Source organism: Panthera uncia, unplaced genomic scaffold (genome assembly GCF_023721935.1).
Source record: "Panthera uncia isolate 11264 unplaced genomic scaffold, Puncia_PCG_1.0 HiC_scaffold_1308, whole genome shotgun sequence".
Taxonomy (NCBI): Eukaryota; Metazoa; Chordata; class Mammalia; order Carnivora; family Felidae; genus Panthera; species Panthera uncia.
The window spans coordinates 44319-116407 of record NW_026057929.1 but is presented as its reverse complement, the minus strand read 5'-3'; the positions used below and the strand labels follow the sequence as shown (position 1 = coordinate 116407).

Below are 72089 nucleotides of genomic sequence, written 5' to 3'. Positions count from 1 at the left end.
CAACAACCTCATTGACCTGGGCTGCAGCCACTTCTAACTTGACACATCTCCACGGACAAGGGAAATAAAAGTAAAAATGAACTATTGGGACTTCATCAAGATAAAAGCTTCTGCACAGCAAAGGAAACAACCAACAAAACTAAAAGGCAACCGATGGAATGGGAGAAGATACTTGCAAATCACATGTCAGATAGAGGGCTAGTATACAAAATCTATAAAGAACTTACCAAACTCAACACCTGAAAAACAAATAATCCAGTGAAGAAATGGGCAGAAGACATGAATAAACATTTTTTTCCAAAGAAGACATCCAAATGGCTAAAAGACACATGAAAAGATGCTCAAAATAATCATCTGAGGAGTCATCTTAAAGTGTAAACTGTGAACAAATGAAATCATTTGCAAAAATCTATACAGACAGCCCATCTGCCACTCAACTTTAGCATGGCTATCAATGAGATCTTCTTTGACAGTTACCTGACTCAATCTTAGAACATCAGATTTAATGTGTGGAAGACTAATTACATGAGAAACCTGAACTTGAAGGCATTAAGCAGTCTATCACCATGAGTGGCATGTTGATTAGGATGTCCCAGCTGCTTCCAGATGCAGAAGTCCTTCTTGCAATGCCAGGTGTGCACCACCCCCTCCACTGCCTTGGTGGAGATGGACCATGGCTTAATCACTGAGCCCCATGTGGGTGAGTGCTCACCCATAACCACTCTGTGTTCTCAGGAAAGCAGATGATCAAACTTCAAGAGTCTCCTGAAAATATGCCTGCAAGGCAAATGCCTCACACTGCCATCCTTTTTGCTCACAATGATCTTGTTGGCAAGGTTCAACCTGGGGACAAAATAAACATTACAGACGTCTATCTGTAATGTTACTTACTGAGTCCATTCAAGAGTGAGTAATGTGAAGTCTGTTCACAAAATCCACATTGATGACATTTATTATCAGAAAATTGATGCAGAACATTTGCATAAAGAAGTAGATGAAGATATAGAACAGAAACTTTTTCAGAGAAGCATGTGGAATTGCACAAAGAACTTTACAAAAAAAGAAGGCATTTATGAGATCCTTGATTCAGCCTCAGCTCCAAGCTTGTAAGAACATGATGATTTAAAAAGGGGGGAATCTTGCTTCAGCTTTTCCTTGGAAAAAGGAAAGATTTTAGTCACATGGGAAGGGTCAGACTTTGTGCTGAGAACAACATCCTGATGTGTGGTGACCCAAAGACCAGTAAGTTCCAGCTTCTGCATGTGTGTGTATATATATATATATACTGGAATGACCTTGAGATAAGGCAAGTGGGCCTGAAGACTGGTACCTTTGTCCTGAGTGACAGTAGCATCTGCTGTATTGATGTTTGTGAAGATAAATGAAAATACAAGATCAGCATCGCACAAAGTCATGGGATGACTGACTCTATTGCAAAGGCTGGGATTATTGATCAGCTCGATGCATGCACCCTTATCCTGGCAGCAGCAAATTCTATGGAGTCTCAGTGGAATTCTAAAAAACACAACCATTGGTAATATACAGCTACCTCATGTATTATTATCAAGGTTTGATTTGATCTTCCTCATCCTGGACCCGCAGGATGAAGCCTATGACAAGGATCTGATTCACCACCGTGTGGCTCTGTACTACCAGAGCAAGGAGCAAGTGGAGAAGAGGTTCACAAACATGGCGGCACTGAAGAATTACATTGCTTATGCTCACAGAACCGTCGTGTCTTGGCTGAGCCAGGAATCCAGTCAGGCTCTCATCCAGGCTTATGTAGATTTGAGGAGAATGCAGAAGATTGGTAGTAGCTGAGGAATGGTTTCTGTATACTTTTGATAGCTGGACTCATGAGTTCACTTAGCAGAAACCCTGGGTTGGCACTGTGGACATCTCTTCTTACCACGGAAATGAGTGCCACCTCTCCGAAATGGAAAGAAGAGTTAGCTGAAGCACTGAAAAAACTTATTTTATGTAAGAACATCAGCTCTAAAATACTCACAACTTTTTGAAGATATTCAAGGACACTCTGACATAGCAATTACCAAAGATATGTTTGACGAAGCACTTCGTGCTTTGTCTGATGATGACGTCTTGACAGTGACTAGAAAAGCTGTTTGCTTGCCCTGAATCTTTTGTGAATAGTGCTGTGTGTTCTGCTTGTCTGCACTTGGGCATTGCATTTGCATCCATATATGTTTGGCATATAGGCCAATCAGCTGCCGCTGCAGCCATCAGCAGAAATAGATTAAGATCATTATCTGGCTCCATAAAAATGTTTTAACTTGGGTTCCGTTTTCTTAGTAAAGTGTGTTTTCATAAAGTGTATGTTTTCATTACCCCACACACACACATTTTGAGTAAAAACGTGGTGCCAACTTGCAACATACACAGTAGAAATTATTTTCTTGCCATGACATTTTTAGCACCAGGGCTTTTAATCTGTACATATATACAGATAGCAGGATGTCAGTGTTTTTGAAGATGGCAGTCTGGGTGTTTTTTGTTTGTTGGTCGGTTGGTTGGTTGGTTTGGTGTTTTTGGTTTTGGTTTCGGTTTTCTGCTAAACTCTCTAATAGCAAGCATCCATATGCTAGGGATTATTGTAATATGAGATAAGAGTTTAAACCAGAGCCTTTTTCCCTGTTATAGCAGTCAAACATAATTCCTTCTAGAAGCTAGTTCTTATGGAATTAATGATTGGAAATGATCGAGTTCTAGGTTAATGTCTGCCACTTTATTGTAATATGAAAAACTTTTTTTTCTAAGTAAGTTATAGAGATAATTTAAAAAATAATAAAATAAAACTTTTCTTGGCTAACTGCTTTAGCTTCCACTTCTAAACTTCCATAATTTTGATAGTAAATAGAATCTTAGTTTTATAAATATGCCACAAGTATTTTGCTATTAAATATATCAAAGGTAGTATTTGAAAAGATATCTTTAATTCTTTTTTTAAGTTTTTTATTAATTTTGAGAGAGACAGAGACAGTGTTGAGTGGGGGAGGGTCAGAGAGAGAGAGAGAGAAAAATAGAAAGAAAGAGAGAGAGAGAGAATCCTAAGCAGGCTCTGTGCTGCCAACGCAGAGGTCAACACGGGGGGTCAAACTCAAAAAACATGAGATTATGACCTGATCCGAAACCAAGAGTCGGATGCTCTGAGCCACCCAGGAACCCCTGAAAGGATATTTTTTTAATTAGATAAAGAGTGTACCTTTCCAATACGTTTTGTTTTACTTTTTTTTTTTTCATTTTTAGAATTCATTAGTAACCCTTACAATTTTAGAGTAGCAAGGTCAAATAAAGTTAACCCTTCCCCAATTTTAAGATGGAGAAAACTGAACCTCAGAAAAATTAAATGACTTATTAAGGGTTGTTTACAAAGCTAATTAGTTTCAGTACCAAGTTGTTTGGCTTCCAGCCTTGTGTTCTGTATACCATACAATTGACCCTTTTTCTTGTTCATAATGGTAGCTTTTATTCACTACTGTCAGATTCATTTGGCTAAAGAAAACACACACCCCAAGAAATCAAAGGTGTAAGTACAATGTGCAAATATTATGTTAACAATATCTTAGTGTCTGTCAATGTGGCTCTTTCAAATGCCTTGAATTTGGAGCTGAATTGATGAGTGACTGCATTTTTAAAAGCTCTTGTGACAAAACGTTTGTTAGCACACATATGCATTCTTTATTATGAGAAGCTACATTTAATTGGAATATATATTTTGGTAAGGACTCTTCATGTTGTATAATTTAGACTTGTTGATGTTATATATCCTAGAGAAAACTTTCAAACATTTTAAACTAAATAATAAGTAAAACAAAAGCTGAGCAGCTCTGGAAGAGAGTGGGGAGGACCTCCCCAGGTGGACTCCCACCACAACTGGTTCTTAGAAACACAGTTTGAAAACCAGGGACATTTAGAAACCAGTTTAATCCATACAAATATACCACCTTCCTTAGACTCTGGAATAATATTACACCAGGCAATGTGGGCAGAGTATTTTTATTTACAGACTTGTTCTAAAATTAAACGGCGATGATTTTCTATTTTTTCTTATTTTTAATGTTGATTCAGCTTCCAAGAGTACAGTCTGTTCATTCATGTATTTATCACTCCTTTAACAGACATTTATCAAATGTCTGTAGTGTGGAATGTATTATTCAAACTCTTTCATGTGATTATCCAAAAAAGAATTTAGAGCCTAGTAGTGAATATTGGCATTATTATGAAAACAGCTGTACTCTAAGGTGAGAGACAACAAAAGGCCCCAAGCATGGCAAAAATAGGACACCGTGGAATCTTAGAGTGTACTGTGCAGACCCCCATTTCTCAGCTGAGGTGCTCCTTCCTGGGAAGGCTGACACCTAGCCTCTGTGCAGGAACTGCTCTGGGCAGCAGGGAGCTGTTCCACTCCCTTCCTGGAATTGCATGCATCCAGTGACTGGTCATTGCACAATGGTCTGAGTTCCATGCCTCCAAGTGGAATAACTCCGAAGAGTTATTTTACTACAGACTGGCCATGGCATCACCTCAGCTGTTGCTGTATTTCCATCACTGTGTCACCTCTCCCTTTGTGGCCCTTATTCTTGTACTCCTTTGCAAGTGCTTTTCCTAGGAGCACTTCTGATAACCTCCTGCAGACAAGCAAATCATTTCAGAGCTATTTCCCTGGGAACCTGACCCAAAACACAGAAAACAGATGAGAAAATTTTCATGAAACTGGTAGCATATTAACGGGAACTTGAAAATTAACAGGTGTAAGATACGTAAAGCTATGGAGAAGAGGACATGTCAGGTGGTAGGAGCACTCTAGCTGACATATCTATTTGAATAAATCATGTGGACAGTGACAACAATTGACTAACTTACCGGAGTGGATAAAATGCATAGAGAGACTAGTCTAGACTGAAAAGATATTGAGGAAAGGAATTTATTTTGTAGATGAGTAAAAGACCCTAAAGAATTTTTGAACATGGATATGACAAAGATGAGACCTGAGTTTTAGAAAGAAAAGGCTTATATATTAAAAAAATTTTTCAAAAATTCAAATTTCTTTAATTAAAAAAAACTAAGAAAAATATTACACTCAAAATATGTGATTACATATAAAAGCACTGACATTTTCTGTGTGTTCTACATGAGTAAGACAACCAAGATTTGATAGATCCTTAAATCAAATACTTCTGCATTGGCATAATTGATCAATTTCTGCTAAATCCTTTATGGTGATTTTTTAAAATTTTGTTTTTAACATTTACTCATTTTTGAGAGACACAGACAGAGCGCGAGTGGGGAAGGGGCAGAGAGAGAGGGAGACACAGAATCCAAAGCAGGTTCCAGGTTCTGAGCTGTCAGCACAGAGCCTGACGCAGGGCTCGAATCCATAAGCTGTGGGATCATGAGCTGGGCTGAAGTCGGATGCTTAACCAGCTAAGCCACCCAGGCGCCCTAATAGTGGTTTTTTTAAATACGAAGTGTGAGAAAATAGAACATATCAACCCTTGTGTCAGTATCTAAAATCATTTAGTACCAATATATTTTCTTGTATTGGTACCAAATCTATCTAAAAGAGATCTTTTTTTTTAAAGTTTATGTATTGATTTTGAGAAAGACAGTGCACATGTGTGAGCAAGGGAGGGGCAGCGTGAGAGGGAAGGAGAATCCCAAGCAGGCTCCACACTAAAAGTGTCCCTAAAAGAGATCTTGATGCATGTTGATATCTAAAGTATTCTTGAAGCACCTGAGTGACTCAGGCAGTAAAGTGGCCAACTCTTGATTTCGGCTTTGCTCACGACTCATTGTTGGTGAGATTGTGCCCTGCATCAGGTTCCACATTGACAGCATGGAGTCAACTTGGGATTCTCTCTCTCCTATCTCTCTGCCCCTCCTCTCTCTCTCTCTCTCTTCTCTCTCTCTCTGTCTGTCTCTCATTTGTCTTAAAATAAATAAACATTTTTAAAAAAGTATTCTTTGAAATGGAAAAAATATTCAATTTATTCTAATTCTTATATGGTAATGTATTCATTCAACAAATATTTACTGAGCACTACCATATGCTGTACCGTGAGATCACAAAATAAGGAAGGAAAATAGAAGTATTAAAAATAGTACGAGTGTGATCAATTCTACAAAAGCGGAAACACCAACTGTTCTGGAAATATGTGACTGGAGGACCTACTTAGGTATAAGAATGACAGATAAGTGGAAACATGTAACATGAGTAGTTATTAGCCAAGAAAAGAAAAGGAGAGTATTCCAGGAATGGGGAGGAAGAATGTTTCATGCAAGGGCAACAGAGTTGTCTCAGGATTGGAGGAAAGAGTGCTTTGCACATTTAAGCACCTGGAATAAGACTGGGGTAGCTAGAATAAATGTAGAGTAGGGACATGGTTCCTTATTAGCTAAAATAAGGTAGACAGGGAAAGATCATGAAGGGAAAACCACGTTAAATTTCCTAAACTTTATTCAAGGGGTAAGGTTAAGCTACTGAGGTATATTAAATGGGAGCAGGAGTGACAAAATCATATCACTCAGTGGCTGCCAAGTGGAGAATCCACGAGGCAGCTGCCACTGGACCAATACAGACTGGATGAGAAAACTCCAGTAAAGAGGCTGGTGCTCCAACTCGAAGGAAACTAAGGGCGATGGTCATGGGGATGGATAGAAATAGATGTCTTTGAGAGAGATTTAGGTGATTGAAATAAGATTTGGTGATTTAACATAAATGTGAGGGGACAAAAGAAGATTCTAGGCATCTGGCTTGGAGAAAAATAACTCTAATAAGTTGAAGATTTTGTTGTTATTGTTGTTATTTAATTTGTAAACTTAGAGGAATGGAAACATATTACTTTGTTTTTTGTGTGCCATATAGAATTTACGAACCTGGAGAAGAGAGAGATAATTTAGGAAATCATAATCTGACTTACCAGCAACAGTATTGACTTGGAATATAATATAGCCTTTTTATAAAACGTGTGCAAATAAACTTTTTTTTTGCTACCAGAACTTTTAAAATGCAGCGTGTGCCCTTAAAATAGGGCTTCTTGTGGACGTGTCAATATATTCTCTGGCTTTAGGGCATTTGAAGTGTATAAAATATAGTGGATTTTTTGAGCAGTCCGCTATGATATACGTATGTTATATTGGACACACAGTTTATATAAGTCCACTGGGATATACATACATTATATTGGACACACAGTTTATATAGTCTAGAGGAAAAGGTATGAAGCACAGGGTAGAGGATTCAGCTCAGGCTCCTCAAATAACTGGTCTGGACCTCAGTTTCTTTTCCTGTAAGATAAGATAGCATGATCAGATTACTAGTAATATCCTGTTTACTCTCAGTTTGCTCCAAGTATCTACTATGAATGAATATTTGAATGTATACATATGTAAATACACATATGTACACATATACGCACATATATACACGTAGAAATGTTATATGGCAACTTCAAATTTTCCTAAACATTTCACACCAGTGAAGTTTTTATTTTTCGTTTTAATTTTTTTGTGGTCTTCTTCATCTTATATTGTAGTATTTATCTACCATTATGTTTCTTTTCTGGGTAAAAAATGTAGTATTTTCCTTCTGTCAGGGATTTTTCTCTCTGAAATTAACTTATGAGACATGAGGGCACCAGGGCACAGCACTGTGTCTGGCATCTTTCAGTGTGTCCTCTGCCTTCTTGGACTCCTGTTTATTTACAGGGTGTTCTTGTTTACCAAACATGTCTGCACATTCTAAGGAATCTAGAAATATGTATCAGGAAATTAGATGAGTATCATAAATATTTGATGTTCCAGATGATCCTCCAAAAGTATCTCTAAGTTACCGTGCAGTTCAAGCATAGGGAAAAGTCTTTCAGCTTCGTAATAGAGACACATAAATTCTTAGCAAATATTTTTTTCTTCTTCTTTTTTTCCCCAGCATACCCTATCTATAGGAGAACAACAAACTATTGCCTTTTGAGCAACCGATGATCCAGTGGTAAATTATTCCCAACTTTTGATTCTCCTTATTTTATTTTTCTTCCTTTCTCCTTTCTATATTTGATACCCACTGGTATTTCTATAAAGATTGGGTAGGATGAAATCCAGACCAGTTTCACTTGATATTTTAAAAAAGGTTTACACTGGCAGCAATTTTTACTGTCCAGTTAAAGGACATGTAGAAATTACTTGTATGTGTTGTTCATACTATCAGTGTCCCATGAGTTTCTTCTGTTTAGAATCTGCTGTGTCACCAAAGAGATAAAAAATGCAACTGTGCATGTACAAAGATAATGACTGCTCATTACCACCTGGCCAGCACATATTTTTATCAAGGCTCAGTTTTCAAAGTTGATCTGAGGATAGATGAAAAAATAAAAATAAAAAACTCAAAAGCATGGGAATAGACTTAAGCAATAAAAAATCAGAGAGGTTAAGTTTGGGCCGGATAACAAGGGGATTCAATTAAAGGGTTTATTTTCTTGAAATACCAACCTCTCAAGCATCCCTTATGTCTTCATGAGGAAAGGTTTTACTGATTACACATGCTAACATCTCATTAAGAATGGAACATAAGGAAGATAAATTACAGAGTCAAAAGGTGAACAAGGTAAGTGGAGGTCACAGTTAACTAAATGCAGGGCCCTTGATTTGTGTGTTTGTGTGTGTGTGTGTGTGTGTGTGTGTGTGTGTGTGTTTTGTACCATGTATACAATGTAAGTAGACTAACTTGCTCAGGACCAGATACAAACTAGGGATAAAAACACTGGCCTAGAGTGACCACGTGAGTATTGATTGGGAGTAATAGTAATATAGTGCTAGACTGTTTAGTGCTCAAAAGTCTAAAAATGTCAGGAGTATAGCATTTTTGCAATGTAGCAATCATACTGAGTTATAATATTTTTGTTCTTTTCCCTAGAAATAAGTACTAAGACAGAAATTTAAACTCTTGTCTAATTAGGAGATATTATTGGGGTAGATGTGTGAAAGAAGACAAGAAAATCTCTAATAAGATTTTTGAAAACCAACAGTTTGAACTTATGTGTAAAAATATGTTATATTTGTCAAACTCCTACAGTATTTGCCATTTAGAGATATTACTGATAATAAGATCCACTGTACTTACCCCAGTCTTTAAATTCTTAAGTGGTAATTTGGTTAGTTGAGATGTTATTACTTAGTAAATAAAGTAAAAAGCATCAACCTGGCTTGCAATAATGGACTAATTTACCCATATCAAAGATACAGGCAGTCAAGAGACACAGAGGAGAGAGATTGTGGGGTGTTCTACATGGCTCTCCAAATCCTTTCTTCCCACATTGGACACGCACACTCTGTCTTTAAGGAAAGTTTTATTGGTTTACCCCACATAATTTACATTATGAAATATCTCCACTTTTACTCTAGAAAGTGTAAAGCTTTAGGACATTTTCCTGGCAGCCATAAGCAATTATTCTACAGATCCTGAGTTTATTTACTACACAGGACATCCTGCTAAGGACTTTTATAGATACAGACTCTTTTTCCTACTAAATATTACTAGTCTCTACCTGGAGGTCCAGTTGACAAAGGCAACCTCCTTTCTTTTTTTTTTTCTCCCCCTGGCCTGCACCACTCACCTCCTCAACACATGTAACAGTAGAAGAAGTGAATGGGATTTTAGACCAGTTACTTTAACACTTTTTTCCCCCAATCACTAATCAGTGAAATGTAATTGAGTCAAAATTTGCAAAAACCATTCCCAAAAACATGTTACGATTTAAGCATATAATGAAATTTTGAAACCTTAGGGTTGCAAACTAGCTGAAAAAGATCAGGAGTATGCCTACAATTTCTGGAAGAACTGGAAAGTCTTTAAAATTAAAGAATGAAATAATCATGTAGAAATCGTGATGGTGATGATGATGATGAGGATGATAGCAATTAAATTCTCACCACTTTTCAAGCACTTCTCTATATTCTTTATGGGTATGGTTTTATGAAACACATAATAATCTTCTAGGGTAGGCACTATTATTTTAACATTTAACAGATGTAGAAACTGGGGCATAGAGAAATTAAATGACTTAGTGAGGTTCACCAACAAGTAGATTCTGCCACCATTTATCAAATTTAGGAAGCCCGACTCCCAAATCCATGGTATTAACATAATCATATATGAGAAGAGCATAGACATATCAAATCCAACATATTTTTATTAATAAAACTAGATAATAAAAGAGAAGCTGGCTTATTAAAAAATACTAGTGGTGGGGTGCCTGGCTGGCTCCAACAGTTAAGCATCTGACTTCGGCTCACGTCATGATCTTGCAGTTCCTGGGTTCAAGCCTCATGTCGGGCTCTATCTATGCTGACAGCTCAGAGCCTGGAGCCTATTCGGATTCTGTGTCTTCTTTTCTCTCTGCCCCTCCCCTGCTTGCACCCTGTCTCTCTCCTTCTCTCAAAAATAAAATAAAAACATTTTTAAAAAATTAAAAACTAATAGTGGAGAATCAGTTTTGTTGATTATCGCTGTGGCAAAAATGAAGTAAATACTGAAATTAATGAGTAAACAAAGGTTTATTGAATATCTGTTTTGAATGTAGTGTCATATGAGGGCCTACAAGACACAGATGAAACAGAAGTTGTAGCAAATAGCATAAAACCTGCCAAAAAAGACTGGAAGTTGAGTTAGAAGATATGGCAAATGAGATATACTTAAGTATCAGCATCAGAGAGGTGATAATTGAAGCAATTTTCAAACAGATAATTTTTCCAAATAAATGTGATTATCAGGCTAAAATTCTAAGTTAAAATGCTTTAGTATAGGAGTGATTTGGAATATGATTTTCATTTGTAAAGTTCTAAATAATGTGAAGGCATATAAACTAAACTGAGAAGAGTGGTAAACAAGAATGAGAGAAGTATGACCTACATTGCCATCTGTTGGGGAAATGAACATCTGTCACGTGGAATGAAAGATGAAGTTTGGAAATTCCCAATGAATCTCAACAGCCAGCATTACTATTTAAGAGCAAAAACAGATTTCAAGCCTAATTTAGCTTTTTAATTTTTTTTTAATTTGGAAAAGATATTTAAAGAAGAAAAAAAAAATGTCTCCAATCAGTTAGAAACCATGGCTTTTAAGATTCCCAGATACAATTTTAGATCAAATTAGAATAGAATTGTGCTAGAGAAAGAATATTGTCAAAACTTATCTCCAGAGTAGATTTTATGCTCTCCAGAAGCATCTTGTTTTCTGACTAATGAATCTGTGCATTTCATAAGATATGGTGGCAAAAATCCAACCCCAGAATTTAGTCTCAGTTCTAACATGGTGTCATTTTGAGTAGTCATTTCACTCTTCAGATCTAAATTCCCTTGTTTATAATGTGGATGAGATTGGATTAAGTTATTCCTGAGGTTACCTTTCAGTTGCTCTCCTATTTATTATGTGCACCTATTTTTAAAAAGCCTGTTAATAATTGCGTGCTTGAGATATTGATTTTATAGATAGAAATAGTGTTCCTACAGCTACTTTTTCTCCTTCTTTTCCACCCCTCTTCCTCATTATTAGTATTGTTGTTGTTATTATTCTACTTCTTCTGAAATCTTACATCAGTATCTTTTCTCTCCTTTAGGGTGGAGTCAGTGGGTTGACTGGAGAGCTAGAATTTGGAGATAATGGAGGAAATCCCAATGTCCACTTTGAAATTCTTGGAACAAACTATGGAGAAGAGCTTGGCCGAGGTGTTCGCAAAGTAAGACTAGACACATTGATAAATGTTTTTTTTTTTTTTTCCTAAAGCAGCTATAATTTTGTTTGATTTTACTCCATGCAATATGGTTACAGGAGGTATTAAAGTTCATATTGTAGTTTGAAAGAGAAGGGGAAGGGGAGAATTACGCATTTAAATGACCTTAAATACTTATCAGAAGTATTAAGCAATACATTCCATTTATGGCCTAGAATGATTAAAGGAAAAAATGTAATCTAATGGTTTCCTAGGGAACTAGCATCATCTTCTATTCATTATAATAATTTTTATAAAATAGTGGATTTAATATTTATAGAATGCATATCTTCTTGGTTTTTAACTTGTTACATGCACAAAATCAGAATGAGAGCTTTGATAAATTTCACATAGTAAGAGGAGAGTCTACTCTAAAAAGTGACATTACAGGAATTCAAATTCTATCCTTGTCATGTAATAAGTAGAAAATGATTTGTAGGAAATTCGCTCTTGTTCTATACCACAGACCACATGTAAGAAGGTGAGTGATAATAAGGGATGTTTTATGAACTACTGGTACAATAGCTTTCTCAAGGACAAATATAAAAGGCCCTGTAGAAATTACTTGTCTATAGTTGGGATTTGCCATTTTTTATATATTTTTGGTAGGAAAAAATCTAAGATGATTGAATGCACTTCCAGAGCTCACAACTGTAAATTTCTAACTGTATAAAGGTGGCTGAATTGAGAATAAGAGGTTCTTCCGTAGGTGTTTCTCTCCAGTGCTGACATGCAGGCTGCACAGAAATATAGACAAAACAAAGTAAGGAGTTATATTCTAATCCGCAGTAAAAATTTTCCAGTAAACTTATGCTAGAGAGGAGTAGAAACTACGCTAATGTGTTTTTAATTATTGTTTCTTAGTGAAATGTAGGAGACATAAAAACTGCGTAAAACACAATGAGAGTTTATTGAATTATTTTAAAGGAAACACCACTACTATGGTCAAGAACTATAACATATCAAGCATCCTAAACACCCCCACAGACTTCTCCCTGATACATCCCTGACCCCTCTTCTCACTAGTATAACCATCAGTCTGAATTTTATGATACTCATTTCTTTACATTTTAAATATAGTTTTATCACTATGTGCATCCTTAAATAACATAATTGAATTTTGCCAATATTTCAGTTTTATCACTATGTGCATCCTTAAATAACATAATTGAATTTTGCCAATATTTCAGTTTATGAATGGACTCAATATTGCATATATTCTCTTTTCTTGCTTCTTATGTTCAACATTCTGTTTGTGTTATTCATTTTTGTCATTACATGTAGTTTATTTCTATATTGCTGTATTGTTTTCTACCACGTGAATGTGTCACAATCAACTGTGGGTGTCTATCCATTTTTAGATTATTACAAGCAAAGCTGTTATAAATATTCTTAGACATATATCTTGGATATATACTCTAGAACTTGTGCGTATATTTCTGTGGGTTTGGAGTAGAATTTCTTAATACAAGGAAGCATATTGGGGCACATGGGTGGCTCAGTCTGTTGAGCATCCAACTCTTGATCTTAGCTCAGGTCTTGATCTTAGGGTTGTGAGTTCAAGCTCTGTATTGGGCTCCGAGCTTGGCTTAGAGCCTACATAAATATGTATATATCTATATATCTATACACACATCTATATATCTATACACACATATATATACACATCTATCTATATATATATATATGTATACACATATATATGAAAGCATATCTTGAATTTTACTGTATAACCTCAAACCCATTTTCATAGAGATTTACTAATTTTCATAACATCAGCAATGCAATGATTTCTTGTGGCCCTGTCTTCTCACCAAATTTTGGTTTCATTAGACTTCAGTTTTTATTAAGTTGTTTGTTATATAATGATGTATCTTCATGGTTTCTATTTTTGTTTCAGTGATTATATAAAGGTTCTGTATATTTTCTTATACTTTTTGGCACTTCAGCTTTCTTTTGGAATTAATTGCCTGTTCAAGTCCTTTGTACCTGTTCTTTTGGGTTGTCTTTTGTTTTTATAATTGATTCTAGGAGCTATAAATATATATATTTAAGTGGTTACTTAAATTCCATTTACTTTCACAGTCTCTTAACTCTAGAGAACAAACTGAGGGTTCCTGGATTGGAGGTAGGTGGGGGAAGGGTTACATAAGTGATGGAAATTAAGGAGGGCATTTGTTGTGATGAACACTGGGTGTCCTATGTAAGTGGTGAATCACTAAATTCTCCACCTGAAACTAATATTGCCCTGTAAACTAACTGGAATTTAAATAAAAACTTGAAAAAAGAGTATTTCCCTGAAGACCCTGGGGCAAGTAGCCCCTGCGATGGTAAAGTTGACTCTTTTCCCAGCACCTAGCAAGAAAAGAAAAAGAAAATCCTCTTGCCCATCAACACCAGCGCCATTATTCTCTATCAATATCCACCCTCCCTACTAGGGACTTTTACTTTTGCACTGGCAGCTGGAAGTCAACTCTTAGTTGCCAAAGCCTTCTCTCCTAACTACCAACAGTTATAAAGGTACACGTTAAATAAATTTGGAATTCATTTCTTTCATGACCCCTTGCATTCAACAGTAGTGTGATTAATTTATCATTGATTTGGAGTATGTTAATTCTTTTTTTATCTGTTTGTTTCAAGTTTTTATTTAAATTCTAGTTAGTTAACGTATAGTGTAATTTTTGTTTCAGGAGAATTTAATGAGTCATCACTTACACATAACACCCAATGCTCATTAGAACAAGTTCCCTCCTTGGTACCCATCACCCATCTAGCCCATCCCCCCACCCACCTCCCCCCCCAACAACCATCAGTTTGTTCTCTGTATTTAAGAATCTCTTATAGTTTGCCTCCCTTTCTATTTTTTTTCCTTCCCATATGTTCATCTGTTTTGTTTCTTACGTTCCTCATATGAGGGAAATCATATGGTATTTGTCTTTCTCTGATTTATTTCACTTAGCATAATACACTCTAGCTCCATTCACGTCACTGCAAATGGCAGGATTTCATTCTTTCTGATGGCTGAGTAATATTCCAGTATGTATATATATCACCTCTTCTTTATCCATTCATCAGTCAGTGGACATTTGGGCTCTTTCAATAATTTGGCTACTGTAGATAATGCTGCTATAAACATTGAAGTGCATGTGCCCCTTTGAATTATTATTTTTGTATCCTTTGGGTAAATACTTATTAGTGTGATTGCTATATCATAGGGTAGTTCTATTTTTAACTTCTTGAGGAATTTCCATACTGTTTTCCAGAATCACTATACCAGTTTGCATTCCCACCAATAGTACAAGAGGGTTCCCTTTCTCCACATGCCCTCCATCACCTGTTGTTTCTTGTGTTGTTGATTTTAGCCATTCTGACAGGTGTGAGCTGATGTCTCATTGTAGTTTTGATTTGTATTTCTCTGATGATGAATGATGTTGAGCATCTTTTAATGTGTCTGTTAGCCATTTATATGTCTTCTTTGGAAAAAGGTCTACTCATGTCTTCTCCCCATGTTTTAATTGGATTATTTGTTTTTTGGGTGTTGAGTTTTTGAAGTCCTTTAAATATTTTGGATACTCTTTATCAGATAATATCATTTGCACATATCTTCCTCCATTCCATAGGTTGCCTTTTAGTGTTTTTGATTGTTTCCTTCATTGTGAAGATTTTTGTTTTGATGAGGTCCCAATAGTTTATTTTTGCTTTCATTTCCTTTACCTGAGAAGATATATCTAGAAAGAAGTTGCTCCAGTGAGTATCAAATCAGTTACTGCCTATTTTTTCCTCTAAGATTTTTATGGTTTCAAGTCTCACATTTAGGTCTTTAATCCATTTTGAATTTACTTTTGTGTATGGTGTAAGAAAGTGATCTAGTTTCATTCTTTTGTATATTGCTGTCCAGTTTTTGCAACACCATTTGTTGAAGAGACTGTCTTTTTCCCATTGGATATGATCATTCTTCCCCGCTTTGTCAAAGATTAATTGGCCATATAGTTGTGGGTTCGTTTCTAAGTGTTTCATTGATCTATGTGTCTATTTAGTGCTGATACTACACTGTTTTCACCACTACAACTTTATAATTTAATTCAGAGTCTGAAATTGTGATTCATCCAGCTTTGCTTTTCTTTTTCAAAGTTTCTTTGACTATTAGGGGTCTTTTGTGGTTCCATACAAATTTTAGGATTATCTGTTCCACGTCTGTGAAACATGCCATTGGTATCTTGATAGGGATTGAATTATATATGTAGATTGTTTTGGGGAGTAGAGACAATTTTTAAATGTTTATCTATTTATTTTTGAGGGGTGTGTGTGTAAACAGGGGGAGGGACAGAGAAAGAGGAAAGAGAGAATTGCAATGAAGGGTTTGATCTCGTGAACTTTGAAATCATGACTTTAGCCAAAATCAAGAGTCACACGTTTAACCCACTGAGCCACCCAGGTGCCCCTGGGAGGTATAAACATTTTTACATTATTTATTCTTCCAATCCATGAGCATGGAATGTTTTTCAATTTCTTTGTGTCATTTTTAATTTCTTTCATCAGTGTTTTATACTTTTCATATTACAGGTCTTTCACCTGGTTCGGTTTATTCCTAGGTATCTTATTGTTTTGGGTACAGTTGTTAATGGGAGTGATTCCTTAATTTCTCTTTCTGCTGCATTATATAGAAATGCATATTTCTATATTTAAGATTTCTGTACACTGACTTTTGTATACTGAGATTTACTGAATTCTTTTATCAGTTCTAGCAGTTTTTTTGGTACAATCTTTTGGGTTTTCTATACAGAGTATTAGCAAACAGTGAAACAGCAAACTGTTTTCTGCAAATAGTGAAAGTTAATTTCTTCCTCCGTGACTTGGATGCCTTTTATTTCTTTTTGTTGTCTTATTGCTGTGGCTAAGACTTCCAGTACTACTAAATAACAGTGGTGAGAGTGAACATCCCTGTCTTGTTCCTGACCATAGAGGAAAAGCTCTCAGTTTTTCCCTATTGAGGATGATATTAGCTGTGGGTTTTTCATTTATGTCCTTCATTATGTTGAGTTATGTTCCTTCTAAACCTACTTTATTGGGAGTTTTATCATAAATGGATGTTGTTCTTTGTCAAATGCCATTTCTGCATCTATTGAAATGATCATGTGTTTTATCCTTTCTTTTGTTGATGTCATATATCACATGAATTTTGATACTAAGGTTATATTGCCCTCATAAAATGTGGTGGAGAGGGTTTCCTCTTTTTCTATTCTCTATGAGTTATGTAGTATTGGAAGAATACTACATAGATGATAGGTCATCGTAATGAAGCCAACTGGGCCTAGAATTTTCTTTGTGGGATTTTTTTTTAATGACTGATTCTACTTTCCATGGTAAATAAAAAATAAAAGTCAAGTTTTCTAATTTTTGTCAACTCAAAAAGTTTTATTTTTATGATCTTTTATTTTTTCTATACATTAGCATAAAATTGCTAATATCTTTTTAAATATATGAAGCACTTCAGGATCTGAACTTATTTTCATTTTTGAAGTTTGTGTGGTAATTAGCATTTTAAAAATTATTATAGGGGCACCTGGGTGGATCAGTCATTTAAGCGTCCGACTTCAGCTCAGGTCACGATCACACAGTTTGTGAGTTCAAGCCTGAGTCAGGCTTTGTGCTGACAGCTCAGAGCCTAGAGCCTGCTTCAGATCTGTGTCTCCCTCTCTCTCTGCCCATTCCTGCTCAATTTCTCTCTCTCTGTCTTTCTCTCTCTCTCTCAAAAATAAACATTAATAAATACATAAATATATAAAAGTTTTTTTTAAATATTATGAAGACTTGCACTTGCATTAATGCTTTCTTCCCTAAAAAATATCTTGTCTACTATTAATAGAGCTAAACCAACTTTCTTTCCATTACTATTTGGATGGCATTTATTTTTACTATCCTTTTACTTTAAACTTTTCTGCATCCTTTTGTTCCATACATAATTCTTATTAGAAGTATATAATTAATTATTTGACACTAATTTGGCTTTCATTCCTAAAATTCAGAGCATTTCATGTATTTATATGAAAACTATTTACTAATACATTTACCTTTAAGTCTACTGTTTTGTACATTCTATTATTTTGTACATTTAGTGGCTCTTCATGCAAGTATTACTTAATTCCTTCCAAACCCTTAGGTGTTTTCCTTCCACTCTACTCCCAATAATTACCACCACGTTTAGGCGTAATCATTTTGCATCCGATTTCTTCTTTCTTCCAATATCTTTTGTGTAAACTATTTCATGTAGTGTTATGATTAACTTTCCTAAAGACTTATAACCCTAATACTTCCTGTTTTATATAAACACTTATCCCAATTTAATAATTAGATATGTATGCATTCACAAGGATGGTAAGTATAGTATTTGTATCATTATAGCAGCTAAGAAGAGTTTGTTTAAAGAAATAGGAGGGGCCAGCATTGTAGCAGAAAAGCAGTAGCATAAAGGCTGAAGAGAATCCATTGGATTTAGGAACTCAAGGTTCATTAGTAACTGAGGAGAGACAGTAAAGCAAATGGGCTAGAAATGAGGCTGCTAATGTCAGGCTATTCAAATTATTGTGCTACTTAAAACCCAGTGACCTCAGGTGTGTCACTAAACTCTTAAGTAGGGGCAACCTGTATGAGTTAGTGATGTGACACATCCAGAACTTGCCTTTTACCTCAAAAAAGATTGCAATTTATTGTCACTTTTAAAGGAAATGTCAGCGGAGTTGTAATGCCATATGTTGAAAAAACAGGTCTGAAAGTAAAAAGGAAGGTGATGAGCAAAGGAAGTAAATGTAAGTATCGTATTAGCCCACCCATTTGGCTATGACGGTGGCCATTAAATGGCTGCATGAAGTTGAGGGGGCAAACTTTCAGAATGTAAGAGATTTGTGTATGTTTAAATGTTTAGATTAAGCCAGTAGAGAGGAAGAGAAAGAAGATAAAGAAAAGAAAGGTGATTGTTGAAAAAGAAAGTGATCTGGGAGAAAGAGGATTGGATCCATTTAGATGGAGTGCTTAATTTTAGGCATGGAGGGCATTGTTTTCCAGAGTGATGGAGGGAGAGAATAGGAAAGATGGTGTGAATGCAAGCAAGAACTACTCCCATCATAATAGCAGCTAAGAAGAAAGCATTTGTTTCAAGAAATAGAGGGGAGTCAGCAATGTAGCTGAAAAGCTCTGTTGGCTCTGGGGGTTACAGATTTCATTGCAGCACTAACCTACATGGTTATATATTTTTGCCCAACAGTATTTAGTTGACGGAGTGTATTTGAAGTAATGTAAGATTGAGATTTCATCAGATTGTTTTTGTTTTGTTTGTTGTTTTTGATAGCAATAAAATGAGGCCTTGAGGGTAAACATATTGACAGGGTGATGGCTGAAGAGGCAAATCATGAAATCCAACATGGACATGCACAGGAGGAGTCTCAACAACAGGCAGAAAGTATAGCTTGAAATAACAGAGCCCTCAGTAAGTCTGAAGAGGCTGTGTGTTGATTTGCATTAAATGAAAGACCTTCAGAGCCAGGAAGTTGTGTTTGAGGAGACATCCAAATTCTTGATTCAAAGGTTTGGATGGGTTCCAGATGCTCAAAAAGTCATGGATGTGAGGATGGCAGGAGTGGGCTTCATTTAGCCTTCCAAGATCAATATAGTTACAAGATCAATGGAGTTGCTTCACCCCACTCTGAATTCAAAGTCTACATAATATGTCATCTATGCCGTTCGGTTGACAACAATCAAATACTTCATATTATGTCTAATTTATTCTTAATAATATTAGACCACTCCTGTAATTATTTATATTTCCTTGCTCCAACTCCCAAATTGGATTGAAACACCCAGTGCACTGGCATTACATAGATTTTATGTAAAAGGGACCGTAATGTTTATAGCACCTTTTACATTGTTGTCAAAAATTGTTGTTATTATTTTAATTTCTTACCTGTTGTTGTAACACAAATGTTTTTCTACCAAACTACAATTTTAACTAATTGCTGAATTTATAAAACTCCAAATCTACCTCTCAAGTTATTTTAAAAGTACTGTACATAAGTTTGTGGATTGCTAGCTCTGTTTATAAATGGGACAGTTCTTTCATATAAGCATCAACCCTTATATAATGTATTCTGAGATACTATCAAGTAAAGGCATTACCATGCAAATAGTTACAATACAGATTTACTTAGATATGCCTAAAATTAATGTTCCACTCCCAGTATCTCCATGTATCAAAAAGAGTAAATGGCTTTCCAATTGATGAACTGTCAAGTTGTCAGTGTTTATTCCACTGCCAGTGGCTAAGTGTATACAATGCCCACAGCCTTATCACCTCGAGCAGGGGGAATGTCAGCTCTCATAAACTGACAGGATTGTGTCTGTTTGGATTTAAATGTGAGATTGACCATGTCCCAAATTTTGGACTAGTCTCGGCTCTCTTGGCATTGTATGAGTGGAGGTTTCTTTTTTCTGAATTTGAGGAGAATGTAAAAAGGATTGTCTAATGTTCACTGATGTTGATCAAAACGAAGAGCTCTTCTGCTTTGATATTTTTTTACATGTTCTTTTCCTTTGATGTAAGGTGGTGTTTCATTCAGTAGATGGTACCTTCAAGGTATTAGACACCGTACCCTTGAAGATAAATTCAGGTAAACCTCAAAGCCAAATTTTTAAATCATCCAGGTTTTCTGTTTTCTTAAACTTTCTCCAAGAATATGTTTGTTCTTTTTTCTGTTCATCAAAATACAATATTTCCAAGAAGAAAAATACTTTGATAACATCCTATCCAATCTCCTAAAACTAATTAGAATACATAAAAACCAAAGATTAAATTATTTAATATGAAGTATCAATCTGTGTTTTTTTTTTTCTTTCCTTAAAAGAGAAATTCTCCACAGTGTGTTTGTTTGTTTGTTTTTGGGGTTTTTGGTTTTGGTTTTGGTTTTTTTGCTTATATGAAGTGTTCTTTGTTCAGTTTCATTTTGCCACTGCTACTCATTTTTTATTATGAAGATGGAGTTTCAGCATTAAAATTTAACACTCTAGACTTATGTCTTTGATCTTTATCACAAACAGGAAGATAAGACCAGGAAAAAATAGATTAAACCTGGTTTCACAACCCATCTTAATTGCATAGTAATGCTTACTATCTTCATAAAATTGTTTTCTCATGTAAGATGATGAAATAAAATGGTAGCGCAGAGATATTGTAGCTCCTAGGTCTAATTGCTTCTCAGATAGATTTAGAATCTTTACTCAGGTTCTCCAACATTAAATTCACAAATATAAAACCTATTTTGCATTCGTGGGAAAACTAGCTGTTTTTGCAAAGGGTATTATATAGGTTGTCATTGGTCCATTTTTAATAAACTGAAATATTTTACTGTCTTGCAAATAGAAGGGGAAAGAACAGTTTTACCTTCAAATGGCCAATGATTAAATGTTTTCCTGGTATTCTTCAACATTATATCTGTGTTCTGGTTCTGGAATATGTAAATAGCCTTTACCTTTACTATTAACTTGTTTTATGTTTCCTTCTAACACTTTCTGCTCACTGAAATTATATGCATACATGTAATTATATATACAATCTTCATTTTTGTGTGTATAAAATATATGTGTATGTGTGTTCACATATAAATGTAATGTATTTACTTGTTTGCAGTAAGGTTTTCCCATTACAATGTAATTCTGTGGGATAAGAATGTCTATTTCTTACTATTCATTTCTTACATTCATATAGTAGATGTTTGTTAAGTATTTGTGAATGAACTGATGAACACATGTGGATACTAGCATGATAATCTGTAAGATTCTTCGCTGTATCTATGAATATAAGAACCATGTTTTTTATTCTAATGAAAAATTAGTATGTGCACACAAATTAATTATTGGCATGCCACATTAGAAAATGGATGTGTGATTATAACCTTTCCATCAATGTATCCTCAATACCTTGCAGAGTTGGACATTTGATCACCAAAACTATAATCAGTTATTCTAAGGGTTAAGTAAGATTATGTATAATTTATTTTCAGAAATTCATAGACATAGGGAAATAGTGGATTGATTTTTCCAAGCAAATAGTTTGACTAATTTTTCTAAGCACAAGGGAAAGACCCTTGGTATTTGTGAATCAAGATTGTTTTCTAACAACTAGGCTAGATTTAGTAGATTGTAATGTGGAAAAGTATATAGCCTTGGCTGTTCAACATACCTGGGTTGAAATTCTGTGTGATTTTAGGACCACTAACTCAGCCAGTCTCAATTTATTTGTCTATAAAATGTGAATAATAATACCTATCTCTTAAGAGGATTGTAAATATTAAGTAAAATTATGTTTGTAGGATACATATTGAGGAATAATTAAAGTCATGTCAGTTTGCGAGTGGGCAGTAATCTATGTGATTCATTTTAAGGCCAGTGGAAAAAAATGCAGTATAGTTACTATTCTGATAAGAAATTGCCACGTGAGGTGGGGAAAGTCATTTCATTTTAGGTGTGATTGACAGAGCATTATACATGACAATCACAGTGATAGCATGAAACATTAACCTTTTTGTTTCATTTAATATTCTTTCTGACTCTAAAATTCTATAAGTCTGTTAATCAAGACTTAGGAGCATATCCAGTTTGATGGGAAGGTAATAGCGGAGAATCTGGTAACTAACACAGCCTGCATAAACCCAGTCTTCATAATTAAGCCCATTATTGGAAAATCTGCCATCCTTACTGTCATATTTCTAACAATGAATTTATTGTCTTGGAAGGTTTATATAATGGAGAGAATCTAGAAAATGTTGTGAATTGGCAATATGTTGTGAACACAACAGCTTTTTTTTCTCCCAGTCTCCTTTATATATAATACACAATCATGATAAATTTAGCTCCATCAGCTTTATTATGATATGTCTTCAAGAAAACATTTTGTACCACAAAGTGATGTGATAATCACACTAGTACCTTGTAAAATTTCCAGGGTGTTAGAGTCTCAAAATTCTTGACCCCAGCAGTTTCCTGAAGGGTAAGAGAACTGTGCACTCTCAAAAAATGAATACTGTCAACTGGATCAGTTCTGCTTTGAAGGGAGCTCACCTACTATTACTACATAGAGGAGAAAATGACAGTTGTATCCAATGATGTTTACAGTTACTCTGACCTTCCTGGAGGGGTTTTCTGTTGCTTGGATTGAGATGACTTCTGAGGGAGTCTTGCTTCATGCAGGCAACATTTATTGCCTCTTGTAGAGAACAGGAGCTATCTTTTCTGGTGGACTGGATGATGCTGACTTCTCCAGCATGGGGCAAAGATCCCTGATAAGGTAAATTCCAGTTGCAAATGTTGGTGGAAATAGAATCAAGAGCTTTTCTGGAAGTACTACAAAATTTGGATTGTTTGCTTGGTATGGATTACTTTTGTACTTTTGAGGAAAGGACTTATTTGAGGAAAGTAGTTGCTATTGCCATGCAGACACTCAGGGAATGTTCGCATATGTATGTTCTACCAAAGAGACTCCTGGGTCTGTGGTTCCTCTCTGATTGGGTTAAGAGTTCAAGACCATTCCTAATACAGAGGAAGCAAGGTTCAGTTTCCTTCCTAGTCCAGTGGACAGCACCCACTGTGAGACACACTGAAATCTGCCTCACCCCCCAACACACATGTGCACGTACACACACACACACACACACACACACACACTACCAATAAACTCTAATCCAGCTCAAATTCAAATACACAATGTGATGGTACATACTATCCACTGAACAACTTCATTTCCGGTTTCAGCTACAAATGGTAATCGATGTCCAAAATCCACTGCCCAAGGAATAATCATTAATGCAATCTAAATTAGGAATACACAGAATTGAGAAACATTTGTTCGTATGTGTACTAATTTTCCAAGGTTTCATTGCTGTGATTAAACTTTAAGTGGCAGATATCAAAGATTTATTTCATAAAGGTTGCATGAATGGGCAGATCAAGATGGGATCAAACAGTGTGAGTCATTTGTCCACCTATATTGGAAATTCACAACAGACTAACTTGTAGTACAGTGACTCATGGTATGGTAGGTTCAGTTGACCCATAATCCCAGACGTTTGTCATTGCACCTCAAATAATTTGCTTTCTCTCACCTCTGAATTTCTCTGTAGTCTGTCAAAATATTTGATTAAATATCTCTTATTCCCTCTAAGTCTGTCTTGACTTCAGGGGATTATAAATTCTCCTTCAATAGGAACTGGGTTTATATATTGTAATGATTATAAAAATTTAAATAGTCTGGGCCCATAATCTCACACAATTTGCTAATAGAGCCTTCATAACTCATTTGTTTGGGGACCTTCATTCAAACTAATGAAAATTTTGTTGATATCAGTGATGAATAATTGAAATTGTAATCATGGCTTTTGGTGACCACTGATTCTATCTCCTTCTTCCTGCCTCTCACCCTCCACCAAGTAATTTTATTTTTCTTCATGACCAAGACACCTAATACACTAAAGCTAGTCAGACACCATTAAGACTTTGATCCAAATTAAGTTGTTCTACAGTGATTGGAAAATGGGGGGGGGGGGATTGATATTTATTAACTTCTTTTGAAGAGAAAGTACATTATTAAGAAAAACTTGTTTGAGACCTTGGGTTGGCTGGATGTGTAAACTATTGCTTCCTTTTAAGGCTCTGCTATCAGTTTGAATATGTTTCCTCCAAGGTTTCTTTCTTGGCAAAAAGGTGATATATTGCAATAAAAATAAATAATACAATTTGTTGCATTTCCAAAGAGTGGAAACCAATGATTTGTGTGCTAAAATCAATGTATTGACTGTGCTAAAGACAAGCACATGTTATTTGGCAACTGATCTTCATCCCCAACAGCATGGAGACTATTAACATATGCTTGTGAGTGGACATATACCAGAAACATATACCTTGTTTCTGATTATACTCTGGTTTTTGAGGGGAGGATATTCAAATGTAAAGTTTTTTTACTGAGACCTTAAACCCATACAAACCATGGATGTAAACATGTCCTTATTTACCTGATTGTAAGTATTTCTGAAAATTAGATTTTCTCCTTTAAAAATTTTTTTGAATGTTTATTTACTTTGAGAGAGAGAGAGAGGGAGCATGAGCAGGAGGAGGGGCAGAGAGAGACGGAGACACAGAATCCGAAACAGGCTCCAGGCTCCAGGCTCCGAGCGGTCAGCACAGAGCCTGACACGGGGCTCAAACTCACAAACCGTGAGATCATGACCTGAGCTGAAGTCAGATGCTCAACCGACTGAGCTACCCAGGCGCCCCAAGATTTCCTCCTTTTAATAGTGCCTTTCTTTAAAACTATGTGCAACTCTATGACCATGCATAGAATGAGCATTTATTTCTAGCTATGAAAAATGAAATGCAATATTTATCTCCGCCAATTTAGTTGTATAGTTCTATATTTAAAGAATTCATATTTAAATTTTTCTTTATAGTTGTTTAGATTGATAATCTTAAAATAGTGGCATTGTAGGCCATTGTTATTGTTAGTTTCTTTTTCTATATTTTGTGATATGTTCTGAATTTTCTGCAAAGGGCATGTAATACTATCATAATCAGAAAACATAAAAGTTTGGTTTTTAATTTATTTAATTTCTTTGTACTTAGAGAAGAGAAATAGTTTCTGAAGTTTGACAGAAGTATAAAAGTAATTTAGACTTTGAGGATGAAAGTTCTCTTGCTTCCAATTTGAAATAGAGTCTGTCCTCTACACCTAGGTTTTCATGATTCATACAAATAACATCTGTCATTCATAAAGCATTCTTCGGAGCTATTTTTTAAAAAACAGAAAACAATTCATTTACTTGTGCAGATACTATCTGTGACACTAGAATATATGATTGATGTATTATTTAAAGTAGGACTATACCATGTTTAATTAATCTGTAGCCTTACTTATAAAATATTCCAGTTTTAGAATAGGATAAAAACTTTCCAAAATAATTTTACAATATGGCAATTTTACATACATAATAAACCTCAAAATTCTTGCTATAACTAAAATTATTTTTAATACATGAAATATGTCTTTAGATGATTTCCTTTGGTGGAAGTTTCTTTTTTTTTTTTTTTTCTTTTTTTTTTTATTGTTGGGACAGAGAGAGACAGAGCATGAACGGGGGAGGGGCAGAGAGAGAGGGAGACACAGAATCGGAAACAGGCTCCAGGCTCTGAGCCATCAGCCCAGAGCCTGACGCGGGGCTCGAACTCACGGACCGCGAGATCGTGACCTGGTTGAAGTCGGACGCTTAACCGACTGCGCCACCCAGGCGCCCTGGTGGAAGTTTCAAAGTAAGAATTCTGAAAAAGAATTCCTAAGAATTAATGATTTGTTTGTTCTAATTTTAAAAATGTATATGTTTTATATTTTTTCCTCAGAAAATTTGGTTACTTAGATTTTATGAATGAATAATTAATGTAAAATAATTTATACTTAAATATTTTCATATTACCAACAAGATCTTATTAAAATATAAATGCCCACATTGTTTCATTTATATTTTGAAATTAGTAGTTATGCTGAATCCCAAATGTTTGCAAACCACTAAAAAGCATATAAATGATTAAAGAAGTCATAAAGATTTTTAAAAACTAACAAAAATAAACCATGTCTCTTCTTACTCTGGTCTGCAGTTTTCATAGGAACTTAAATCATCAAATATATATAATCTCAAATGTTGTCATAACCACAGTAATTCTGATGGACAGTTTTTCAAAGTGATTTATTTTTATTTTTATTTGAAAACAAAGCCTTATTATTTAAATGCATATTAGCATTACTATTATCAATTATTAACTTAGAGGTTGCCGATACATGAGCTATATACTATTTATCTTGCTTACCTCCACTTCTTGTGGAGACTGCAAATGTTATTTTGAGGAACGGTGTCATTTTCCTTTTTGTTTTTCACTTTAATTATCAGTATTTTTGCCTTTCTAGTAAATTCTTTATGGATTTAACAATAATCTCTCTGAGTTGTGTAAAAGGCTAAGTTTGTGCCATGTTTTTTTTCCAATATGGAAGATGAATGTTTGGAAATGGAGATACTCTTTGAGTAGTCAGGCACTTTTAATAATCACAATAATTCAGGTATAATAAGGGCCTTTTATGCTTATTGGCAGTGAACTTTGATTTTAAAATATTCAGCAAATACACTTCATCAGAGTTATTAAGCATCATTTATAACAATAAAACAGCATTTCTGCAATTCTTTTTTTTTAATAAAATGAATCTCACTTTAAATAATAATTCTAAAAATATCTTGGACTTAATATAGATTATGCCTTAATATAGGTTATTAATTAATCAAATTAATGCATCTAGCTAAAGTTTATAATCATCCTGAGAAAGTCACTTGATGCTCAAGAGGAGAAATATACTTATCTATTGAAAATGTTTTCAAGCAATTCTTAATCAGAAGCTATAGAAAGTTTTATTACCTTGGAGTACCTGAATAAAAGTAGTTTTGTGGGTTTAAATAGAAATGTATTTGAAATGCTTTGCTTGAGAATTTCTTCTTTTGATTCATTCAAGTTTGATATGAATCTATATCTGAAACTGAGATGGAAATCTTTCAGTCCCAGTCTAATGCATTTCAGAATATATAATTGTAGCCATTTGGAATACTAATAAGATTTGAATAAGTGTGCCTTCATTAAGAGGAGACAATGTCTTTTAAGATTGTGAAAAAATTGTTATATTTCTATCTCCCATATAGAAAGTGTTGCATGAATGGATATTTTCTCTTTCCAAAGAAAATTGGAAACTGGGAAATTATTCTTGGGATGAACAAAATAATTATAAATCAGGAACTGGATTTTTATCTCATGTGATTTTTATTGGTTGAAAATCACATGTTAATTTCTCTTTCGTCTTTTTTTCTGTGATTCTAGTATCTTCAATCTCTTACAAGCAAGAAAAAAGTTTCTGACTCTTAGATGTTATTTATTTTCTAGCTGTTCTATTGGTACTAGATAAATTGATTGTACAACAGACCCTTCTATATATTTTCTTTGTTGCATATAATTGTGTTAACTGTATCTACATTAAAAATAGATACATGAATATTTTATTCATTCTTAAACATACCCAAGTTTTTCTAAATAGGCACATTTTTTCATCCATCGCAAACATTTCTGAGGGATCACAAAATCAGGGAAAACATCAACATCATTTGATGAAACATCTCTATATTACATATCTAGTACCTGTCTGTGTTTTGTGAATTGAACGGCGTCCCTAAACGTCTTTAGTTTGCTAGAAAAACCAAGACTAGATGCCTATTTCAATGTTTTGTTTTGTCTTTCCACTGCTTTGTAAGTTCTTGCCACAATTCCAAAACCTTTACCTGTTTGAGAAAAGCAGTAAAGATAAACTCTTTTCTGTTTTTTTCCTGCATTGTAAGTATGGAACTAATCTCTAAATATATTCACAGTTACTTTGGAGTTTATTAAATTCCAAGGAAAAACTATTTAAAATCTCACCAATAAAAATTTCTCACATTTTCATTAATTCTCATGTTTAATTTTTTAAAAACTTGTTAAGATGTGGAAGCTGTTGGCCACAGTCTGTCCTACTCTTCTTTGTTCTGTCATGTTTTATGAATATTTAATTTTTAGTCTTTTTTTCTTTCCTCTCCCAATTTTATTTTTTAAATTCTTTTAATATTTATTTATTTTTGAAAGAGATTGAGGCACACTGTGAGTGGGGAAAGGCAGAGAGAAAGGGAGACACAGAATCCAACACAGGCTCCAGGCTCTGAGCTGTCAGCACTGGATGCAGGACTTGAACGCGATGCAGGACTTGAACCCATGAACTGGGAGATCATGACCTGAGCCAAAGTCAGACACTTAACCTACTGAACCACCCAGGCGCCCCTCCAAGTTTTATTTTTGATAGTAGAGTGAATATTGCCATTTGTTTCCTTAAGCCCTTCCTTTTCTTCTTTTGAACTACAGCCACATTGTCTCACTATGAACCTGACATTCCACTTCATCTTATTGTTGTTAACAGAAGCATATTTTGATGGAAAATAAATGGGTGCACATGAGGATGAGTTTCCGTTTCTGATAAAATGTTTCTATAAATTATTTTTGCTTTTATATTTTATAATCCCAAGTAGAATTTTGCACCCAAAATGTTTTCTGTTTTTTGGGTTTTTTTTTTTTTTTTTTTTTGTCACAAGAGAGTCAGACAAAAATATATTGGGCCTATTATGTTGATTGGTTGATTGTCTTTTTCCAAGATGAGATTTCGGTGAATCATGGCATGGATAGCTCTATATAGTGAAGGATACAAATCATAATTCTCTTCAAGATCATATAACATTAGCAAACAGCTGTGAGTACTTACTATTGATAGAGTTACCTTTTTAAGAGAGAAAATGATAGATTATAGATAGATGAGAGATAAATGGATAATAGAAAGATGACAAATGATATGGATATAGATATCATCCACTATAGAGAAGATGAAAAAATACAAAAAGCAATACAGACCAAAGGCAAACTATATTAATAATATAAACAAAGAGAGAAATGTTTTGTAAATTATCATCCTGTGTATCCTGTAGCTTTATGACAAACAAACAAATAATTCTCATGCTGCTTTGGAGTTTATGCTTAAGCAGTGTGATAGCATGAGATATAGAAATCAAAACACTAGAAAATAGTACCATGCTTATACATTGACCATATAATTTTATTAAGCAACTTATTTGGAGATAATTTGCTCATTTTTTTTGTTGAGGGAATGCATGTAGGACAAAAAAATAGCAGTAGGAGCAGATGATCAGCAAGTAACTGAATAACTTAATATTAAAGTCAGTATTAAGAAAAAAATGAAATTTATTCTGGATGACTTGAAATATAGAAAATGGCATTGTATATGTAGTGCCTAGCATTCTAATCTGATTAATCTGACTTACTTAATATCAACAATGGAAATTACCAAATATCAGATGTATCAAGAAATTAAAAAAAAAAGTTTTGATTGAGGCCAAAACTTCATTAAAATAACTTAGAGATTATTGAAAAAAAGTAATTATTTAGCATTACTACATTAAAAAAATATTTTTTACATTTATTTATTTTTAAGAGGCAGACAGAGACAGAGCACAAGTGGGGGAGGAGCAGAGATAGAAGGAGACACAGAATCCGAAGCAGGCTCCAGGCTCTGAGCTGTCAGCACAGAGCCCAACACGGGGCTCGAACCCACAAACCATGAGATCATGACCTGAGCCGAAGTCAGACGCTTAACCGACTGAGCCAACCAGGCGCCCAGCATTACTACATTTTAATGAGTGATGCACTTTAAATCATGTAATGACATTGTATTTAAAGATAGTATTCAAAAGGAAATGAAAATCAATAGTCTAGTGATAATAATTTTTTAAGTGTTGTAATTTAGGAAACATTCTAATCACTTTTATTTATAGAGTACCAATTTTATAAATATTAAAATTGTTTCTATGGATAGGAAGAATTTAAACCAAAGAGAAATAAACTAAGAGCATATTTCTTATTTTTATCTGATGAATCTTTGAATTCTGCTAATATTAACCACTTACTAAAAAAAAATGTGTTATAAAGTATTTGAAGTATCTTGTATTTTTTTAATGTTTATTTTTGAGAGAGAGAGAGAGAGAACAGGAGCAGGGGAGGAGCAGAGAGGGAGGGAGACACAGAATCTGAAGCAGACTCCAGGCTCTGAGCTGTCAGCACAGAGCACAACACGGGGCTTGAACTCATGAGCTGTGAGATCATGACCTGAGTCAAAGTCAGACACTTAACTGACTGAGACACCTAGGTATCCCAGTATTTTTTATTTTTAATGTTAAGGCCTGTCTTCAATTATGAAAGTGTCATATGAATCTTTCTTTTATCTTTCCTCCATTACATAATAAAAATATACTTCTTTAATAATAACATGGTGTGTGAGTTCCTCTACCTGGTAATATCTATTCATTCCCATTTTTTTTTTTCTTGACAAGGCATAGAAACAAATATAATCTTACTCAAGGTCATTGCTAGGAAAAGGATGGACAATGTAATAATATTTTTATTTTATTGAATTATAAAATATGTTATATATATATGTATATATATAATTAAAATAATACTATACTTATAAAAAAATATTGTTCTCATGGTGCCTATGTAGCTCAGTTGGTTGGGTGACCAACTCTTGATTTCACCCCAATCATGATCCCAGGGTGGTGGATGAAACCCCCAGTTGGCTTCCACACTGAGTATTGGGCCTGCTTAAGCTTCTCTCCCCCCCCCCCCCCATTATGCTGTTTCTTACTCTCTCTGAAAACAAACAAACAAAAAACTATTTTCATAGAAGCATGTGATTCTTGATTAAAAAGATGAAATTTTGGGGTGCCTGGGTGTCAGTTAAACAGCCAACTTTGGCTCAGGTCATGACCTCACAATCCGTGGGTTTGAGCCCTGCATTGGGCTCTGTGCTGACAGCTCAGAACCTGGAGCCTGCTTCAGATTCTCTGTCTCCCTCTCTTTCTGCCTCTCCCCGCTCATGCTCTGTCTCTCTTTCTCTCAAAAATAAGTAAACATTAAAAAAAATGGCAATGATAAAAATTAGCAAAAAAAAAAATTTTAATAGCAGTCTAGGTGAAAATCAATGAAAAATTTTGGTCGACCCCAGGTCAAATGAAACAATAATGTTATGAGTCCGCCAAAAAGTAATTTGATTTATTGAAGTCACTGAGAAGACTATATTGCAACAAAAAACAATAAAGGAGTTAAATATCTTTAATGTAAAAAAAAAGGTGCATTAATACTATTTTCATGTATTTAGTGGCAGCCACATGCAAAAAGAAATGATGATGTTTTATATGATGATGGTCATGTTTTGAATCAAAGACTGTAAGTTATACAGAAACAAATGTGGCTTATGCATGGTTCCTTTATTTATGGTGAGATTTGAAAAGCAGCAGGATGATGCTCATCTTTACCCAAAATATCTTCAATTATCCATTAAGGTGCCTGATACTTTGCTACTAATTATGCAGTGCCACATGTAGACTCCAGCTTTTTAAATCATCTGAACAGGAGTCATTACCACTTTAAGCTGTAAATAACCTGCAAGTAGAACAAGGATTTATTTATTGTCCTCTCTTTTCTAGAAACAGATTGTAAGTGTGTAGAGATGGGATAGGAAGGAAGAATTAATTGTATTGCTCTACTAGAAGAAGTAGACCTAGGTTAGGAATATCAGTAAGAGTTGATGCACCAACTAGAGTAACATTAAGACATTGGAGCCAAGGAAGATACCTTTTCACAGAAAGGGAGAAAGGATTAAATAGATACAAATAGATATAATAGATAAATTTTGCTTACTTTACCTTTTTGTTTCAAGTTGAGCTTGGTTACATTCTCAAGTTGTAAATATTTGCTTTATTAATGGTGTTTGAATAAATGAAATAGGGACAGACAGATAATAAATGATAATAGGTCCAGATACCTGGAAGACAGGTTAGTTGACTTTACAGTACTTAGTATCATGCAGAATTAAGGTTTAAAACTGTGAATATGGTGTTAAAAGGTGGTCCAGTTTCATACTTTTATGTAGCTGTCCAGTTTTCTCAGCACTATTCAAGAGATGATCTTTCCCCATTGTATATTCTTGCCTCCTTTGTCATATATTAATTGACCATATAATCATGGGTTTATTTCTGGGTTTTCTATTCCGTTCCATTAATCTATCTATTTTTTGTGCCCTGTGCCATAATGTTTTGATTACTACAGCTTTGTAGTACATCTTGAAATCTGGAACTGTGATACCTCCAGCTCTGTGCTTTCTCAAGATTGCTTTGGCTATTTGGGGTCTTTTGTGTTCCATACAAATTTTAGTATTACTTGTCCTAGTTTTGTGAAAAAAATGCTGTTGGGATTTTGATAGGGATTGAATTGAATCTGTAGATTGCTTTGTGTAATCTGAACATTTTAATAATATTAATTTTTACAATCCGTGAGCATAGAATATATTTCCATTTGTTTCTGTCATCCTTGTTTATTTCATCAAAGTTTTATAGTTTTCAGATTTTACAGACTTTGCCTGCCAGTAGATTATCAATAACTGATAATGCTATCAATACATAGATATCTCCATGTTAATTATAATTAGGCACTAAACTCCCAGAGTATTTGATCTCTCACCAGCTAGTTTTCTAGTGCCCTAAAGAAGATATCAATATTCCTTTTTAAAATAGCTTTAAATATGTTCCTGATATTGATTTTTGAAATAGTTTCACAGATGCATACATATACCAAAATTTAGCAGTGAGTACATTTTGTACTGCGTCATTAATACTTCAGTGAAGAAATTTAGAAAAGTCTGTTTAATTGCAGACCTAAATAAATAAATAAATAAATAAATAAATATATTTATTATACAGACTTACATTTTTAATTTTTAAGCAAAGTCTTGGATTATCCAGATATATGTAAACATGTGAAGAAAATAACTAAGACATTCAGTTACATGTTTTACCTCATATTTTACCAAGGAATATGAATGTAATGATCATGTTTTCCTAATTAATTTTATAATGGGAATTAGACTAAATAACTTTTTTTATATTTACATATCATCACTCTTCTGGGATTCTGGTTGTTTTCTTAATTCTCTGAAATGGCTATATTTAATATTAACTAAGTAATTTGAGGTTTGCATCAAAACTATCTACATTTCTGGGGCACCTGGGTAGCTCAGTCGGTTGAGCATCCAGCTTCGACTCAGGTCATGATCTCATGGTTTGTGAGTTCAAGCCCCACATTGGGCTCTGACAGCTCAGAGCCTGGAGCCTTCTTCAGATTCTGAGTCTCCCTCTCTCTGTGCCCCTCCCCCTCTCGCACTCTGTCTCTCTCTCTTAAAAATAAATAAATCATTAAAAAAATTTTAAAGAAAGCTATCTACCTTTCTGCTCCCATTATCATTAGTAAAGCATAGTTGAATGAATGAGAAGGGTGATTGTTTTTTTCCAAATATGATGCATTGCCCATACATATTAAAGTGTATAGTTTTCTTTATGAGTTTAATGTGGGAATACTAAGGTGAATTATATATTTTTTAATGTAGGATGCATTTGTACAAACTGACGTTAGCTTTTCAGTCATTCTCACTTTGCCGTTTTCTTACATACAATGCATGATTACTTTAGAATTATTTTATAAAAAAGTATTGATATTTTGCCCACACTTGAGAGAGTGATTCTCACTAGCATGTCTGATCAACTATAAGTCCATGAGATTTATTACAAAATCAATCTTACATTATTGTATTTTGAAAATAAAATCTCTTTATAGTTTCATTTGCTTTTTTATTCTGTATATTATCTGTATAAGAGGAACTGATGAAATCTATTATATGATATTAAATTTTAAGAATCAGAACACATATTTTGGGCACATTGCCTTTAATATTTTTTTTCAAAAAGCCAAGAATACCCTACAATGAATGGAAACAATAGAATATTAAAAGACACAAGAAAAATTATCTAGATATTTCTTTATTCGTTAGAAATTTGCAACTTAAAAGGGTGACAGCCTTTGCATACCACTACACTAAATAATTTGAGTGCGTTTAAGTAAAGCAAAAGGGGAAAGAATTGGAGCATCAACTGTTATTTATACTCAAAATCCTACTGTTTTATGTTGTGACGTTTGGTTTTCGCAAACACTCAAAATATAAATCATTGTTTGTAACCTAATAGTCAGTCTTATAATACGGTGGTCATGAATACTGTTTTCTCTACTTGAAGGGCAGAAATCCTACTGCTCTAATAGGCTGATTACAGGATTATTATGGGGTTTCTGGTTCACTTGTGGTAGATTTGGGTGAAATGGAATGTAAATGGTGTTCCCTGAAATCTCGTCAATATAAATATAGAAATACAAGATACATGAGGTAACGAGCTGCACCACACTCAGTTTAAGTGGTGGACATCCTGGGATTGTCCTAACTGAAATGTTGGCTTATAGAAGCAAAAGTATAACCACCAAGGCATAACTAGCACACAGTTCCGTGGCCTAAGTGTAGGTACTTGTTCTTGAGAATAATGAGTGATCAGGGCCAGATGGAGCATCCTGTTCATCACATCTCTGGGACTGGGATTAGCTATGCACTGACATAGCATACATGTGGTGAATCCACCGATATATGTATGTCTTTCTCAAACTTTAAAGAATCACTGTGATACCTCTAAAAAGCTTTAGTTTTCGGGCCCCATACCCCAAAGATTATAACTGAGTACCTTTCAAGAAGAGCTCAAAATCAGCATTTCTAGCAAGCTGGTGTCTACAGACCCACCACAATGTAAGAAACACTGATTATTGGGAAGCTTCAAAGTATTAGGAGGGGCGCCTAGGGGGCTCAGTCTGTTAAGCATCTGACTTCAGCTAAGGTCAGGATCTCACAATTCGTGAGTTCACGTCCCACCTTGGGCTCTGTGATGACAGCTCAAAGCTTGGATCCTGCTTCAGATTCTGTGTCTCCCTCTTTCTTTCTGCACCCCCCTCCCCTGCTTGTGTGCTCTCTCTCTCCCTCTCAAAAATAAACATTAATTTTTTTTTAAGTATTAGGATATATTGGGAACTACCAAAATATACGATCATTGCAGCTAAGTGTTTTTCAGCCTCTTTGTGGGATTAGATATGTACACAAGCCAATATTACTGAGAGTGTCTTGTTAATGTCTATTACAGGGTGTGAGTTCTATGTGAGATCCCATAATTTAGCAATTAGTAAGCCTGGGATTTCCAGGAGTATCAGGAAAGGGTGAAGAAAAATTCCAAATAGAATAAACTACATACAGAGAATAAAAAAGGTAAGAGTGGGCATGACATGTATAAGGGGTCAAGTCTTGAATATATGCTTGAATAAATTCATTATAGTAAATTGAACAAATGCTTATATTGAGAGAAGCTTGAAGAAGAGTGTTCCTGTTGACAGTGAATCTAGCCATCTATGTAATCCAGAGGTTGGCAGACTTTCTCTATAAATATTTTAGGTATTGTGAGCCATTTATGGTCTCTGTTTCATAGTCTTATGATCTATGTATAGATGTATTTCTTTATAATTCTTTAAAAATATAAAACTATTGTTAGCTCAAGACTGTATAAAACAACAGGCCAACAACAGTTTGTTGATATCATTTATACCGCCTCTGACTTCCTGCACAAAGGGATGAACTGAAAGAATAAAACATTTAAAAAATTTAAATGAATAATGAAGAATTAGCAAAAAATGATATACCAGAGCTAAGTCAATGTGTCTAATAAAGGAAAAGCAAGAAACAAAAGTGTCAAAGTATATTAAAATCAACTAATAGCATTAAGATACTTGAGCTTAAGAATTTGGTTCCAGTCTCTCAGAAGCCCAAAAGGAAATGGTCAGTTACACAGGTCTTATAATTATTAGGGTAATAAAACAGGCTAGTCCCCCTTCTTAGCATTTCCTTTTAAAAGCAGTGTCTCACAGAGGACTTTATTGTCCTCAGTATATTTATTTGTAAACCAAATATAATTATGGCTGTTTTGAAATAATCTTTTGATAAAAACTGATAATGTAACTCTGAATGCCCAAGAAGGAAATTCTGGAGGGTATTAGGGATTGCAGCAAAAATACATAGTCTTTTAAGGTCCCAGGCTGATTCAAGAAGGAAACATGAAATACCTTAAAATTGGATGTTCTTCAAATCATTAAACACATGTATTACCCACTTCAATTTGCAAGGAATCTTAAAACATTTGTTTTTTGTCCAATTACATAAGAATCACTTACTCCTTGTAGAAAACTTGGGAAATAAGAAAAATCATCCTTAATCTGCCTACTCTAAATAATATCCCTGTTAATATTTTGGTGGATTTCCCTTATTATCCTTTACAAACCTGTATGGATGTATTTTATGGTCATAACTTAAATTATGCAAATATCCCAATATTTTTTAATATTTAGGTTTTTTCCATCTTAACCCTTTTAAGTGTTGTAATGAATGCAGTGAAAAGATTTCCAAAAATGAAATTGCTATACTAAAGTGTATAGCACTTTTTTAAGGCTTTTAAATGTTATTTCCTGGTTGTTGTTTTTTTTTTTTTCAAAATGTTTTCATACCACCAGCAGTTACATGAGGGTGCCTGTCTACAGAACTGTGCCTCTTTAGTCCACCTGTCAGTCTATGGAGTCACATTGTCGTAAACTCTTGATAACTGTAGAAAAAAATGAGATCAGTTTGCATTTCTATTATTATTAGTGTCAAATAAGCATATATTTTCTTCTTTTTTTTAGTTATGTATATTCTCTTTTGTTTATATTTTGCAAGCATAGTATTTTTATCACTTTTTGTTAGAATCTTCCATGCTAAGGCGTTTTACCCTTTGTCGTTTTTTAATAATACTTCTCTAATGGATGACTTGTTTTTTAATTTATTTTGTTTTGACTTACAAGAAAGTACAATTTTAACACAGTAAAATTACTTTCCTTATCCTTTCATATACTAAAGTTAAAACAGTGAAAGCCTTTCCCAGCAAGAAATCAGACTTATACTGTCTTGCTCCCTCCACAACTCATTTTATGGTTTGAATATTTACCATTATCTTTTTGACCCATCTGAGTGTGTTTTTTTTTTGTATGTATTCTATGAAGAACTAAATATTTTGTTTAAAGTAGTTGAACAATTTTCTATATAGTCAAAAAGTTGCCCCTTCCCATTGATTTTTGATGTCTTAAATAATTGTGCATTACATTTTAAGTATGTTTAAATCCTAATATATAGTACTAGGATTAAATAGATAATTTGACCTGCCTTCATGGGTATGCTCCTCAACCCACATTCATTTGCTTTGTAATTAGTGGATCATCCTTCCAGAGTCTAGCTGAATGATGGTCTTGATTTTTAAATCTTGCATATTTTCATTTCCATATCCTTTTTGGGTGTTGGAGTGGGTAATTTGAAGAGTCAATGTCAGAAACAACTATTCAGATAAAAACCTTTGTAAAAAACCAACCATTCTGTCCTTCAAAAGCAGGCTCCTCCTGGTTTTTGACAATGACTCTACATCATTACAGAGAAATGCTCTTATCTTCTTTTTTTTTTTTTGTACTGTATTTGTTTGTTGTTTGTTTTTAATTTACATCCAAGTTAGTTAGCATATAGTGCAACAAAGATTTCAAGAGTAGATTCCTTAATGCCCCTTACCCATTTAGCCCATCACCCCTCTCACAACCCCTCCAGCAACCCTCTGTTTGTTCTCCATGTTTAAGAGTCTCTTATGTTTTGTCCCCCTCCCTGTTTTTATATTATTTTTGCTTCCCTTATGTTCATCTGTTTTGTATCTTAAAGTCTTTATATGAGTGAAGTCATATGTCTTCATTCTTTCTCTAATTTCATTTAGCATAATACCCTCTAGTTCCATCCACATAGTTGCAAATGGCAAAATGTCATTCTTTTTGATTGTTGAGTAATACTCCATTGCATATGTACACCACATCTTCTGTATCTATTCATCCATTGATGAACACTTGGGCTCTTTCCATACTTTGGCTATTACTGATAGTGTTACTATAAACATTGGGATGTATGTGCCCCCTCGAAACAGCATACCTGTATCCCTTGGCTTACCTTCTTGATGGCAATGGAATGGGAACATAAAAATCAACTAAAAGTGGTGTCAAGTCGTTAAAATGAATTTGTTTATTTTCAGGCAGCTGAGAGTCATGTTTTTTCTTGCGTAAAACTATTATCTGTTCTGTGATGATCATTCTTGCTGAACTTGTCTTTTGCAATGTTATTAAAATTCAGGTTACATTCAGGCAGCTAATAATAGGGATTCTATGTAAAGTTCAAATTAGTGCAGAGAGGGTTTGGGGGCACAGATCCAAAGACCCAGCAGCAGTCACTGAAATGTGTAAACAAAATGTTATTATTTTGGGCTTATTTATAATTTTTACCAAATGCAATATCGAATGCAATACATCCAATTATTATTCATTAAATAAGGCACTAAGAACCCAGTAATTTAAGTAATTTATATACATAGTGATGGTTCTGTCATTTTCAGGAAGCTAACTTCTTTATTTGACATAGATTATAATGTGATTTTACCTGGATAATGTCATAGCAAAATTATGGTTAACAAGATGAGGATTAGATCCCTTGAGCCTTTGAATAGTGGTAAAAATAATCTTAATTGTTATTTGAACTTAAGCTTTCTAATGAAACAAGCTATATGAAGAGTCGGTTAAGCGTCCGACTTCAGCCAGGTCACGATCTCGCGGTCCGTGAGTTCGAGCCCCGCGTCAGGCTCTGGGCTGATGGCTCGGAGCCTGGAGCCTGTTTCCGATTCTGTGTCTCCCTCTCTCTCTGCCCCTCCCCCGTTCATGCTCTGTCTCTCTCTGACCAAAAAAAAAAAACAAAAAAAAAAAAAAAAAAGACATTTTTAAACCTTACTTTGAAAACTCTCTTGAGGATATCAAACCTAAAGCATTTATCCTAAGCATGGAAAACCCAGGAGAAATAAGCTTCACGGTTGACCTCTGGTTTCTGTGTTCCACAATTTTTCTTCCCAGAGACGTGATCTTAGCGCCTGCGTTTATTCTGATTACTGGTTTATAGTCCCATGCAAGGAGCTGTGTTTAAGTTTGATTATGGTTTTTAGAAGTCCAGTAAAGTTAAAATCACATAAATTCCTGGCAGTCTCTTCAGGATCCCATTTTGCCTATTCCCTCATGAAAGTATTCAAAGCTCATTTGGGCTTTAGGTATCATTGTCAAATCAGGAACTAGAAAGATAAAGTCCATACTTGTCTATGTTTGGAACATATGAAGACTTGTCTCAACTTACTGAAAAACAAATCCATTTGCAACAGTTGGAAGACAGGTGCTAACTTCTATGTGTAAGGTTTACGAAAATTGTTCATTTAATTTTTCTTAACTCCCTAATCCCATCAATCCAACTGTGTTTTGAATACTCTGAAGAACCACTTTATCAAATGAGTGGGAAGTGATTAATTCAGAACATGTACAAGATACTCATTCTATAGAGGGCTAACTAAAATGTAGTCTATAACACTGTTAGCGATAGGAGAGGAAAAAAGCCACATCATCCCTAGGAATACTTGAGTCACCTGTGTTGTTGTTTTATTTTTTTTAATTTTTTTTCTTAATGTTTTTATTTATTTTTGAGACAGAGAGAAAGCATGAGCAGGGAAGGGGCAGAGAGAGGGGAGACACAGAATCAGAAGCAGGCTCCAGGCTCTGAGCCATCAGCACAGAGCCCGATGTGGGGCTCGAACTCACAGACTGTGAAATCATGACCTGAGCTGAAGTCGGACGTTCAACCGACTGAGCCATCCAGGCGCCCCTGTGTTGTTGTTTTATATATCCAGAACAGCACCACCATTATCTTTCATACATGCGCGCGCACGCGCACACACACACACACACACACACACACACACACACTGAAGATTGGGGCTTATGACCCCAACTGAACCAACTGTGGCATCTCTCATACCAACCTCATAGATCCCACGGTTCAGTAATAAACATGTCACCCAAGGTGTATCAACCAGAATCATTTCCCAGAGGCTTTATAAGGGAAACCTGTGAGCAAGGAATCGTCTTCCTTTTGATCCTAGGCTTTAAGAATAAAAGGCCAGACAGAAAACATGAATAGACACTTCTCTAAAGAAGACATCCAGATGGCCAACAGGCATATGAAAAGATGCTCAACGTCGCTCCTCATCAGGGAAATACAAATCAAAACCACACTCAGATATCACCTCACGCCAGTCAGAGTGGCCAAAATGAACAAATCAGGAGACTATAGATGCTGGAGAGGATGTGGAGAAACGGGAACCCTCTTGCACTGCTGGTGGGAATGAAAATTGGTGCAGCCACTCTGGAAAACAGTGTGGAGTTTCCTCAAAAATTTAAAAATAGACCTACCCTATGACCCAGCAATAGCACTGCTAGGAATTTACCCAAGGGATACAGGAGTACTGATGCATAGGGGCACTTGTACCCCAATGTTTATAGCAGCACTCTCAACAATAGCCAAATTATGGAAAGAGCCTAAATGTCCATCAACTGATGAATGGATAAAGAAATTGTGGTTTATATACACAATGGAGTACTATGTGGCAATGAGAAAGAATGAAATATGGCCCTTTGTAGCAACGTGGATGGAACTGGAGAGTGTGATGCTAAGTGAGATAAAAGCCATACAGAGAAAGACAGATACCATATGGTTTCACTCTTATGTGGATCCTGAGAAACTTAACAGAAACCCATAGGGAGGGGAAGGAAAAAGAAAAGTTAGAGTGGGAGAGAGCCAAAGCATAAGAGACTGTTAAAAACTGAGAACAAACTGAGGGTTGATGGGGGGGGGGAGGGCGGGGAGGGTGGGTGATGGGTATTGAGGAGGGCACCTGTTGGGATGACCACTGGGTGTTGTATGGAAACCAATTTGATAATAAACTTCATATATTGAAAAAAAAAAAAAAGAATAAAAGGCCAGAGATGACTGAAGTCCTGCTCTTGGAGATAACCAGACTGACAGAGTAAAGCTAACACTCAAAGAGAAGGTGAGAGGCACAGGGAAATTGCAAATGGTGTTTGAATTCCTAAACGATCTAGTACATTTGGCAGGAAGTTTGTAATTTATGGATAAAAGGAGTCTTCCTTTCTAAATCTATTTCAGGAATAACCCTGGAAATCCTACCATCATTCCTGATGTTTAGATCATATTTATTCCTTCAGTAAATTATAGTAACAATAATAATAGGAAAGTTTATTAATTTCTAGCTAGGTATTCTTAACTGTTCTAATCCTCATATCATACAGAGATAGATGCTTTCTCTCTTTATATATAAATTTCACATCTATGAGGTAGAGCTTAAACAACAGAATTTATTTTCTCACAGTTTTGGAAGTTGGGAAGTCCAAGATCAATGTGCCAGCAGAATTGGTGTCTGATGAGAGCTCTCCTCTTGGGGTGCAGACAGACGCCTTTTCACTGTGTACACACATGACCTCTTTGTGAGGAGCAAGAGATTGAGAAAAAGAGAAAGAGTGTTCTGGTGTCTTCTCTTATAAGGACAGGAATCCTAACAGATCAGAGCCCCACCATTATGACCTCATCTAACCTTTATCACCTCCTCACAGGCCCTATCTCCCAAAATGGTCACATTGGGCTTCCCCATATGAATTGGGGTAGGGATACAAAACATTCAGTTCATAAAAACAAAAAACAAACAAAAACTATAGGGTGAGATAAATTCAACTACAGAGTAGCATGAATCCAAGACTTTACTGGACTACATAATTCACTTAAATAAGGCAAATGATTTTGGTGAGACAAAAATAGATTTTAATGAAATACAGATTTCATAAGTTTCCTTCACCTTTTGCATGTTACATGTTACCTAACTCAGACTGGGGGAATTACAGAAGTTATAATTATGTAAATGAATACATAGAATAAAGAAGGGCCAACAACTTATTAAATTATAGCCAGATATCTAAACTGGCAGCTGGTACCTTGGTGAGAAAAATATAAAAGTACCAAGCCAAAGCACATCCATCTTGTCAGAGAGCTGAATTAAAAAAAGAAGAAAGAAGGGCTTGTTGCATGATCTTCAGAGCCCATGTTCTGTTAGATTGATGGAGAACTGAGTGAATGGTTGTCCCTTTCCTGTGCCTATTTTCAACTCATGAGGTGAAATACAAGTTTTATGACTGAACATCATAAAATTATGATAATGATGGAATCTATTTCCTGAAACCATATTTCTACAGATATATAATTTTGAAATCAAGAAGAAAAATTAGCATGTCAGTATCTTTTAATTCAGGGTCATATCTAGACACAATGCAGGATAATTTTAGTCAATGCTAGGAAGACTCTAGAATTTCCACGTCTAGAATAAAATTATGGTCAGCCCAATGCAGTGGTCCTTGTTTTGTTGAACCTTATAATCAATTGGGAGCTGTTAAAAAATACCCAGTGCCAGCTTACCACCCCAAATCAATTAAATCAGAGTCTCTGGGGGATGAGACCTGACTTTTTAAAAAGCTTATCTGGATAATTCTACTGTGCAGAAAAATGCCAGCCTAAAGTTGAGAATCCATGACCTAATTTAGCAGCCAGTTAAAGTTTTTCATCTGAAATTAAAAGACCTAATGTGTATTGACTAAACTATTCTTGTTAGCCAATATTTAGATGCAGAAATTTCACATAAAGATCGACAAAGCTTACTGAAGAACCATCAAGACAAATATCAAGTCAAATAAAGTCAAATACTATTGAGTGGCAACTGAAGATCTAAACCTACAATTGAGAAAGGGTTTAGGGAAGTGTAATTTTCTGGGATTTAATGAAGATTATGGACATTCAATGTTGGTTTTTATTTGTAAGGTCTACCCAGGCAATAAGTCTCACTAAGTAGTCTCCCTTGAAAAACTACTTGGGGTATGCAGTCACAAGCAACGATAAAGTAGGAAATTCACTGCAGCTTAGAATCCAAATTTCAATCAAATATCCCTTCAGGGACTCAAGTATGTATAAAATAAAGTCTTGCTCTCTCTTGGGCAGATTGGCATTGAAAAAGAGGATCACATCCTGGGCCGCATCTCAGCATTCTGTCGAATAGGGAGGAATATTTGTTGTTGCCATTTGAAGTGAAAGCCTCCTTTTCCTGTTTCCCAAGCATTCTGAGATTTACATATGATTTCTATAATCCTTTAGGAATGATGCCTTTGCCATAATCAGCTTCTGTTTCACCCTCAAGAAGGTAGGCACAGCAGGATGCTGAAGCGTTCAGATTTTTTTTTCAAGTAAGCAAGTGAAACTATTAAAGTCCTCTAAGCAAGTAAGTTTCTGCAAGAGCAGTATTTAAGGAACTTGACTCTCCAACAAAAGGTAGTTGAAGAAGAAAAAAGATCAGCTAGAAAACTATGGTAAAAACCATTCCAAGGTTGTAAGGACTTAAACTATCTATCTAAACATGTGTGCACGCGTGCTCACACACACACACACACACACACACGCACGCACGCACGCACACACACGTGCTGGGAGCTGCAGGATTTTTTTTAAATACAAATGTAACAGGATGGTGAATTGAAAAGTTTTTCATGGCATCAAGATACAATATAGATAGCATTCCAAAATGGATACAATGTCAAAACGAAAATTTGCCAAAGGAGGGGACAATAACTTAAATTCTTAAATGCCCTACTCACATAGAGGATATAAGCATGTTGGAAGTTAAGGATTTTGAAGATTTCTTTAGAGACAGAGAGAGCTGTTAGGTTGCTATGAGTCCTTCAACTGCAACACCCCACCCACCCAACTTCCACCACAGAGAGTTGGAGAAGATTTCAGGCTCCACCCCAGTCAAGGGAGAGGGCTAAGAAAGTCTAACTGGAAAATGTGATATGCATTTCTTGTAGGTTGAAGGACAGAGGCCTAGTGGCTGATTCATGCCCCTTCAACATGAATAACTGATTTGTTACTACTTTGCTAGCTGATTGAATGAGAGGCTGATGCTACATTATGTAATTTGAATTCCCAGTGTTCATAGGGCAAATTATACTGGTGTCCTGTGGATTAGATATAAGCCATACAGAAGATAGAATTATCTCTTGTCTGGGTCATCTTAGATCCCATTCTAAGGGCCACATATAGTAACAAACAGATGTCATTAGAGAGAATTCTCCAGAGTATCTGGAGGTGCCACCAGATTTGGGGAAGAATCTAGCAGCCAGTGAGAATGGATACAAAGTCTGTGTGATAGGAACATCCATTAAAATGCATGTGTTGGGAAGAGAAAGGGTAAGTGTTGCTGTTTCCAAAGAATCCATGAAAGTTGTACAATCAGGACTAGGAACAGTAAAAGAAAATAACTTTCTTGTTCTATTTTTCCTCTTCTGCCTTCCTCTGCTTCAACTGTGAAGGAGCTAGAAATTCCAGTTAGAAAACTAAGGGAGCAGAGATCATAAAATAGATGATCAAGGAATGAGGAGAAAAAAGTCAACTAAATGTTCTGAGCTATAGATTTCCTGCCTCCAAGTTGGAGGAGAGGAGAAGACTCAATATCTAATCAGTATCAGAGTTAAATTTTTAGTAAGGCTATTGATTTTTAAATTACTGAATTAAGAATGTGAACATAAGTCACTTTATTGCTTAAGAATAAGCAGAGAAACTATGAGTCCTGTCTGAATTTTATCTGAAAATAAGAGAAAATTAACTGTGCAGAATAAATTTAAAAGGATTGTGAGACACAAAAATACAGTTTTTAATTGTACTTTATGAGTATTGCCTGTACAATCTAATATTTATAAAACGCAAAGTCAGTAATTTTATAATTTTTATATTCTGACCAAGAAAGGCACAGACTAATAATCACATTTTATGTCTTTGTAGTGGTTTATAATTCCATTTTTATTCATTTAGCTGATGCTAGGTTTCCTGAAAATAGGACAGAAATAAATACAGAGAAACCTGAAGATCAGGTTAACAAGTGACCTACCCAAGATAATACGCATGTGGGAGTAGGCTTTGAAGTTAGGACCAGATATAATACATTGTCTATAAATCTTACCTAGGGCACAGGTAAGGTAAGAAGTAGCCTTTGAAATTTCCCGAAAAGCTGTTTTCATTAATTCATTCAGTAAAAATTATTGATCTTCTTCCATGTACCAGGTATTGTTGGGGATTCATTAGGAAAAAAATAAGAGAATTTCATTACTTTCATAGTACTTTCATTCTAATACAGACAAGCAAACAATCGACAACTAGAACAAACAATGATACATCAGGTGGCGAATTTTGTGAAAATGTAAGTAAAGTAGGATATGAAGGAACTAGAAAAAGTGAGAGCTAATATATGTTGTGTAGGTCATCGGGCCTGAGAGGAGAGTATGCTTATAGACAAAGGCCACTGTGGCTGGAACAGAGTGAGCATAGGGCTTTTAAGACCTGGGAAGGAATTTGATTTCACTGTGGATACAATAGGTAGCTATTCAAATAGTTTCAACAGAGGAGTCATTTTGCCTGATTTACTTTTTGTTGTTGTTTTTGTTCTTTTTTTTCTCTCTTTTTTTTTTTCCTTTGTTTCTTTTCTTTCTTTTAACGGACATTGTGACTAATATGTAAGGATAGACTCTAGCGGGCAATGGTTGGAGCAGGAAGACCATTTTGGATACTATTGTAATAGTCCAGGCAAGAGGTAGGGAGGCTGTGGAAATGCAGAGGAGTGTTGTTAACTCTTCAGTTTGGGTTCTGCAGGCAGTTCTTGGGCAGCTCCAAGCTTCATTTCCTTAGGTTATATTTGTGCAATTTATAACAGAAGATCTTTTTGACAAAAAAGCTGCTATGTCCAGGGATATTCTTTACTCCCAATGTTGTGAAATATGAAACCCCTTACATCATTACCACTTCAAATAATCCTTGACCATCCCTGGTAGCTCACGCTACCTTTTCACCCTGTTAGCAGATTTCACTGAATCTACGTATTTTCTCTATTTCATGTGTTGGAAATTGTGATTGTGCATTTATTTATGTGTTTATGTGGTCATTGGTTATTTGGTTATTTCTCTCATTAAACTTTTTATTTAAATTCTGGTTAACTAGCATACAGTGTAATATTAGTTTCAGGTGCACAATTTAGTAATTCAACACTTTCATATAACACCTAGTATTCTCACTTAACTTTAAGCCTTTATGAAAGCAGGGTCTATTTCTGTTTTGTTCACTTTTGTATACAGACTTCTTGGTTTACAAGTTGATACAAAGTAGTTATTCAAAAATATATTTTATGTAAGGTAATATTATATTTATTCTTTCACTTTTGAGTCACTTATATTTCATCCTAGGGTATCCCTAGAATCTTTTTCTTATCTCTATCAAGATCAAAACACTAAAGAAAGTATCTAAATTATCTTAATTTTTAAAAATCCCTGGCCACCTGTGTGGCTGAGTGTGTTAAGCATTAGACTTCGGCTCAGGACATGATCTCATGGTTCATGAGTTTGAGCCCCACGTTGGGCTCTGTGCTGACAGCTCGGAGCCTGGATCCTGCTTGGTATTCTGTGCCTCCTTCTCTCTGTGCCTCCCTGCTCATGCTTTCTCTTTCTCTCTCTCTCTCTCAATCTCTCTCTCTCAAAAATGAATAAATGTTAAATTTTTTTTAAATAAAATAAAAAATAAAAGTCCCTTTACCGTAAGTAAAAAGAGAGCAGCCTGTTCCCCACAATTCCAACTGCATTGATTATATATTTATAGTAAGGAAGATAATGGTCCATCCCTCAAACATGTCCACACCCTAATCCTTGGAATCTTGAGTATGTTATATTACATGAGGAATGTGATAAAGGAGAATTATATGGGAAAGAGGAATTTAGGTTGGAATTAAGGTTGCTAATTTAGCTAGCCTTGCAATGAAGAGATTATTCTGGATTACCTGTGTTGGCTCAATGTAGCACATGAGCTCAAGAAGGGGAAGAGAGAGGTAGAAGAAAAGGTCATAGAGCTGTGATCTGCATGGATAAGACCTGACCTTACTGACTTTGAAGATGGAGAAAGTAGACAATAAACTAAGGATTGCAGATGCTTTTAGAATCTGGAATTGTCTCAGTTTGAAGCCTGCAGGAAAATGGGGACCTGGTTCCTACAACTACAAGGGACTTAACGTTGCCATGAACCCATATTAGCAGGACAGAAATTCTCCCCTGTACTTCCAAGGAATGCAGTGATGCAGACACGTTGATGTTAGCCTGGTGAGACACATACTGGCCTTATGACTTAGAGAACCCTAAAACAAATGCATGTTAACTAAATTTTTTGGTAATTTGTTATGCCTACAATAGAAAACTAGTGGAATTTCCTGTACGGCCATTCACTTAACTATCTTGCTTGTTAGTTTTTAAACTTCATATTTCGTGTGTAATTATTTCATAACATGGTGACTGATGTTACTTGCACTTTGAAAACTGTTTCCTCAAAATCTTATCACTAACATTAATATTCTTAAAACCTGGACTGACATCGATAGTGAATACTAAGATCAAAATTTAAATTTAGAAAATGTTCTGGAAAGTTAAATATTAACCATGCCATTTGTTTGCTAACAAGGCACTTTCTAACATCTCCTATTGCTTTCTTGGTGTTTTTGTTGTTGTATTATTGTTATGGCTTTATTTTACAGTTTCAGTCTTGCAGTTATTACTCAGAACTGTAAGATTGGATTTGAGGAAATGAGAAAAATTGAAAGGCAACTTGAATGTATTTATTACTGTAACTTCTCAGAAGGCTCACTAGCAGATTTAAGAGAAAAGAAGTAAACAGTCTTGACACTTTTGAATTGGATAAAGTTTCTGTTCCACTGAAGAATTTTAGGAATGGTCACAGAAACTCAACATTCTCATGAGTGGGAGAAATGAGTCCCTTCCTAGCTCTGTCTTCCATGTACAAGAAGGAACTAGGAAACTTTGAAGCTATTCTAAGAATTATATTTCTTTGGTAGGAAGGCTGGCTGTGCAGAAAGGCTGGCTCCTGCTACAGGGCTAGAATCTTGAGAATAATTTAGCTTTTCAGGAAAAAATATTGTGTATGTGCCACAAAGTCTAGTCTGAGATTTTGTTTTGTTATTTTCTGAAAAAGAAAATAGAAAAGAAAAAAAATCCATTTCCTGAATCAAGTTCAGGTTTTTAAAAATATAACAGCTTTATTGAGTTATAATTCAACTACTATGAAATTACCCTCTCCAGTGGTTTTAGTGTTTTCTCAGAGTTGTTCAACCCTCGTCTTTTTTATCACCTTCCCCCAAAGAAACTCTGTAGCCAGTAGTAGTCACTGGCCATTTCTTACTTCCCCCAAACTCTGGCCACTACTAATCTACTTTCTCTTCTCTGTGGATTTTCCTATTCTGTGCATTTCACATAAATGGAAATATACAATATATGGTCTTTTGTGATTGTCCTCTTTCACTTAGCAATATGCTTTTCAAGCCTCATTTTTGTTGTAGCATGGATCAGTATTTCATTCCTTTTCATTGGTAAATAATATCCCATTGTCTGGATATACCACATTAATTTACCCGTTAATCAGTTGATGGACATTTGAGTTGTTTTCACTTTTTGGCTATTATGAATAATGGTGCTGTGAACTTTTTATACTAGCTTCATGTGACCATATTTTCTTCATTTCTCTTGGATATACACCTAGAGGTAGAATTGATTATTCAAATGACAACTCTGTGTTCAACATTTTGAGGACGGCCCAACTGTTTTCCAAAGTCACTGTAGCATTTAACTCCTCAGTAGCAATATATGAGGGTTCCAATTTTTTCACATCCTCAGCAAGACTAGTTATTATCTATTATTATCATTATTATTATTACAACCCTAGTGAGTGTGAGGTGATATCTCATTGTATTTTGATTTGCATTTTTCTAGTGATTAATGACAAGTATCTTTCATGTGCTTATTAGCCATTTGCATATACTTGAAGACATATCTGCTCAAACCTTTTGCCCAGTTTTAATTGGGTTGTCTTTTTATTGTTGGCTTGTAAAAGTTTTTTCTACATATTGGACACAAATACCTTATCAGATACCAGATTTGCAAATATTTTCTACCATTCTTGAATTGTCTCTTCACTTTCTTGATGGTTACATTTGCAGCACAAAAGTTTAATTTTGATTAAAATTAAAAGTTAATTTTGATGAAGTCCAACTTCTCTATTATTTTTTTGTCTTTTTTAGCTAGGGTTTTTGGTGTTATATCTAAGAAACCATTATCTAGCCCAAAATCGCTAAGATTTACTCTTAAGTTTTCTACCAAGACTTAGAGTTTTAACTCTTACATTTAGGTCTGTGATCCATTTCAAATTAATGTTTGTACATGATGTGAATGAGGGACCCACCTTTATTCTTCTGCATGTGGACATCCAGTTGTCCCAGCATCATTTGTTGAAAAAAAAAAGACTGTTCTTTACCCATTCAACGTCCATGGCTCATTTGTGGAAATACAATCAACTATAAATGTGAACCTGCCTTTTTGGACCCTCAAGTCTGTTCTTTTATATGTCTGGCCTTTATTAATACTACACTATTGTGATTACTATAAGTTTGTAATCAGAATATGTAAGTCCTTCCAACTTTGTTCTTTTTTAAGATTGTTTTCCATTTTCCAGTGAAAGATCAGTGTGTCAATTTCTGCAAAACAGGCTGCTTGGATTTTTGATAAACATTATTTTGCATCTGTGTATCAAATTTGGGCATGTGGCCATCTTAAAACTATTAAGTCTTCTAATTCATGAATATGTGCTGTCTCTCCATTTATTTAGATCTTTAACTTTTTCAAAAATATTTTGTAGTTTTCAGCATACAAGTATTGCACTTCTCTTGTTAAATTCATTCATCAATAATTATTTTTGAGGGGCATCTGGGTGGCTCAGTCACTTGAGGTTCTGACTTTAGCTCAGGTCATGATCTCACAGTTTATGGGTTCAAGTCCCACATCGGGCTCTGTGCTGACAGCTTGGAACCTGGAGCCTGCTTTAGATTCTGTGTCTCACCCTCTCTCTGTCCCTCCCCTGCTCATGCTTTCTCTCTCTCTCTCTTTCTCCAAACTAAATAAACATTAAAAATGTTTTTAAATAATAATTATTATTTTGATACAATTGCAAATGGAATTATTTTATTAATTTTGTTTTGAATTGATTATTGATAATATACAGAAATATAATTGATTTCTTTATATGATCTTGTATCCTGTGGCCTTGCTGAAGTAGATATAGTTTCTTAGATGTACTGCATATACTTGCTGATTTCATTTTATTTATTTAATGTTTATTTATTTTTGAGAGACAGAGTGAGAGAGAGAGCATGTGTGTGCACGAGGGGAAGAGAGAGAGAGAGAGAGGGAGAGAGAGAGAGAGAGAGAGAGACAGAGAGAGAGAGAGAGAGAGAGAGAGAGAGAGAGAGAATCCCAAGCAGACTCCACGCTGTCAGGTCAGAGCCAGACAGACACAGGGCTCAATCCCATGAACTGTGAGATCATGACCTCAGCTGAAATCAAGAGTCTGGTGCTCAACCAACTGAGACACCCAGGTGCCCCAATGTCCTTGCTGATTTTAAATCAAATATAGGATAGTTAGTAAAACTTTTACTCCTATGCTTTAAAAAAAATAGACCTGATAATAATTTAAATAGAAAAAGTATTTCTATAATACCTCCTTTTTCTATAACCATATGATGCTTGCTTCCTATAAACTCATGATCTATTGGAAACACATAAATGTCTTTAAGGCCCCATACTGAACATATACAAAAGAGTAAATTATTTATTTTGTTTTTAAGATACATCCATTTGTCCTTCTATGCTTAGAAATAAACCTTTTGTTTTACTTGGCTTCAACTTAGAATTGTTATTAAATAAATTGAAAGTATTTAATGTGTCCAATAATTTTACTTTCAAAATAGCAACATGATACCACAATGAAACATAGACACTAGCAAAATTAGCATATTTGCAAATAGAGAATTAACATTGGATGCATTTTATCTTCTCTTTCTTTTGCTGTATATTTGTAGTTTAATGTTATTTATAATTTAATGTTATAACAGAAATCATAAGACATTTGGCCTTTAAACTTTCAGTTGGCAATTAAGAAAAATAATATCACTAATGCTTAGTTAATATTTCAAGTGCTTATTAGCTATTTGTTATAAAAACTTTAAAATGACTATAGTTAATTTTTAAATATAAAGAGAATTAAAAATATATCTATAATGTAGTTATTCTCTACCATTGTTCTCTAAATTTAGGTACACATTGAATATATTAGCCGAGTGTAAAGTGTTATCCTTATTTTCATCAAGTGTATTAAATAAAGTGAAACCACTCTAATTTAACACTATTCTCATCTCTGCCTCCACTCCGTTCACACAAGAATTATTCCTACACTGTCTGTTAATCTTTGTAGTGTTAGTTTCTATAATACTGAGTGTTTAAAAAGTGTTTCTTAAATGAATGAACAAACTAAGAAAGAGAATATCTACTGAATTTTTGAGGAAAAATAGATAACTATGGAACAGATTATTAAGAGAGGTTCTAAAGAAAATATTAGGCATAAAGATAGGCATAAGATTTCCATGATCAGAAAAGAAAAGAGGGGGCGTTTGAGACACGAATGAGTCTATTGAAGTGAAAAGGCGATTAAATTTGATGAAAAGAAGAAGATAAATTCAAATGGACTAGACACAGGTGTGGGCTTTATAGGCAGAGGGAGAGAAAGAATCTTTAAGCTGGGCAGAGAGCCCAATGTGGGGCTTGATCTCTCAACTGTGAGATCATGACCTGAGTGAAATGAAGACCTAGATGCTTAACCAACTGAGCCACCCAGGCCCCCTTTTTTTAATGAAGGTTTATTGGAACATGGCCACATCCATTTGTTTATGTATTATCAGTGGTTGTTTTTGTGCTATAACAATGGTGCTGAGTAATTGGGACAGAGACCATAGACTGTAAGACCCACAAAGCCTAAAATATTTACTCTCTGGCCTTTTATAGGAAAAGTTTGCCAGCCCCTGGATTAGAGCATCCATGAAAGTAAATAGGGGAGAATAAGATTAGGAAGTTATCCTGATGCTAGAATGCAGAGCATTTAAACTTGCAGTTAAAGAGTTTGGACTCGATTTATATTTAAGGTTGGTCAGAGGAACAATGTGGATGCAGGTGGTAGATCAACCCTGGCAGCAACATAGGAGGAAGATTACAGCAATGAGAAGAGACATTCAGGAAGAACAATTAACCAACTGCTAAATGTGGGAGATGGTCAGGACCTGAACTATGGTGGCAGAAGCCAGCAAGGGGAGCGGGGATACTGGTGGTAGAGAGAATGATAGAAAAGGACAGATTCATAGAAAAATAAATGCTCAAGGAAAGTCACTAGGAATGTGGGGAAAAGAATGGGAAGAGATGCCAATAATGATTCCAAGTTTTTGATAGTAGGTTATTGGAAGAATAATACTGCTCTCCTGCTAGAAACTGAGAAAATCACAGAATACATTGGCTTTGAAGGAATGATTTTGACTTTTTATTGTAAGCCATGTTATTTCATGAGGTAAGAAATCTCAGTAGAAATGTCTGGCAGGTAATCAGAAATGTGGGGCTGGAGCTCAAAGGCAAAGACTGAAGTAATGGTATTGATTTGAGAGGCAGTGGTTAAAACCATGAAAGTAAATGAGATCTCTGAGGGAGAACTGGTAGTGACACAACACACAATGGAGGAACTGGTCGTAGCACTAGGAAGCGCTCACTCATCAGGGACACAAGGAAGAAATGGTGACCCAGCAAAGGTAGTAAGAATTTTATGAACAGAGCAAAGCATCACATTAGCTAGGAAGCAGTTTTGGGATAAAGGATCCAATTAATTCCATTAAATTTTATTTGAGTATAAAATGAAAATACAAAAACACTTTATAGAGAGCTCATGGTCTACTAAAGAGAAGCGTTTTAAATAGAAAAAAAGGAAGAATTTTTATACACATAGGGAAAAAATTATGATAAAATCATGGGGAAAAAAGAAATAACTATACATTAGGAAGTTAAAGAGTGTTTTATCATGACTTTGGTATCTTTAAAAGTGGGTTTTGTAAACAGAAAATATGATGTTAGAGTTGCTTTGATTTTAAAATTAATGAATGATTTATTAAAGTTACAAATAAAAAAATCTACTTCCTCATTAAGGTTTTCACTGTAGAAGCTTTTAGTTGTTAGCCTCTCTCTTTCCCTTATTCTCATTGTCCCCCTCCTGTTTTAATAATCAGTTTTAAAACTTTGAATAATATTTGGTTTCATTTAAGCAGTTAATTAAACATTCAAATATTTTAAACTGCAATTTGTGTTAAGTATATGTGATTTCCCTTTCAAATATTCTTCCTCAGTTATATGATTAACAAGATGTCCCAAGTATGAATATTCTAATAAATTTATAAATATGTGGTTTAATTTTTTTATAAGCTCCAATGCAATAAACAATGAAATTTCTACTTTAAAATAGCATCTAAATTAGTTATTCAATCATATGTTTCTCCAATTAGGCACATCACAAGTAAATAGATATTGAACTTTACTAGCACACAAAGTCGTAATATATCTAACATCAGGATGTTAATATGTCTGGTTTTATTCTCTTAAAGATTTCTGTAATTAATTTGAAATCCCTCTAGATATGGAAGAATCTTTTCTGTTAAAGTAATAATAAGGTAATCTTCAGCAATTTGGAGGATACTGAGACAAGATATTAACAGGCTCTTATTCAGGATTATATTGGAATATACTGAGGTTTAGAAATAATCTTTCACATAACTTTATATATTGGAAAGACTTATGTGATACGGGTCTCTGATCTAATTATGTTAAGTCTGTAATTATGTTAAGTCTTCCCACATTTGTATACAACTTGATTGGTTTTATATATTTTTTGACTCCTTAAAATATATAAATGCTTTTTTCTCTACTTAACTTTAAAGACCTTTAATCCTGATGGAATCCTTTACTTTTTTATATCCTCTAAATCCACACAATTATTAGGTATTAAAACTGGTAGCCAAGTTAATTGTGATATATCTCATTGAACCAATGTATTCTGAAAATATGAAATCACAGTAAATCTTAGGCTCTGTGATACATTCTGTGTCAGCCCCTTCAGATGAGTAAGGCAAGAGTAGTTGATATGATTGGAGAAATCTGCTCACATTTTGAACCATTGTATACCAAACTTCAGAGCTTAGACTTTATCTCATGTGGCAGGTTTTGATGTGTGTGTGTGTGTGTGTGTGTGTGTAGAGAGAGAGAGAGGTTTTTTTTTTTTAATGTATTTCATTAAATATATATCTCAAACATAAACATCTGAAATAGTTCCTCACATATGAATCTAATCTCCATGTTACCTTCTGCTGCATAGGCTTCTGTTGAATCATAAAACTGGTAGGTTGCAAAATAGTGAACTTAATATTAAATAAATTTCCCCTGGAAAATTTCTTTATGTCTTCATGGTTCTGTATTCTCTGGGTTTTAATGAATCTAGGCTTATGATTCTGTATTCTCTTGCTTCCTAGATTTACACCCCTCCGATTTGAATAGGTGCTGTGTATTTTATGGTTTAAATGGGGAGCAGGATTTTTATTATCTGATTAACACTGACTATGGGAAACATAGATTATGACCAGTCAGCACTCCTACTCATTTCTTAAAAGATCTTACAGAAAAACTGATTTTAAAAAATATAAATAGTTATTCAAATGTAATGATATTATGATTAAAACTTCTTTCAGTGAACCTGAATTCCTTTAAGATGTTAGGTGGGACAAATTGTCTTACGTCTTTCTTCTTGTGGTTGTGTGATCTGAGGAAAATAAAGTATGAAATTCAATAGTCAACAAATATTTGACTGCCTCTTATATGCCAAACACTGTTTCAGGCACAGAGGACATAGCAGTGTCCAGAATACACAAAAATATAGTCCCTACCCTGGGGTTGGGGTAGGGTTTCATTCTGGTGGAGGCAAGGAAGTAATATATATATATATATATATATATATATATATATATATATATATATAGTGTGTGTGTGTGTGTGTGTGTGTGTGTGTGTGTGAGAGAGAGAGAGAGAGAGAGAGAGAGAGAGAGAGAGAGAGATGTAAGATGGAGTTGGCAAGGGAAATTAAAATAATCAGAGGAAAACACCTTATAGGCAGAGATAACAGCAAGAGACAATTTCAGAGGTGTGCTGGGACAAGTGTCCTTGAGGAACAAAAGGGAAGAGACTTATTTAGCTACATCCAAAAAGTAGCAAGAAATAAAGTCAGAGAGGTAGTTGGGAGAGAGCAGGCCTTGCAGGATTAGATGTGAGGATTTGGGTGTTTACTGTCAGTGAGATGGTAAGCCTTTGGAGAGTTCTGAAAATGGGAATGATATTACTTGACTTTTTAATACGATGTAGACTATAAAGTAAGTGGGAAAGCTGGGATGTGCAACCAGGCAGTCTCTCTCCAGACTTTGTTAACTCAAGCAGCATGGCTCAGTGAAACAACTGTAGAGAATTGAAGTTTGGGAAATCTGGATCCTAGTCTCTTACTGGTACCAGACCATATCGTTATGAGTGAGTATACTGGGTGAAATAAATAGGTAATATTTGAAGATTTTTCTTACTTTTAAGCAAGAAAATGTTGCTTCTGCAATCCTGAAAATGTTGGACCACACATAAATAAATCCGGGAATCATATAAACCTTTTTGCTATATGGAATACACTTATATGATTCACTCATTTTTATAATATTATAAAATAGCAGTAAATAACAATCCTTTATAAAAATACCAAAATCTATTCCATAAAGTATGTGTTAAAAAGGAAACAAAACAAAACTAACCTCATTTTGCTAGTTTTACCACAAGTTTTAAAGTTCATGTATACAATTACAGTAGAATAGTGGAATAAAATATATTCTTGCATTTTCATCCCATTGTTTATTGGCAGTATGGGGGAAAGGGAGAAAAATTAGTTAAGTGTTTATTTTCTTTGTAAGTACCACATTATTCTTTAATATGAGATTTTGAGATTGATCCTACTACTTAGGCCAGGCTAAAAAGTTTGAGCTGCTCTAGAAGGGAGAGAATTAGTGTTTCCTTAGGAATCTCTTTGCCTTAGGGGCACCTGGGTGGTTTAGTCAGTTGAGCATCCCACTCTTGGTTTTGGATCAGATCATGATCTCATGGTTCATGGGTTCAAGCCCTCCATAGGGCTCCCTGTTGACAGTGCACAAGCTGCTTGAGAGAGATTCTCTCTCTCCCTCTCTCTCTGTGTCTCTCTGTGTCTCTGTCTCTCTCTCTGCCCCTCTCCTACTTGGGCACTCTTTGCACAGGTCTGCCCTCAGGTAGTATAGACAACTGCAAGGATCCAAAGCAGTGACACTCTTGAGCAATCTCATAGGTCTGTCTATAGCCTCTTGCCCCACTAATCTCACAAAACATTTTTGAAATGTGTGCCCACAATACACAGGAAGGGAAAGGTTGTTATATTAAATGGCATGTGCTTTTAAATTTTATTAATATAACCATATATACCTCAATGGTTATATCCTCTGTATTGGACAAAAAGTTCCTTTCTGGTTAATGGTATTTTGTTTCTATAAAATGATACTCTTTCCCTGGAGATAGATGCTGTTTATATATAATTTTAGCTCCCAGACCTTGCCCCAAGTTTCTGCTCCTAATGAGTTACCAGTGCCGAACATGACATAATCACCTAGAGATTTTGTGAAACTTATAAACCTATGAACAGACAACCAAGACAATAGTATCAAATTCTCTGAGAACATGTATTTTTAGGGATACGCATTTTAATAATGCCAATTTTTTCTAAACTTTGAGACCTATCAGCTTGAGACATGTATAGGGGCAGTTAATTCTCATTACCTTGGGAGCTGACACACTGACCCTGGGTGCTCAATTCACACTCTAGGATATTCAATGTGGGCAACAGGAAGAATTTATATACCACCTCTGACTTGTCCTGATCTATTGCCTCCTTTTTCAAAGTACGTAAAGCCCCAAAAGTAGCTAAACCAGCAGCTTCAGGTTATTTGGAAAACATTGAACTGGGAGCTTAGTTACCACTGAACTTTACACTTTCAGAGAACAGATGAACTCCAGTGGCTTCACAGAATTCATGAACATTTCAAAACCTAATTTCAGGTAGCACTTTATACACAGTAAGGACCTAGCTCAATCACCTACAATATTTCATGTCACAGAAGTATATTAATGGATGCATTATGTAGTTCCAAGCATTAAACATTTTATAGTTAGGTTTCACTGCTCATTACTTTTGCACTAACAGTCATTTTTTCATATCTAGTTTGATTTTTCTTTCCTTAGAAGATGACACATTTTCTACTTTTCGTACTTTTTTTTACTGGCAGTGTCTTGTCTCCTTTTATTAATGTTTAAGTTTTCAATTTTCTGCTCTAATGTGCCCATATAAGAATAGCTTGATTCATTTATATCAGAAGAAGAAAATGAAAACACAAGAATATTTTTTCTCACTTTACTTCTTATTCCTTTAAATGTAAATTGAAAATATTAGCAGTCATAGACTCATCTACTAAAGTTTTCACCACAGTTTAAAAGAAATGAGAACAATAGAAGGGGGTTACATTTTCAATGCCCCCCATTATACTCTTTTTTTGAAAATGGGGCAAGATATTAAGGTATATTTATATATACTGACTTTTTTTGCAAACTAATAATAATAAACACAATAGTTATATGCATTATACAAGTGAAATCACATAATTATTTTATGAATACTGTAAATAAAAATGCAGTTAGAATATAAAGAACATTTTTGTGTTTTTAAAGAGATCTTATTCCTTGAAAATGAAGATTAATCAGTCATTATATTTAAAACACCTGGCCCACACAGTAGAGGCTCAATAAGTATTGGGTGAATGAGGGAAGGAGGGAATGAGTGGGTGGTTAAATGAATAGATGCTCTACCAATATTTCTTCCGAACTAACTGCAGAACTGGAAAAGGGGATAAGACTGGAAAAGGCTTACTTTTTTTTTAACACAAAACCTTTGCAATCTCTTAATGTGTCATTCGATTTTCTATACCAGCAATCACAGGCAAAGTGGTATTATTAAAAGCAGTCTATGAAATTGTGAGTCCAATATGTAATACTTTGCTAGAAAGCAAATTGTAATACAAATATTGCCCAAGTAATTTTATGTAGTTAGATCATTGAAATAGTATTTTCATGTCATTTCCTAGGTCTGTGCACTTCAAATACCTTTTAAGTTCTGCCATCTTACAGAGTATTAGAATTCCTCATGGTTGGGCGCCTGGGTGGCTCAGTCGGTTAAGCGGCCGACTTCGGCCCAGGTCATGATCTCGCGATCCGTGAGTTTGAGCCCCGTGTCAGGCTCTGTGCTGACCGCTCAGAGCCTGGAGCCTGTTTCAGATTCTGTGTCTCCCTCTCTCTGACCCTCCCCCATTCATGCGCTGTCTCTCTCTGTCTCAAAAATAAGTAAACGTTAAAAAAAAAAAATTTAAAAAAAAAAAAGAATTCCTCATGGCTGAGAAATTCCTTGTCCCATTGTTTCTCCTTTGGCCAAAGATGTCTAGGTACCTCTTCTTATTTTATATTTCTGTATAAGACAGTGAATATTCTATATATAAACCTTGGTTATGAAAAGGAGAAAATAAAATCTGCATTATAAAAGAAGAAATATCAGAAACCATATGTTTCAGTCTTAAGTCTGAACACAACTTTGCCTTTATCCCTGGACATATTAAAAACAATACTAAATAGATAAAATTACAAGAATTCCAGTAACATTTAAAACAAGAATGACTGTGTATATTTTTTCTATATTTGTTATTTTTACTTAAAAATTGTATAAGGGAAGAAATTAAGTATAAGCTCCTGATATGTCTAAGATGAAATATAGACGTTAATGGCAAAATGCAGGTTTTAAAAACTTGTTTAAATTTAGCCAAATCATAATATCACAAATGCTAAAATATAGATTAAAGTTCAGCCTTTTAAACAAGGATTTGGAGTACCATGAAAGTCAAGAGTTGACAGTGACAGTGTAATTCTCCCTACTGATTTAGGAATAAGATTGCATAATTGGTAATCAAGGCAGTTTGTGTGTTTCTGAAATAAAATCCTGCACACTGAATTGGATCTATGAAGACTAAACTTTTTTTTCTAAATCCAGGAAAAATGATTTTTAGTCCATCTAACTTATTTTCTGCTAAGATTTTAATAATCTTTAGATACAATACACTGTGTAATTTCTTTGAAAAGAAACTGTAATTTCTGCCTAAATGTTACCTAACTTTCAGATAGCAATAAATGTCAGAAGAAAAACCATTTGTTTGCATATTGTGAATATGTCCTTGAATTTACATAAAACATTGCAATAAGTTCTGACTTATGTGAAAAACAAAACAGGACTATTACATAAGCAAAGGTCTTGAGTATTCTGTAAAAATAGACTTCAACCACCATACCAGTTATAAACTACAGCCCTCACTTGTAAATCAAGGTTCTTGGAATGTTGGCTTGATGGTAATGAATGAGTTGCAGCACCTAACACTGCCTGTTAGGCCGATGGATTAATCAGAAAATTTTAATTACACCAATAAAATCAATGCTAAGGATCGGCTCCCAGGGTTACCAGACAATTTAATTCGGTTCCATGTTCAAACTTAATACTATTTACAACTTCATCGTCCTCCATTTTATAACCTAAATCTGCATTCCAATTTTAAGAACTGCATGTTCCTCCCTGAATTCATGCCATCCTTCCTCACCTCCTTGTCTGTGCTTTTTGCCATTAATGTCACCTAAGAGCTTCCCCAGCACTCCTTCCTTCAGCCTCACTCTCTCACCAACACACATTTACCTTACAAAAAGCTCTCCATCACTCAAGACCGAGTCCAGAGTTATCTCCTGGGAACCTCTTCTGATCGCTTCAGGAAAAACTGTCTTGTTTTTGTTTTGTTTTGTTTTTGTTTTTGTTTTTTTTGACTTGCAAAGGATTTTGCACATTGACTGTGAAGTTTATCCTAATCCCACCAGTGTTATATACAATCATTAGATTAGCCCCTCTCACAAGATTATTCTTTGCCTTCTGAAACAAATTATAATTATTTCGTATAAAATTTGTCATCCTCTGAAATTAATAAGTAGCGGTGCCTGGGTGGCTCAGTCGGTTGAACATCTGACTTCTGTGTCTCCCTCTCTCTCTCTGCCCCTTCCCTGCTCACAATCTGCCTCTTTCTGTCTCTCAAAGATAATAAATAAATGTTAAAAAAATTGAAATTAATAATCAAAGAAGTAAACTCCTCTTGGAGTAACACTTGATATAATAGAAAATCAATGTCTCCCTAAGACTTAACTCAAACAGAAGTTTCTTTATCCTTTTTTTTTTTTGTAAGTTTATTTCTTTATTTTGAGAGTGGTGGGGAGAAGGGCAGAGAGAGACAGAGAATCCCAAGCAGGCTCCACACTGTCAGTGCAGAGCCTGATGCGGGGCTTGAACTCATGAACTGTGAGATCATGACCTAAGCTGAAACCAAAAGTGGGAAGCTTAACCGACTTAGCCACCCAGGCATCCCAGGAGTTTCTTTATTCTTCAAGTGAGCAAAATAATGATGGGATTATTGTGAAGCTACAATAAGAAAAAGTATAGAAAATAAAATACCCAGCAAAAGGTAACCTTGGTAAAATTTTTTTCTCTTTATTCCTTATGACCTAAGTGAGAGAGGAATAAAAAGAAGTGAACTGATATTGTAGCTTACCCACCCATGTGATTGATCATCTTATTCAGAAAAAAATATTATCATGGAGTTGAATACATTTTATGAATAAGTTTAGAGAGTAGTTATTATCTTTTCTGCATTGCTACTGTTCTGTGTCTGAGAGAAAAGCATATGGAATAGAAGTATAGGAAGAAAGAAGTATCAGACTTTACCTAAATTACCTATTTATCCAGAAATGAACTCCGGGGAACCAAGGTGACAGTAACATGAGAAAGAACCCAGATGCCTCACTTCAAGTAATCGGGAAGTTACGAAGGAGAGAGTCTCCATAGTGCTGTCCCTGAGGCAAGGCAGCTAGAAACTTACAGGCCAGTTTCCAACACCACTCTGTAACCTCCAGTAGTGTCATGGCCTCAGAGGAGAAAATATGCCTTAGGAGCATTTCTCATGGCAAGGAGGCAATCAGAGAAATTATGCTGAATTAAGAAGAGATTAAGAGTTTAACTAAAAGACATTTGCTTCTTTTTATTTTGCCTCAAATGACATTTTAAAATATTGTACTAGTGTATAAACATGTGGTATCAACATGTTAGGCAAATGGCTATGTTGATGGTCTATTGTTGAAATAAAAGAGGCAACATTCACCTAATCAAGTGAATAGATTCACTGTAGACACTTGACAATTGGTCTGCTATTGTATTACCGATTCTATAAAGGAAACCTAGTTAGAATTTCTCTGTTACACAAATTTTGTCAATAGCAGTCTATCAGAATTACAGGCATAAAAGCTTATAATGTGTCTTGAGGGAATGAATGGATAAATTAGAAGGCACTATTCTCCTCTTCCCTAACTTTACCCCTCCTAATAATTGAACATAAGCAGCTTATAACTAAAGCTATCTAACCCTGATAAATTATCTCCACATAATAAAATTTCCCCAAATTTATCTTAAGATAGATGTTTTCCATCAAGAAGTATATTTTTTTCATATAGATTTGGTATCTTTTTTCATCAGACTTTATTGGCAGTATCTTCAACTGATGTTCAACTTTTCTTCATTGAATGCCTGTCACATTAGAGACAGGAATACAGACATCCTGAATTTATTCAATAGCTTGGTTTTTGCATTGTTTTCAGAATGATATTATCGAGGTGATTTGGCAGTTGGATTCATTAAACATCAGAAAGTTTCAAAATAATAATAGTGCCATCAAAATTGTTGTTATACTTAGGGATCTACTGTGCACGGAAGCCACATCCAAATGGAATACTTCTGTTCACATCAAGTAGCAGCTGGGTGCTGGGTATCTGCTGCTTAGGATCCAGGACTTCAGAACTTGTGCTAAATGCATGCACTGCCTAGGGCATTCCTGCTGCTCACAGTGATGGACAGGTGGTCCCCTGCCCCTTGTGCAGCACCAGCATTGCCCTTAGATGGCCACCTTCTTGCGGGAGAAATGGAGTCTAACCGCCTCAGGGGCTCCATCTGGCCAAAGCCAATTGGCTAGCACATACCTCTGAGCTTCCTTACCTACATCTTTTTTTATTATAAACATTAAAAATGAGACTATCATTTCATATATACTGTTTTCATTGAACTGTTAACCGTACATTGATAAATTGTGTCAAAGTTTGTGTTTAGAATACAATAACAACGTATTCTGACTTATTTCTATAAAAGCTTGAAGAGGTCTCTTCACATGAGTTTCCCAAATTTATTTTTCTGGAATGTCCCCTGGTGATTGTGTTTCCTATGCTTAATTTTTATGTTTTTCTCCATGTGATGTCTATAACAGCCTTGCTAAAATAAGAAGTTTTGCCCTTTTTAAATATTAGATTGATTTTCTGTTCCTGGACTGAATCTTTCTCAGTGATCTAAAACATCTTTCCTATTATTTTCTTTCAAGATAGATATAGTATTTGTTTTATTAAGCGTGAAACAGTGTGCATTCTTTTGTCAAAAAAATGTAATACAACAGGAAACCTTTTAGAAAGTTGAGTAAATCTATTTTTAAAATGATAAAGTCATTGTACGTATGTGTCAGTTATAAATGGTCACTTACCGATCCTGCAGTGTTTTGGACAAAATGGTGGTAAATTTTCTGCAGAGGGAGGAAGATCCATAGCTACATGATTAACTGTTAACCATTTTGTTTGAATGAGAGCATAATGAATCTTTTTGGCTTCTGTTATCATGCTGACACAATCAAATAAACGTGTGGGAGAAAAATGTTATTAGAAGCAACAAATATAGGGCTAATTCCTTCGTACTTTTTAAAAGACTCAGATTCAGTACAGCTCCACAAAACTGGCTATAACTTACTACATCTATTTCTCTAAACGTAGCTTATTAAATGCATTGGGATATGTGGCAAAATGAGACATTGTTAGGTTTCCAAAAAGGGAGTTCTCTTTTTTTTTTCCATTTGATCTGCTCTGTTGAAATATGATTTATATCTCCTTAAAATAAATTTTAGATAAAATAATTTTATCTCCTTAAAATAATTTTAGAGTTTATATCTATCTAATTAATCAGAATCTACCTTTAACATATTTTTATATGATTTCATATGTTGTGGAAGGACCTTAACAACAGTGTATTTTCAGTTCCTCTTTCCCATCCTTTGTGGTACTGTTGTGCTACATTTCATTTTTTAAAATATATTAAGTGGTATTTATTTGTGTGTGTGTGTGTGTCTGTGTGTGTGTGTGTGCGTGTGTTCAGTGTAGTTAACATACAGTGTTATATTAGCTTCAGGTGTACAATATAGTAATTCAGCAATTCCACATATTACCCAGTGCTCATCACAAGTGTACTCCTTATCTCCATCACCCTTTTCACCCATCTCCCTTTATCTCACCTCTGGCAACCATCAGTTTGTTCTCTATGGTTAAGAGGCTGCTGGCTCAGTTGGTACAGTATGCTACTCTTGATCTTGGGGATTTGAGTTCAAGACCCTCATTGGGAGTAGAGTTTGCTAAAAAACATGAATTATAAATTAAAAAAAAAAGAACAGTTTTTTTTTTTTTTTAAGTCTGTTTCTTGGTTTGTCTTTCTCTTTTTTTTTTTTCCTTTCCTCATTTGTTTTGTTTCATAAATTCCACATGAATGAGATCATATGGTATTTGTCTTTCTCTGACTGACTTATTTCACTTAGCAATATACTCTCTAGCTCTATCCACATTATTATAAATGGCAAGATTTCATTTTTTATGGGTGTATGTGTGTGTGTGTACTCACTTCCGATACATACATCTCACTTCTTTATCCATTCATCCATCAGTGGACACTTGGGCTGCTCCCATAATTTGGCTATTGTAAATAATGCTACTTTAAACATATGGGTACCTGTATCCCTTTGAATTACTGTTTTTGTGTTTTGGGGCAAATACCCAGTAGTGTGATTACTGGATCATAGGGTGGTTCTATTTTTAACTTTTTGAGGAACCTCCATACGGTTTTCCAGAGTGGCTGTACTAGTTTGCTTTCCCACCAACTGTGCAAGAATGTTTCCTTTTTAAGGGATACTGGTTACCTAATTTTGCCCACTCCATAATAGTCAATTCAGCTTCCTCCGGTTCAGGTATTCACACATATTAGTACCTATAGAGGCTCTTTATCTTGAGAACTTAAAAACATAGGAATTGGATTTGTTTCTATAACAAGAACATACACATACATTTGTTTCCTTTTACATAAAATATACAGCTAATACAATATGGGTTTATGATGTCAGTTTACAGTTCTCTTGATTAAGGAGCAGCAGTCACCTTTATTCTGTGTGGCTAAAAGCTATTTTCTTCTGTATGCCCCAAAGTCAGCATTGGGATGTCTGCTTCTTGCTTCAGAGCTCTTAATGTTATTTGTAATATGGATGTACGACCTACTGAAATATTTAAGGTGGCTTAAAAATATTTCTATGTCAAAACAACTAAAGGTAAGTGATAAAAAATATGTGAAGCTGGAGTAAGGTTTCACACCCCTCTTCTAGTAGCCAAGATATCAGGTCTAGATCAGTTATGTGGTTTCTGATGTATATTAAAGTGCTTACGGATACAATTTTTCTTGGGACGGAGAGAAATGTGTTTCTTTTGGTCTTCATAAAGAACACATTATGAAAGGCATTGACTCACTTAAAGATCTAAAAACTGACACAACTGCCCAATAGTTTATAAAAATGGCAAAGTCTTTGTAGTATATTAACAATAAATTCCACGTGAAAGGGTTTCAGTGTTACTTATGGACGGTTACTAAAGTTTGGTTTTACAGGAACGTTTCTGTGGCATGTGACTGCTTATGAGTGTGTGTTCATGAATGTGTGTGGTGGGTAGAAGTGCTTTCTCTCTAGAGGTGGTTGAGGAAGAGGAATCCTCAAGAAAAAACGATATTATAATTCCAGTCCAGTAACAAAGATTTCTGTGATGTAATTAGAAAAATAGTTACTATGGTATCTAGAGGAAACAAAAAAAATTAGTCTTCACCTACAAATATATTCATATTTTATCTTTAGTGACAGGTGTCAACATCAACTCATTTACCTTTCATTTTCCTTTTTTTTTGTATTATTGGTTTTGCCCTTATATTTCTTTAACATTTGAGTAATGGTAGCATCTATGCATGCATTTTTATATTCTTTTTTCTATCTCTCTCACAAAAACATACAAATTTATATAAATGAGATCAAATTATCTGTTTTCATCTGGAGATTTTTTTGTTCTTTCTCTTTCTTCCATCTCATCAAAATCTGGCACTTTATTTTTGCCTCCCCACTTAGTATATTAAAAGCCTAGTGTTATTAATTTCATATTTTTCTCTGTACTCATATAATCATATACATATGCTACATATATACACATATTCTTATTTATATGCAAATACATGCCTATACATACATGCATGTGTATTTTTTTTTACTAAGAAGGGGATATTGCTATACACATTTTTTCTATCTTTCCTCAGCCAGATTACCTCATGAAAATCTCTTTGAAGGCTCTTAAGTCATCAAACATGGCTCTAATTTGCTCCTTGAAATGACTGTATAATAAACTCATAGAAATAGTTTATCACAATCAATTCACTCATCCCCCTATGGACGGGTAATGACTTTGTTTAAAATTCTTGCTTACTTCAAAAAATGCTGCAGTAAATATCATTTACCTATAATATTAGAATAAGTTGGAATAGATTCCCCAAAATGGAGTTTCGTAGTCAGATGTATGCATACTTTTAATTTTAGTAGATGTTGATAGATCACATCCCTAAAAGGCTATATAACACTTTACATTTTCACTAAAAATGTATAATAATAGTGCCTTTTATTCCTACAAACCATTCAGCAAAAATACTATAGATCTTAATAAATGTGCCTATGTAATGGGTGTAAAGAGGTATTTTTAATCTAATTTGTTTTTCCTATTCCTGACCTGGAGAAACTTTTCATGTATTTTCAACCATTTCATTTGTTCTTTTGTGAATTGTCTATTATTAAACTTTGTCCATTGGCTTATCTTTTCCTTACCAATTTGAAAGGGTCTTCTGTGTATAGAAAGTTATTCCCTGTGTGTTGTCTGAATTACAAATAATTTTTCCAGACCTGTTGTTTTTCTATCGAATTTTTTAAAAAATTAAAAAATTTTCAAAAATGCTTAAATAGATAATGTCTATATTTTATTTTATAACTTTGGGTTCCCAGTGTAATTTTGAGAAGATTTCCCTAACCACAGATAGTGCATCTCCTAAATTTTCCTGAGAGATACTTTCTTTTGTGTTTAAGACCATACTTCACCCATAATTTTTTTTTAATTTTTTTTTAAATTTTTTTTCAACATTTTTTATTTATTTTTGGGACAGAGAGAGACAGAGCATGAACGGGGGAGGGGCAGAGAGAGAGGGAGACACAGAATCGGAAACAGGCTCCAGGCTCCGAGCCATCAGCCCAGAGCCTGACGCGGGGCTCGAACTCACGGACCGCGAGATCGTGACCTGGCTGAAGTCAGACGCTTAACCGACTGCGCCACCCAGGCGCCCCTTTTTTAATTTTTTTAATGTTTATTTATTTTTGAGAGAGAGAGAGAGAGAGAGAGCGAGCATGAGCCAGACAGGGGCAGAGAGAGAGGGAGACACAGAACCCTAAGCAGACTCTAGGCTTTGAGCTGTCAGCACAGAGCCTGATATGGGGCTTGAACCCACAAACTGCAAGATCATGACCTGAGCCGAAGTCAGATGCTTAACCAACAGAGCCACCCAGGCGTCCCTATAATTTTACTTTATATGTGGGAAAATAAGGGTTTCATTTTAATTTCCTTTCAGATGTTTAATCAACTTATTAAATAAGTAAATATAATTACACACTGAATTTAATTACTAGTGTCTTTGTCAAATATTGACTTCTTATAGTCACTGAAAAAACTTCCTACTTCTGTGTTTGATCTATTGCTTCTCTTTTACCAACACCAGGTTATTTTGAGTACAATATATCTGTAGTATGTTTTGATAAAGCAAGACAAGTATTACTCTTTTCTTTATAGTTCTCTTATAGTTGGACATATATTTTTCTACTTACAGTTCAAGATCATTCTCTCCAATTCCTGCTAAAGCACTATGGTGATTTTAATTGAAATTACATTAAAGTTATGTATTAATTTGGAGAGATACTAACTGATTTCGCTGAAGATTTACTAAGTATGCCATGTAAGTTATTAGGACATAGTGGGGGTAGAGGCAATTTGATGAATATTAAATGGTATAAATGATAATTCGAAATGGAAAATTTAGTTAGAAACAAGTATCCCAAACTACACTTGCACTTCTTCCCTATTCCACCGGTTACTTATAGAGCTGTGTAGAGAGTACTCAGCTTTGTATGCATTTTTAAGTGCTTTGTTTTACTCCTAATTTTTCGTGAGATTATTTTCTTTTTCTTTACAATTTGCCGTTCATTTATTTTTGCTGATGATCTAAGCTTTGTATATTTATAAGAATTTGGAAGAACAGATTTCATTAACATATGTTTATTTGACAAAGAGAGTTTTCCCATTAAGATGTAAAGTCCACTGGGGCAAGAGTCAAGTCAAATTTTCTTGTTATTGTTCCTCCAAACCATAGTGTAGTGCCTGCACCGTAGAAAATGTTGTCTAAGCACTAAATTTATGAATGAATTAAATGCTTGACGTTAGAACTGCAGCAACAATTTAAAATTCCCTTTCACACAGATGTAAGAATGCCATACTTCCTGTATGATAGTGCTAAGCCAGTATGTTTTCTTATTATTAATGTTTTTGGCCATGATTGTCATTAAGAAATATATTTCAGTTACAACTGACAACACATGTATGTATTTGTCCCATAAAATAATATTTACCTATCCTATGTACACTGAATCCTGGTGTTATTTTCCCTGTTTTATATGGTTATATTTCATTTTTATGAATCAAGAACAGCTCAAGTAGTTTCATGACCTACTAAAGGGATAAAATCGGTTTTAAAAATTGCCTTAAATATTATCTTTTTCACACCTGAGAAGTAATATTAATAATAATACATAATAACAGCACTCCTCTGAGGCAACTATATACTAGGTAGTTTCAAGTGTTTTGTAGACATGGACTTAACTTTTATAACACAGTGTGGAGCTGTTACATGTATACAGGGAAGCACTGAGAGGTAAAATAACTTGCCCAAAGGCACAGCAAGCAGCAGGGGTGGGATAGGAACAGGACAGTGTCCTTCTAGCCTCAATGCACCTAACTGCAAGAGTCTGTCACCTCTCCATTAGCAAAAGCTTGACCTCAATATCATTCTGCTGGCTACAATGACCAGTACGGAGGGGGTGAATAGGTTACGATGATGAGAAATGCGTGTGGTCCAAGGAGACTAAAGTTCTGAGGCAAATGTTCCTTACTAATGCTTATATCGATCTATGTGTTCTAATACCAGGTATCCATACTTAAAAGACTCTAGGTTAAAAGTTGCCTGTGCGTTAGTCATCATGTCTGTTCTCCCCAGCCTTGATTTCAGGCTTGTCTAATTCACTGCAGTGCCCTGGAGAGACTCGTGATGTTCAGAGGGCACAAATAGCAGCTCAAAGCCTCAGAAGACGTCAGGAACTCGGGCACATTTGGTATTTTTGGTATTCTGATAGGTGTGATTTTTTACAGTGCCTTCACAGTAAGCAAATGCCCACATATGGATAATGCTATACTATTAATGAAAGTGGGTTATGTGATTGTTTTAGAGAAACTCAACCAAGATGAGTAGTCCACAAAACTGATGTTGTGCTACCTTACAGTCATTTTTGTTCATGGTAACATTTTCAAAAAGTACTCTGATTATGCTTTTGCAGTTCTGTGTACTCTGAACACAAACTAAGATTCTTCATTTACATTTTACCATGAAAGAAATCAAGAATATACAAGTTACTTTTTAATTACTTTATACATATGCAGCTAACAGCTCTAAGCCATTGGGCTGTTTCATCTTTCTCATTCCCCATTTTATGGGGAGTGGTGGTGTGAAAAAGCATCAGGCCAGTGGTTAGGAGTACAGGCTTTAAAGTGCCTGGGCTCAGTCAATTTAGCATCTGACTCTTGATTTATGCTCAAGTCATGATCTCACATTTCATGGGTTGGAGCTCCGCATTGAGTCCTGACAGTGCAGAACCTGCTTGGGATTCTCTCTCTCCCTCTCTCCCTGCCCCCTGCCAAAATAATTGAACTTAAAAAAAGGGGGTACAGTCTTTAAAGTCAAAGGGCCATGGTTACAATTTTGGCTTTTCCATGTGGTAAGTGCATCAGTTTGGGCAAATTATTTAACTTCACACCCTCTGATCTGTAAAATGAGGAAAATAATAGGACTTCCTATTGGATTTTCTTCAGTGGTCCTCACTGTGTCTGGCTTACCACAAACACCAAATGAAAGATCTATTTTGTTATAATTTCAAAAACTAGATTGAAAAGTTGACCTAAACAGCAAGCATGTAATCGTGTGGTACCTATGACAAACGTTTCAACGCTAATAAAAGTCATTTGAATTCCTACATTGATTTAGAGATGTTAAGACTGAAAAAGTTATAAAACGTTAATGTCTATTATTTGCTCCTCTGACTTCTTCCAAAGATTATGCTTCTTTTGTTAGTGTGACAAATGCAGAGACTCTACCCATTCTCTCCTTTATCAAGGTGAGCTTTGTAAATTTTGATTATTACTTATGGAGTGGTTAAATTGGAGCACCATCTGACATGATACTGGGAGAGCTTTCCATAAGGTGGTATACATAAATGTATTTGCTTTAGTAATTATCAACTTGTAATTTTACATACTTAGAGGAAAATAAGAATGCTCCTTTTTAGTGTTTATTTATTTTTGAGAGAGTGTGAGCAGGGGAGGGACAGAGAAAGATGGAGACAGAGGATCCAAAGTGGGCTCTGCCCACGTGGGGCTTGAACTCACGAACTGTGAGATCATGACTTGAGCCGAAGTCGGACAATCAACAGACTGAGCCACCCAGGCGCCCCTAAATATACATATTTCCACAATTTGTCTGTTTTTTTTTTTCATGTAGTATATATTTCTAGAGAAACAGCTGTAGTCCTTGTCCCATATCTTTGAGACACACACATAAGGGACAGGGGCATGATCATCCTGCAAGTGTTTACCCCTGCATCTTGCACCCTATGCCTGGTTTTGTTTTCACTCACCAGGGGCTGACGGAGGCTATATTGTATGCTTAGCATGGTGCTTGACACCGTGGACAATTCAAACGCTGGGGAAAAAATTAAAGTCGTGTTAATGGAAGAAGATATGGGCTATGAACAGACCTAGGAAGTAATGGGTCACAGAAAGTAAACCATTACTATTGTTGCTGAAAAGAACAGCATTCTTTCAGACCCGTTTCTTTCCCAAGTAGAACTCTGAGGTTATAACAAAGTTGGAGACAAACTCAGATAAATTTGTGCCAGCAGCTAAGGGAGTTCAGACATCCAAACAGAAAACGTTAGTCACTCCATCCTTGCCACCAAATTTAGCTTAGTGGAGGCTCTAAAGACTTAGTTGCAAATTTTTAAAATAATAGTTTTTATCTTAAAACATGTTTGTCCTCTCTAAGATTTAAAACTGCCATGTTGTTGAGAAAGAGGTCATTACTGAAACATAGTTTCTCTTGCAAGTTCACAAGTGCCTTCCCTGCTTCTTTTTCCTTCTTGATATAGGTCCCCTGAGCTACATTGTAAGGCGTAATCCTCTTTCTTAGAACTGTCTAAATACAGTAAGCCCCAGTAAAAACAGACGGTCGGTGTGATCATTTTTAACAGCCCTGGAGTTGTCCATATGCTATTCAATAATGTGGCATCTGCATGGCCCTTTAGCTGTGGAGTGTACTTTAAACATAAGCAATTTTTAAGCAACAAGGTGTCAAACTATTCACCCATGTGAGGAAAATCAGTGTTTCTGCACCCCTGAGTATAATCAGCGAAAGCCTTTAGAGTGCTTTTAACCAGCCATCCTCCTCATGCACAGGACGTGTTCTTTTAATACAGTTACTTTACTATGCCTCCAAGTCAAAAAAATTTTGTGAAGTAAAATACTCATTCAATTAACATTGGAGTCACTAAGCCACTGTTCTACTGGTATTTCCTACCAAATGACACATGGGAGCATTTATCTGGCTATGGGCAGTGCTTCTACATCCTACCCTCCTACAGCTATATACTGCCATGTCTAATGCAGGCACATTCTATATGAGTAAGTAAGTAGAATAAGACAAGTTTAATTAAGTAAATTCTGAGACATCTAGGGTAGCCCATTTCATTGGTCTTGAATTTCTAACTAAAGCCAATTATGGTATCATGGTTCTAAGGTCTGTGTCCTCTCTTCTTTCATCTTTTACCATCTTTG

The 72089-nt window shown here is 35.0% G+C and overlaps 1 pseudogene; it reads left to right on the top strand.

The window, feature by feature from the left end:
- The window catches only part of LOC125916904 (DNA replication licensing factor MCM4-like), a 16449-nt pseudogene extending 14313 nt beyond the window's left edge, over window positions 1-2136 (top strand).
- The last annotated feature ends 69953 nt before the right edge of the window (window positions 2137-72089 follow it).